Genomic DNA, 60,948 nt, shown 5'->3' with positions numbered 1-60,948 from the left:
GGATATTCAAGATCCAGACTATAGCAGCTTTAGATATTAATGACAGTAGGATACAGTGTTAAGCCTATAGTCCCAGCTACTGGGAAGACTTGAATCAGGAGGACCTGAACCAAGAAGTCTGAGGCCAGCTTATATAAGATAGGCCTTGTCTTCAAATGGCTTGTCTCATCCTAAGAAAACAGGGTCTAATGAAATTTTGCTATTTAACCAAAAAAGGCACAAGAATACCAGTAAATCTTACATTTTAATTGACTTTAATGATTATTGCTCATCTGCAAGGATTAATATTGCATTCATTAAAAATCATTCAATACAAAATGAATATTTTCCTCCCAAGTTGGTCTCCGCATGTTCCCTCTGATGCCAGACATTTTCCAGTGTCTTTTGTTACATGGCTTGACAGAGACGAGCCCTTACCTATTATTCCTATGGACACAGTAATAGACACAGGACCAGAGGGCAGATTAGAGGGCAGCAAGAACTGGGCCCCTTCCCTCCAGCAGAGCTCACCAGATGGATCTACTGTTGTTGGCCAAGGCAAGTCCCTACTGAATGTGGTGTTCTGACTGGCTGGTTAAGTGCTCTAGGAAAGGGGACTTCAAATGTTAGCATATATAGAGAAGAAAGCATGATCACATTGGCAAGGAGCAGGAAGGGACAGGGTAGGAAGAAATGGGAGAGGAAAGGAAAAGAAGTTTTGGCAAGATAATTGTTCCCTGCTAGGAAGGTGCAGGGTAAAAGCTTTCCTTTCTTGTATTTATTTTTGATACCTGTTTCTCTGATCAGTGGAAAGAGAGAAGTAAACATTTCTAGTACCTAGAATTAACGCATAACCCATCTTTGAAGGATCACAAGCTAGAACAAGTTGAGGACTTAAAATCCCAGATAATTATATACTTAAAGCTTGTGAGCATGAAGCTCATTCGACCATGCAGAGATGCTGGCAAGCGGGCTGAGTGGCCTGGGAGTAAATATCTCTGATCATTAGATGGGCCTCTTGGAATTATCTTGGAGCATGAATCAAGATGTACTTTCTCTACCAACTCTTCCTTAAGATCTCAGTTTATAATTTTTATTAATTTTTTTTTGTGGCAAGTGTCAATCAAAAGTGGCACCATGTCTATAAAACTAACACCTGACAAGGCCTACAGTTCTGGACATATTATATAGTTATAGTTGTTTCACGTTGGCCCAATTTATCATTCCTTCTTCCCATCTATACAGACTTCCCTTCAAATAGTTTAGGTTGCAGAAGCATAGCTGCCCGTAAGTTTGCTCTTAAAGGATAAACCCTAAAGACAGGGCTCAGTGTTTTATACTGAGTAATGGCTCAAGAAATTAGCCGTCAGCATAAGCTGCATGAGGCAGAGCTAAGAAGTTTTGCTTATGGCTCCAGTTCACTGATGCTATAAACTATGGGCTGGAAACACAGGGGCTCTTCAGAGTCAGGGACTAGTATTTGTCTAGCCTCAACTCTTCACACTTTGCTTTAAAGGTTCAAAAGAGATACTGGTAACCACCTGAGCTGTCCCTCAGTGTTAACACTAAAATTTTTTCTTAATTAAAATACAACAGAAATAAATGCTAAGGGACAAAATTCAACTTGGTAGAATGCAGTTTAGTTAAAAACTAGAACAATGAGAGACTGGTGGAAGGGCTGAACTACAAATCCAAGTGAACCTACTGAGTTTAACAACACATCTCTGCGCCAGACATGCCACCTTACACAGGAAACAGGGCTTAGAGTTTCTAGGGAAGTTGACATGCACCACCTACGTCTAACCTACCTGGCTGGGAAGTACCGACCTGGCTCTTCTGAAGAGGTCAAAGAGCACTAATTCCAGCAGTAGGAAACTAGCTCTTTTAAGGCAATTTAGACACTGCAGATTACCCCACATAGAAGATACCTCAGCATTTTTTGTTGTTGTTGTTAATAAGGTAATTAAATATAACCAAAGTCCCCAGAAATGGTTAAAGACTCAACTTTCTGGGCTGCAGAGTTAAACCCTTCTTTAGTGACTAGGGTGAGAAACCTTCAACCTCAGCTTCACGTAAAGAGCCATAGAGCAAGTTCCTTTGTGGTCTGCAAAACTCGAATGATGAGATGAGAAAACAAAAATGAAATTATAGAAAAAAAATCAAAAGGAAAGTAATAAGAAGAAAATAAAAGTTATCTTAAAAAATACTCTATTAGAGTTGGGTGGTTCATGAGGACTGGTCACTGTAATGTGTCCATTAGTATCTGAAAAGAGAGAGATGGACCAGTTAACATACCTTCTACATGAGAATAAAGGGATTAGTTACAGCATCTTCTCCAAGTTTCCTCTTAGTCCAGCCTGAGGGGATTCCTACATGGGTTCCTCCTAGGGTGAGGCTCCCCTTCTAAAACTTTAGAATACTCTTAGTTTTCTACATTTATTGGTAGCTACACAATTTCTCTACCTTGCTAATTTGGTTTCCTGCAGGGCTGAGGACTGAACCCAAGGAGTGCCTCATTATGCTAGGCAAGCATTCCAATACTGAACAACCTGGTCATTATTACCCTGCTAATTTGTAGTGGTGGTCTTATACCCTTTAATATCAGGCATGGCTTTACTGAAGAAAGCTGACTATGCTGGCTGATCTAATATTGGGGAAGATGAGCTTTTCATTGCTTTCTTCCAAGTTACCTGTAATAATTAGGTTTGAATGGCCCATTTTTGTTGAGTCCCAGATACTTTGCTTGGTCATCTGTCAGCTCTGTCAGGTGGGCATCAAATGATGGCAGGTGCAAGCTGGCAACATATTCATCTAGGAAAAGAAAAGTAGCAGGGGAGTAGGAGACTTGTCAGATATGCCCCCTAGGGCACAGCGTCCCTCTCCACTTCCATTTCTTAAAGCTATTTAGGAAGAGAACAGGAATGGAATAACCCTGAAAAATTCATTCCTTGAAATATTTGCTTAATTAAGACTTTCACAGGTGCATTTCTGGGAGATTACTTCTTTAGTATCTAAAAAGGGCAAGTAAAGGGACATCTAGCAAATCAGGTGTCTTATACTTCCCCATCTTTTTCTGCCAAATTTTGGCTTCGCCTAAGTGATTACCATTTCATATACTATACTCAGCTTTCTGTGGCATGAATCACAAAGATGATCTAGTAGACTCAAGAGAGCCTACTGTCACTGACATTTAGACTAGGATTCCTAAAGTCACAAATTTTAGGCTTACAGATTTCTAAGGCACATGTTTAGTATTGTTCCATTGATGAACTTCCCTAGCTTTTGTAAATATAATTTCTTAAAAAAAAATCTAGAGGCCAGAGACATGGTTTAGCAGTTAAGGCACTGGCTGTTCTTTCTAGACCCTGGTTTGTTTCCAAGCATCCATGTGGCAGCTCAAATCATTTATAACTCCAGTTCCAGGTGATCTGATAACCTTTTCTGGCTGTGGTTACATATACATGTAGGCAAAATACCCATATACATAATAAAATCAATCAATCAATCAAACAAACAAACAACAAAATAATCCAAAAGAAATTTGAGGTAAGTCATTTGATGAAAACAGAGTAAGAATTAAAAACTGTATTTTTTTTTTTAAATTTATGAATCTTTTCCTGCATGTTTGGACCACATGTGTGCCTGCTGAGCCCAGAAGAGGGCACTAGGTCCCTTGGAACTGGAGTTACAGACAACTGTATGCCACCATGTGGGTGCTGGGACCTGAACCTGGGTCCTCTGCAAAAGCAGCAAGTGCTCTTAACCCCTAGCATCTCACCAGCCTGCAAGTTGTTGTTTAGCTTAAAGCCAGGCATTTGGACTGGCTACAAGTATGGGCTGGGTACCGCTATGCAGAAAGGCAAACGATTAGAGATGGTTTTATACCACATGAGCAAAGTGTAAGTGGCCCTAGGGAGGTGCAGAAGATTGAGAAAGAGAATACAACTTGTTTTGTCTCTCTCACTTTGGTCTAGGCTGTACTTAGTTGCACTGGGAAGTCTGCTGAGCTACAGAGAGGAATCTGAGGAAAGAGCATCTTCTTTATTTGGCTCAGGTGCTTACTACAATTCTGTACTTTACAGCACTAGAAGAATGATCAGAACCCTGACTCCATATCTAATGCTTTCTAGGAAAGTCGTTTTACAAGACCATGACACCAGTCAGGGTCAATGCTGGCTTCAGCTTTTCACTCACCCATTTTCTTAGGAAGTAAGTACACATCCTGTTTGTAGCGTCCCTCAGGTGCATTATAGAGTTCTATCAGCGCCAAAGCCTAAGGTGTGAAAGAGGGCCAGAGAACAAAGCATTTCTTAGATAGGGACATTTAACAGTGCTTTAGGATAAGCATGACAATAATTGATCATCCTGAGCGCACCCAGGACTCTGACCTCAGATAAAGGCTAGCTGATATAAGAAGAAGTCATGCTTTTGTTTAGTTTCTAACAAAAGGACAGACTAAATAAAACTAAGCTGGAACACTGTAACTTCAGCTGAGCAATCCTTTCAGAGACACAATCACTAATGCCTCCTCACAGGAGAAAGTGTGAGCCTAAACAACTTAGGATATGGCAAAGGTTAAGATATCAGTAAGAATGCACAGTACACTCAGCTTCACACACCTCAGGCATCTTGCCACATACCTGTGTTGTAGCTGTGATAGAGAGAACAAAGGTAGGAACTGTGGAGCAGCTCAAATTGAGTAAACGACCCTGGTAAGGGAAGAGAGAAATGGGATGAGCTGCTGCCTTTCTTTCAGGTTCTTATGGTACCCAAGTCAAGCAGACACAGGAGAGGCTTTATACCTCTCTGTACTCCACTTGAAGAGAAAGAATTACAGTTTTAGATCAAGACTCCAGGCTTTACACACTGTACACATCTGTGTGAAGGCTGAATGAAGTCAGCCAAGGGCAGGAAACAGTGATGTACTTAGCAAAGAGGAGATTTTTCGGGAGTGCTTCTTTTTTAGGAGATAGACAATTGAGGAAACACACCTCTATTCAAAAACAGAATTCAGGGGAATACACGGCCTTGTATTCCCCACTTCCCTTCCTTACTCTGTGGATCTAGTACCCTGCCACAGTCTTCAGTGTGTGTTACCTCTGCAAGAAGGACGACCCGTTTGCCATCAGGCCAAATGACATGGTCCACCTGAGAACGTACTCGCTCCCACGTTAACTCTGGAGTGCGGAGGCTGGTCTGGAAGAAGAACAGACAGTTTGTGGTGGCTCTAGTGAAATGCAGAGAAAAGCGCAGCTCTATGGAGAGAAACCTCACCACATCGATTTCTGTGTTGGAGTGGCCCATATTGCATACGATGCAACTATTTTTCATTCGGTCCAAGTGTTCCCGTGTCACTACATTCTTATTTCCTAAAAGTAAAGAAGAGTGGCTGAAGAAAAAGAAGCTGGGTAAATAGTACCAGCTATTTCCAGCTAGAACCTGGGAGACGTTAAAAGAGCTTGTAGACATTGTGAGAAAGATGTGTACCACAAAAGCCTGAGCTCAATTATTTGGATTTAAGACCAAGTAATATGAAAAGTCACCAAGGGAAAAGCTTTCTTTTTGAAAATGTTAAAAGTTCCAAGAACTTATTCTAAGTCTGGGACTTCACACTGAGCACATACCTTCTGTGTCCTTTTGAGATTTAGCCTGAGAGTTAATTTTGCTCTCCAAGTAACAAAGCACTGATACTCACCTGTGCAAGTTATCACAACATCCACCTGCCGGATGACTTCATTTAGCTTCACCACCCTGAATCCATCCATGCTGGAAGGAAAGAAAGCTGCACTGTAAGATTGTGTGTGTGTGTGTGTGTGTGTGTGTGATTAAAACACTGGTAATACTTTCTGGTCAAAAAATCAGACAACAAAATCCCCTTCTGAAGTAAAAGCTAAGCTAATGCTATCTTCCAGAAATGGTAAGTGATAAGTTATACTAAACTATACACTGGTGTCTGCAGAGCCCCAAGATTCTACACAGAAAGAAAAAATGTCAAGAGGCTTAGAAAAACATGAAGGCCCTAGAATTAGTGAGAAGGGAACAAAGCCATATTACCCTTTTCCTAGGAGACTTCTACAAAAAACAAATGAGTGATTCAACCATCAACTCTCAGAAAAACAAAGCACCTAATCCAAATCTAATAGACTACTATTACTCTAGCCTTACCAGGCCTGCAGAGCACAGATGGGGTCAATTTCTGTGATGTAGACAATTGCTCCAAGGGCCTTGAGAGCAGCACAGCAGCCCTTTCCTACCTGCAGAACACAGGAAAGGCTAAGTTGCCAGGTCTTTAAGACATGGTCATTGGGGGCAGACAAGCTTTTGAGGAGGTAGGAATTAGCCTTCTTTAAATTACTCATCATTTAAGTGAACACTCCAACCTCAGCTGGAGTAGAGAGAAATCCAAACCAGGTTGTAAACCTTAATTAGAGATTATTTAGTAGACATGTTGTAACAAGAGTTGGGGAGAGGGAGGCTTTGGGTAACAGTTACCATTATGGAAACAAGATCAAACAAGATCAGCTCTGAGTTCTTACTCCATAAAAACCTTGTAAACTTGCTTGCAATGTGTCCAACCAATAGCCAGAAGCCCAAGAACTTCAGTGGATCATTGCTAAAGACAATACAATTTCCTAGAACTTATTCCCATTTAAAGACATTCAACTATAATGTCATGTCAGTTTCTCCATTCTAATGCAAGTCATAAAATGGGGATAAAATGCTACTTATTCACTTGAATTATATTTGATAAAAGGTAGGGAAGCAATAATGCCTACATTAATCAATAAGACAAACTGGTGAAATATGAAAATTCAATACATTCTATACTTTTAATTCATGAATATGAAAAGGACATTTGCCACCATTTTTAAGCACAGTATTGAAAAACATAATTTGATTAATTTATCAATGTTTCAAGACTATCTCCTTCACCCAATGTTTCTATTAAGCCCTTTAAATAAGAAAAACAGAGACATGGGGCCCAGCTATTTACCTCACCATAACCACACACCACCACTTGTTTCCCACCAAACATCACATCTGTAGTCCTCTTCAGGCTGTGGAGACAGACAAGGGCTCAACTCAAACATTATTAGAAAGTCAGTTTGTATCAAACTAAAGTGTAGGGCAATGCCCCAAATAAATTCAACTGGAAGCTGGCTGAGGTCAGTGTGAAACGGGCCCCTTTAGTAACATATAAAGGAGGGAGACCACAGAGGCAAGCTGTTGGTATCAGACTAATATGTAAAACAAATCCCACTGGTCCCGTCAAGTCTGAATATACACATTTCAACATACCCATCCAAAATGGACTCTCGGCAGCAGTACAAGTTATCAAACTTCTGTTTGGTAACAGAATCATTGACATTCATGGCTGGAACACAGAGCTTCCCAGCTTTGGAGAGCTGATACAGCCTAGAGGGAGAAGAAGCCACAAAAAACAAACACACACCAAGTTAGATGATAAAACAGTACACAGCAAATCTGCTTCAAGTTCCATGCTGCCTCCCTTGATGTTACTTATTGCCCAAGTCTTATTTATTTGGAAACATGATTATTTTCTTGTCATCTCTCCTCAACTCATTTTCTTCTATCTTTATCCGTTAATTTTGGAAGGAAAGTAAACACTTTTCAGTTGAAGTAATTTACTGCTCTTCCACAAAGGGAACATTATATCCTTAGGCCAGCATTTTTTAAACTTTAAACACTCATGTCTACTTCTAGTAAATAAAGGTTACAATGATTTTGATGTGGTTTACTGTGTCTGTGAGAGCAATCATGTGCAATGTGCCCCCAGTAGAGCAATACTTCTAGATACCGTTTAGTTATTTCCACTAAGCCAAGAGTATGTCTTCAGTTTTACTTTTTGTTGCATCACATGTAGTTTTGCAATAGGCTTTCCCCTCCATATTTAAAATGTAAGATTATAATACAGCATTGAGTACAATTTTTCCAAGACTCAATCCTACCTACACCCCTTCCCCCAAATAATTGATAATTAATTACTCAGTGGAGTAAATGGGAGATAAAAACATGAGAATTAGGATCTGGAAAAAATTCCTTCTAAGGTCACTTTGATTTTCAAAAGTAAAAACTCAGTTTTATCTAAGGAAGACACTCCCACTTAGGTTCTTTTAAGTCTGAAACACAGCCCTAAAGCCTAGGAGAGACCAGAAGAATTTGATGAGGCAAGAACACAAGGGGCAGCTACTCCAGAATCTGTTACCTGTGAACACCAGTCACGCTCTCTTCCACAATGCCTCGGATCTTCTTAAACACGTTTGGATACTTCTTATAAACCCAGTGGGTTAAGTCTCCCCCATCATCCAGGATCTACAGAACAGCCAGAAGACTTCTATGGGCATTCAGGCTGCTAGAGCTAGGGGGAACTTTGAGCCCACTTTCTACACTAATGAGAGAGCCCTATGCTTTGGAAGAGCACTTCTTAAAGCTCCACAGAGTAGGCTTAGACAGTGGAAATATAGTTAAATCTGTTGGTGTAAAGTGGTTAAAAGAATTACTAAATGTGTTCTAGGCTACAGTAGAAAGCTTTTTTTTTTTTTTTTTAAAGACTGGATCTTGCTATGTGGCACAGGATGGTCTAAAACGCCTGAGTAAATACTCCTCCTGCTTCAGCCTCTCAAATGCTGGGATTACAGGCATGCACAACCATGCCCAGCTACAGTAAACAAATTTTTCAAATCATGGACTCATTTTTAGCTTAACTGAAATACACAGCTCCTTTCAATGCAGAACTGGAGCAGGAAGGAAAGAAATAAGACCCCTACTGCAAAGAGGGACTGCATCACTTCCTTCTGTTTATTTTGCTGTGCTTTCAGCCATGTGTCCACCTAAGCTTACCCTTCCCCCACCTTTCCATTCATTACTCAGAGCCCTTTTCCCTTCCTTCCTTTCTCATTCTCTCTCTTTCTCATTCTCTCTCTCTTTCTTTCTTTCTTTCTTCCTTTCTTTCTTTTTAAAATTTTTTGGTGCTGGAGATTGAATCCAGGGCTTTGTGCGTCTCAGACCCATACCAAGAAGTTATTGTGTTATAAACACTTTAGCAATAGAGTCAATAAATAAGACCAAACATACAAAAACATATTTAGGGAGCCATGCTTTAAGGGAGAAAAGGAAATCAATCCAGTCAAAAGTGTAGAATGGACATGAATCATTACCATGTTAGCTTGCCACCCATCCATGTTGACACATCGGTCGATGCACCACCAGAAATCATCTTCTGACTCGCCCTTCCAAGCGAACACTGCAACTCCTATGGAGACAGAATAAATCAGCTAATTTTCAGCCAGGCGGTGGTGGTTCACACCTTTAGTCCCAGCACTTGGGAGGCAGAAGCAGGAGGATCTCTGTGAGTTCAAGGCCAGGCTGGTCTACAGAGGGAGTTCCAGGACAGGCTCCAAAGCTACAGAGAAACCTTGTCTTGAAAAACCAAGTAAATAAATAAATGAATGAATAAGTAAATCAATAAAATAAAAAATTCAGCTCATTTTTCTTTGAGGTATCTCTTACACCAGTACCATTTTCTAAGATCCATGTGATGAATGGAAGGCAAAAGAAACAAGTTCGAAGAGGGAAAACTTAGAGTAAAAAGTAAAAGCCAAATTAGTACTTTTAATTCAGAAATTACTTTAAAAATTAAGAGATTTTGGTTTTAAAAGTTCTTGAAGCCATAAAGGTCAATTTTATACTTTATACTGCATCTTAAGGAAATAAAATAAAGTATGTAAAACAAAGCTCCTTCTAGAGCACTGTACATCAGCAGACATCTCAAAATAATTTAAATGTCCAATTCTAGGAAAATGAGGAAGTAAAATCATGTGGCCATATGAATGAATGATGTGGTCAATGTTAGGTGATATGAAAAATCACTTCTGAAAATGCAATGTTTAGGTTATAAAAATGTGTACATACTAAGATTTGGTTCACCAATATAATGCATACAGAGCAGTTTGTCAAATCCTTGGTTACTTTGAATTTCCTAAATCATCTATAATAAACACTTATCAGAAAAGAATTAGACAAACTCCTATAGTGTGAGTTTCTGAAGATCCTAGGAAGGTTCTCAGACAAACTTCAGAGTGACATTCTTCTGAATACTTAACAACAAAAATTTATTTTATTTTTAATTGAACTTATCAGCATATATATTTTGGTGTACTGCTGAGTACCAATAAATAATTAACTATCAATACAAAAGACACTGTTTATAGTGTTCTCTCAAAACTGATAAGACTTTTGGGGAGAACAGCTGAGCTCAGTTAGAATTGGGCATGTCCTTGTTTTTTTTTTTTTTTTTTTAAATGTACCTTGATTTTATCATAAATTTCTTCCTGTCCTCCTCTCCCCTCTGGTGGTGTTGGGGATGGAATTCACTGTTGTACTGCATGCCGGGGGAAATAGTCCATCACTGAGCTTGTCTCCAACTCTGCTGTTTTAAGATTGCCCAAGCCTACAGTCCGCAGGTATACATGGCATATATTTTAATTACCTGAGGCAAAGCTGGTAACAAAGTAGGACTTACCAGCTTCAGCCAGCGCTGCAGCTACTTCATTCTGAGTTGAATAGATGTTGCAAGCAGACCAGCGGCACTGGGCCCCCAGGGCACAAAGTGTCTCAATCAGTACCTATATGGATGTACAGAAAGACAGGGTGAAGAAGGGTGGGGCTACCTAGGTGCAGGGGACGAACCTCAGCAAGAATACAGTATCTGTAACTTCACAGCAGTTGGCCCACACTGGAGAGTTACACAAAGGTATAATTCAGCTGTGTGGCATAAAGTTACCTAACTATATATGAAAGACATGTTCCTGAAAGTCTTGAAACATTTTTATAATAATCATTTTACATCCTCCTAAGGCAGGTGTGCTAAAAATGGGTTTAGTACATGAAAAAAAGTAAAACACACTACACCACTGTTTGAACAGGGAGATCCTATTCTATCTAATAGCATTTGGACTGGCTAGGTAGGCAGGAAAGGCATTTTTATTTTTAAAATAGAAAATGTTTTCTTCCCTTTTTTATCAGAAGTGCCTCTGTTTTTCTTCCAACAAACTCACCGCTGTCTGGGCCGTGATGTGGGTGCAGCCCACTATTTTAGCACCAGCCAAAGGCTTCTCACCCTGAGCGCGTTTCCTGAGTGAAATCAGAGCAGACATGTCTGTGGAAGAACAAAGGATCTGAGCCAGGTCCACACTACCAACAACATTCGGTCCTGCCCAGCCAGAGTCAGGGTTGGGTCTACTGAGACATGGTGAGATGTACATGCCAACTGTACTTTCCTGATGACTAGAGGATTCACCAACAGAGTAACTGAGAGTTATAATGTCTGCAATTGGCAGGTCTTGTTTCTGCTTTATATATACAAAGGTCTGAGCAGAGAATGAACTAAACTTTCAAAACTGACCAAATAGACAGCGAGTCTCCCCAGTAATAAAGAGGAAAGGGAAGCAGTTATGGACAGGCTTCTGTATGTTCTCATCAAACCAGGAGGAATGACTTTGACTTCAGCAGAAGACATTTGCAGCTCTTTTTATCTGCTGTCTTACCCTAGGCAGTCAAGCTTGCAGCATGGGATACATCTTCAACATAAAGAAACAGAAGAAAAGACCCTTGGAGTAGTGTAGTGAAATAGAGAAATCAAGATTCAGTTGGTTGTCAGTCCCCTTTATTTTGTTCTAGTAGGGGATGCCTAGGACTGAAGGAGACCCCAGGCTTAGCTTAGAACCCTGCCACATCAGCTACTTCTGGGAAATCTGGCTCTCTGGTATTGGCAGCTACAAAAATATCCCACACAACTAACCACTATGTTGTGATCCATCACTGCAGACCTGTGAATGGTGTCATGATGAGGAAAACAGAAACCACTCTGTAATTACCATATACTGGGAAAAGAAAAAGGGAAAATAAACACAAGCATCCTAAGGCTCAGTTTCCATATAGGGAGATGTGTTTATCCAAAGTATGAGGAACTGTCTTTCCCATGACTCTTAAATTGCCCAGGTCCTGATAAGTGGTGCAAAGGGTGCTTCTGGTCTCCGCTCTCTCCCTTCTTTACCTTGCTCTGCAATCTCAATCTCCCGGCGTCCAAACTCTGCCTGCTTGATGTTCTTCACACAGAAATTGCTGCTGCCCTTCGAGTTGGTTTGCTGCTTCTCTCGAGGGGAAACCTCATCATCAGAGCTATCTGTGTAGGATGCAGCTAGAGCCAGCAAAGAGAAAAACCTCATTGGTCCAAATTCCAGGGAGTGTAGTCCCCCAGGGACTCTCATTTAAGTGAAGAGAACAATTTTAATTGCAGGTCCCTTTTACGTCATCAGTTCTGCTCCTCCAGGCTCTAACAGCTGGTGTGAATGAAACTACATTTCTTAGTACTGCAGCTCTTACTGTGATAAAGAACTTCTAGAACCTAATCCTATATTGCCTGTGGTGATCCTACATAACAGTTACTTGTGTAACTAGATCCCCCCCAAAAATGGAGAATGCTATTTCCCTAGAGTACTGGTTCTCATACTTCTACTAGAATAACCTGTTTGTTGAAAGTACAGATTGTTAGTTCCCCTGGCCAATGCTTCCATTTGGTAGGTTTTACGAGGTACTTAAGAGACAGCATTTCCAACAAGTTTCTGAGAACAACTGATATAGACGAAAGCAATTCTTGAGGAATTTTATACCAGGCTGTGGTCAAGGAATCCAGAAAAAAGACAGAAAACAAGCAGATCTTTCTCACAGCTTTGAGAAAAAGTCTATCAAGATGAGATAAAAGCTTCACATAAAATCTAAGTCCATTCTTCAGACAGATATGTAATAGGATGTACAATCACTCATCACTTCTCCAGTCATGTCTTTCCTCTCTGAACTCAATATTTTCCTGGTCAACATTCTGGACACTGGACTAAGGCTCTCTTATTGACTTCCATAGATATGTCCTCCAAAGGGGCAGAAGTCCAGGCAACACAAACACTACTACAGGCCATTTTCTCTTTGAAGTTCTGGTAGAATTCTGCACCGAAACCTCCATTTTCTCCACTCTGACAATTCAGTTCTGTAACTAAGCTTTTAAAAATGTTCTAATGGGTTTCTATAAGATGGCCATCAAAGGTCAGGTGGTGGTGGTGCATGCCTTTAATCCCAGCACTCAGAGGCAGAGGCAGGCGGATCTCTGTGAGTCTAAGGTCAGCCTGGTCTACAAAGTGAGTTCCAACACAGGTTCCAAAGCTACACAGAGAAACCCTGTCTCAAAAACCAAAAGCAAAACCAGCAACCAAACCAAACCAAACCAAAAAAGGCCATTAAGACCTTTGAAAACACTTCTTCACTCTTTCCATCTCTTTTTTCCTTCCAGAACTCATCCTCCCCCCCCCACATAAAATTTCCTTGTGTTTAACTATGACTGCTCTGCTTATCACACTACTTTAATATGTCACTTCAAGATACCTTTTCATTTATGATAGTCATTACATTTGGGATTTTTTCTTTCATGTTTTAGTCCCCATAGAATCCATACAACCATTTCTGTTAGTTTACCCTGCATACCTACATTTGTTCTTGTTTGCCTGTTCTGTCTATATTGATTGGGTTACCAGTGGCACAGGAAAGAGATAAAATTTCTTTGATGATTGCTTTTTTACATTCCTTAAACCTCATACCCAGCCCTTAAAGATAATAATACAATGCAAACAATACTGGTAAGAGATAATAAAGAGCTTTTCATACACAACCTTTATTAACTTTAATAGCAATCTGGAGCTTGGGCACACCTCTTAATCTTTTAACTATTTCTTTTGCTGAATGATGGAGTGGCATTAGACGCTTCTGTTCCCTCCAGTACTCATTTTCTATGGTTCAAAGCTTTTGTGAATGTATCTGTGTGTAGAGAAGTCAACCTCAGTTATTTCACTGTGGGTGCCATTCACCTTTTTTCTTTTTTTGACATAGGGTCCCTCACTGGGAACAGGAGCTCACTGATTAGGTTAGGACAGGCAGCTGGTCAGCCAGTGAACTCTAGGAATCTGCTTGTCTTCCCAGTACTGGGATTACAAGAATGTATCACCACACCCAGCTTTTTAGGTGGGTGCTGAAGATTGAACTCAGGTCCTTGTGCTTGCACAGTAAGTCCTTTACCACTAAGCCATTTCCCCAGCCTCTCAACAGCCTTTCCACTTACTTTCTAATACCTTCTCTGTGGCTGAGACAGCCACAATTTAACCAGAACAAAGACTTTCTACAGATGGCTAATACAGGAAGGGAGGGATTAGCTGGAGCCACATTACAGTGCTTTATTTACGTCTTCCCATTCCAGAAGTTAACAGGGGAAGATATATTAACATAAAGGGTAATCTTATAAGTAAAAGGAAACAAAATACTAGTTTTATTATCATAATTCAAGCAGTCTCACTTGACAAAAAGAAAAACACAGGTGGAAGGGTATATTTTGTACAAAGAACTTATGTTTAAAAGTACATTTCTTTTTAAATGCCAGTTCTGAAAGCCAAAATACCACTGATTCTCCCATTTGCTAATGTGGACATAGGAACTTCCCAGTACTACCAACAGGGCAATGGTCACAGACCACACAGAAACTGCCTGGGGAGAAAAGTTTCAACAAAGGCATCCTTAGCTACAAGTCTTTTTATGATGGATTTTTCACATTCTAAACAAGGGAAGAACACTAGGTAGTGAACAGGAAGAGAGAGAGAGGCCATGAAGTTCACACCTACCTGAACTGTAGCTGTCTGTGGAGGACTGTGAGATGGAGCGAGATAAAGATCTCCGGCCAGTCTTAGTAGGGAATTTGGTGAACTCCTGCATGTCATCAGCAAACTGGATTTGCTAAAAAATGGAAAGGTAAAAAGCTGAAAACTTAGTACAAGAGAATTCTATGGGTTTTATTTGTCATGTACACACATGGAGTCAGAGGACAAACTGTGGGAGTCAGTTCTCCCCTTCTACCATGTGGGGCCTGGGGACAGAAATTCAGTTGTCAGGCTTGGTGGCAGGCATCTTTACCCTCTGAGCCATCTTGTTGGCCCAGGGCCACACACTAACTTCCCTATAAGTCAACATTACCATGTAGTTCCCACTATGCCAGTAATTCTCATTACAAGGGAGGTGGGAAAGAGGCTGCTTTCTGACTTCCTTTAAAACACCAGCTACCATCACTTTCCAATTATTTCAGTGAGACTTGGGTTGGAAAGGGAGGAGGGCAATTCTGAAAAGCCAATTTATTTTAGTAACTGTACAATTTTATCAAATTTCATCCATTTCGTTAAGTTCAGTGAGACTTGGGTTGGAAAGGGAGGAGGGCAATTCTGAAAAGCCAATTTATTTTAGTAACTGTACAATTTTATCAAATTTCATCCATTTCGTTAAGTCTTTTCCTTCCCTTTTATATAACCTTAACACACTATCCTCTTTACCCTTTCACCCAGTTCTACCAGAAAACAGATATACAATCTCCTATCTGTTTTGGTCTCTAAATATAATTTCTTGTAATATATTCTTCTTCTGAATTTGGCTTTGCTTTTGGATAGAATGCCTAGCAATGGCAAAACACATTACAGTGTTAATATTGCAGTCCAGCTATGTATCTGTATTCCATAAAAACCAAAAACCAATGTAGTCTTACCAGAGTTTTCTATACCCAGTAATTTAAAATATCATAGTGACCCGATGAAAGAGGAGTTTAAAAACAAACGCTAAATCCTCTATTAATTAAATTCTAACTAATCAGAATGAATTTAAAAGGAAGAAGAAAAATAACAGCAAGTTTTAAAGGTCTCTGTAAGTAGAATAAATCAGAACTAGATGATTTCAGGATTTTTTTTTTTTTTTTTTTTTTTTAAAGACAATGTCTTTTTAAAAGACCTAGGCTAGCTCAGAACTCACAATTCTCCTGCATCAGCCAATAGCCTGGGTAGGGGTATGTGTCACCATATCAACACTGCAGAACACACAGACCACTGGCTTTAATAAATTGAAAATAGTTTGCAATCAATATTATTTATAAATAATGGATGAAAACATGGAATTCTATGGTTTAAACCAGTTGTTCTCAACCTTTTTAATGTTTCAACCTGTTTCTGCCTCTGGAATGCTGGGATCAAAGGTGTGTGCCACCACTGCCTGGCAGGAAACATACACTATTATAGGTGAAAACCTTTCCTACACAATACAACATAAACTTCCTGATCATTACCACTTCTAAGCTAGAAAGAGTAAACTAGGAACTGGAGCAGTGACTTGGTAGTTCAAAGCACTGGCTCTTCTTCCAGAGGACCTGGTTAGATACCTAGAACCCACATGGCAGCTCACAAGTCTGCCACCTGGGTGATCCTACTCCCTTTTCTGGTCTCTGAAGGCATTGAATTCACCTTGTGCAGACAGGCAAAGCAAAACACTCATCTACACAATAAGTTTAAAAGAGGAAAATCTGTATTAGTTACAGCTGCACAATCTTCTTCTGACGCATCTACCCTTTGCTGGGGCAGCACCAGATTGCAGTAAAAGAACCAAGCTTTGGTCTGTGGTTTGGTTTGTGGCCTTGGTCAGGCACTCAGTATGAAAAAAATGAAAAACAGAACTGCTAGGACTCTGTAGTCACACACAAAGTCGCAAACAAAGGGACACTAGTTTGTGTTTTCACCTTTCTTTAGTTAGTGTGTGTGTGTGTGTGTGTGTGTGTGTGTGTGTGTGTGTGTGAGAGAGAGAGAGAGAGAGAGAGAGAGAGAGAGAGAGAGAGAGAGAGAGAGATAGATAGATCAACTTCCTAACTAGCTTGGTTCCCCCCAAGAATGAATGCAGAGAACAGAATCAAATAGCAGGCCAGAGACAGAAACCCGGGTATACTTGTTTAGAACCCATCTTGGTTCAACATCTAACTGGGGAAACTTTTTCTGTAGGCAACTCTGACATAAGGAAGAGAAAGAATCCACAACCTGTTTTATTAAGCCTAAAAACATACTGAAGATATAAAGAACAACACATCCAGAAGCAAGGCAGGACCTCATACATGCAGGAAGGCATTTAATAAACATCTGCAGAATGAGTGAATCTTTAAAACTTCTTTCTCGTATAATATCAACTCAATCTTCAAAGACAAGTGACAATCACAAATCAAGCTGAGCCAGAATGTGATTGGCAAGTATCTTCACGCAGCCCAAGACAGTTTTTACTTATGTGTTAAAACCTTAATTTTAAGTACCTTAAATATCAAATGCACAACTGCTTTTCAAAAAGAAAAACAAACACAAAATGAAACCCTCAACTCACTGAGATGGCCACAATCAGCATTTGCCTTTTAAATAGGATTTCTAATTACTTGTTCACATGACTTCTCCAGTCAGCAAGATGTAAGGTAAGTCAAGGAGAGTTGACCAAAGCAAAGAGTTTCGCCCTAATATGCAGTTACTTTGGCAGTGAAAAAGTGCAATGAAGAGCCCGTCAGCGGCTCTTAACAGCTTCCAGAGGCAGCACTTCCTCCACCAGTCTTCCTGTTGTTGGCATGGGCAGCCTTTTCGGAAGCGCTCCCTTCTCCAGACTGTCAGATTCCCTCTCCTATTCATCTTTTTTTCAAAAGGTTCTGGGCATGTTTCCAGCTACCACCTACGTGGTGGTGAGGTGGGGGAGGGAACATTCAGTAACACTTGCAGATTTTTAGATAATATAGAGAAGCAGTTATAGCAAGCTAGAAATATTTCTTCAGCAACCTAAGAACTGAATTAATAGACATAATCTCTCCTCATATTAATAAAGCTCATCAGCAGCCTAAAGCTTAGCAAGATCTTTCCCATCTAAAGCCATGGCATAGTGGACAGCTGTCATACAAGGTGCCTCAGCAGCATGCAGATGCATGTTAACCCTGTCCTCTCTGCTACCCTCAACTACAAGCTGCAGAGACTTGTCTCATAGCAGCTGCTACAGAATGCTGTGGCTCTTCCAGTTTTGTCCAGAGTCTACCTCTACAGCTAGCAGCTGTTTCCCCTTGGAGGAAAGAATCCTTGCATGCTGTTCACCTTTATGCTGTAAATAAGGACACTGCTACCAAAAGCAATTTCTGGATGTCATAGTTTCTATCAAAACCAGATCTAACAGCAGCTTTCTGTTTGGGCTAGACGTGGTGTATTTCAGTGGAAAAATATGGTAATTTGTATAAAAGAAAATACAGACAATTGTCAAAGTATGGTTTATATTACTTTTTATCATCATGATTTCACTGGTGTTTCTCCAAATCTAAAACTTTAAGGAATACTAATTCAAACATAAGGTAGCAAGTATAGGGAAGGGAAGGAAGAAAAATAGACAAAGTGCCCAAAGTACTATACAGTTCCACTCTTATACTAACAGCACATCTGAGAAAGGCTAGGTTACATTGACCCATTTTCCAAACAGCACATCCAAATACAGATGTCTACTTGCTGTGCCTTAAAAACACAATTAAATATCAGACCAGTATAGTGTGCTATTTTAAAACACTACTTATGATGGTTATCTGACTTCTGTCTAATACTGAGAAAGCTCTTAGGAAAAGCTTGAGCCAATAATTTGGGTACTTTACATATTCCACTTAGAGGTGGGTGTGGTGAGAGCTACAAGAATGATACAGAACTTACCTTACCAAGACAAAGGAACACAGGCAACCCCAAAAATTATAAACCTCAAGAGAAAAATAATTGTAACTGTCTAATTGATCTGAAATTTTTTACCATCAGAAACTGAGTTTACTTCTGAAAATGTATGACCTACACACTCATAAGCAAATAGCTCAGCTATCTTTCCTCCTTCCCATATACCTTATTCAAAGTTTCCTTCTTTCTGTTGAATTAAAAGAAATTAAAAGCTACCAGAACCATACTATGACCCTATGGTTAAGTGACAATGATCAAGACAATATACACAGTGCATTCTATTCTTTTAGTCAACATAGTCCCTTGTCATTAAGTACCTATGCCACTTTAGGAGAGATATATGTAAGAAATAAAGCTCTCTAAAATCTGTATATGGCTCTAACAAATGCTAACAGATGGCTTTGTAGTGAACTACTACTCCTCTACAAACACGCTGAATACCATATACACTGTAAAGACTGAAGTCTATTTATTGTATCCTTAAAATCCAATTAAATTTCAGGCCAGTTTGAGGTGCCTTTTTAAAGCAGTTTTTCAAACAGCTTAGTAGGTATGATGACTCTCTTCTATGCCTTAATGCGGGTCCTCCAAAATTTAGAGGTTAGGCCAGACATCTTATTAACCTTGTATTTCACATGCCTATCTAACAGCCTTTAATTTCCTTAGAAAGGTTTCCTCCTAGGGGTGAAGAATTAGACTCCAAGGTAAACAGCAAGTACTAGGAAAACAAATCATTAAGGTAGCATACCTGAGATGTCATGGAAGGACCAGTCTTCCTTAATATTGAGATTATTTGCGAGTTCAGTATCCTCTTCTGGTTTTCTGAGACATTTAAAAACATATGTTCTATCCCACTGCCTTTCTCTGGCATGTTGTGCACAGAATTTTGCTGTTTAGAAATTATGGGTAACATATTTCTTAGGTAACAGCACTGAACCAAAAAGACTATCAGAAACTAGAACCTTCCCGCAAGTCTTCCTGCTAATTCATTTTTTTTTACATGTCTACTCCCAGGTACTCCTTTCTCAGAGGAAGGATACAAGATCATGACAGTAAATACAGATGCAGCCCCTTTTCTTGACTCTTAGCAGAGATCTCTCTGATTTGCATTCTAGATGTATCTAAAGAAATAACAAGAAACACCAATTCTGTGAAACAAGAAATACCCCACCTACCTCAATAAGATAAAAGTAGTTTCCTAAAGAAGGGTCTTTTCTTTCTAATACCCTGACCTCAAACACATCCACCAGAGAATAAGGATCTAAAAGGACCATCTTTGGGCTACAGAGCCTAACTGGATACCTTCAGCCTCTTCTTCCATTTCTTGGTGCAGAGACCAGTTTCTGAGACTCAGTGGGTTTTTGGCTGCTCCCTGTCTTCCTTCTGTCTCAAGTTTCTTAAGTTCTCAGTCTCCCCAGATGAGGTCTGAGTTTTTAGGAGGGAGTGGGTGGGCAGGCTGACTAATCACAACACACATCTCCTTCCTCCATTTACCCTTCTGTGTCTCAATAGTCACCAATAACACACACTGCTAGAGTCCAATTACACACTCAGACAAAATATCTCTTTCATGGGACTCAATGTGATGCTGTTGGTTTGAGGAAGGAGGAGGTACTATCAGGTCCACAAGGCCAAGTCACTGAAACCATAAGAGGCAACACTTAAACAATTCCCAAAGCACAAGTGGTTTCATCGTTGGCCACTATCCCTTTTCTTCAAGAAACAACTTTTCATTGGCCTCTATCATTTCCCCTAAGAGCTGCAGTCAACCCAGGGACTGCCAACCTGAGGTAAAAATAGCAAGTTAATGGCTTTTTATTTTGTGGTTTTTGAAGGAGATGTTAAGTAGCATAGGGACAGGTTCCTAATCTAAAAAAGTCACAATTTACAACCTAAGGTAAAACACATTCAGACCAAGTTTCCATGTCTACTTAGCCTACTACTGTGTAATTGCCTTACCTTCATATCATGCTAGCCTACTCTCTGCTCATTGTCAACACCTGGCACTTTTATATTTTAGAAGAAAACTAGCACAGGTAACTGTAGAACCTTGGTTCGCTAGAACATACCTATTACTTAAGTAACATGTTAAAAAAAGCTGTTTACCTACCTCTCCCAGCACCACCGCTAACTTTTTTATTTCCCCAAATCTATTATCATTTCTAACACAGAAGAACACTATAATAAATGTTTAAATACTCTTGAACTAGAAAGGAATCTTTAATTTTTTCATGTGGCGCGTGCACACACACACACACACACACACACACACACACACACACACACACACTTTCACATACGAATGTAAAAACAGAAAAGGTTACAAACATGAAAATTCCAGTAAGTTCTTTGGAATTCATTCAAGAGTAAATAATAAATACACTCTCCTAACAAACCTGAATGCCATTATAAAACTTAACAATAAGCCAAGTGTAGTGGTGCACGTCCTTAATTCCAGAACTTGGGAGGATGAGGCAGATGGATCTCTTCTTTTCAGCCTGGCCTACATTGTGAATTTCAGAACAGCCAGAGCTACATAGTGAGACTTTGTCTCAAAAGAAAAAACAAACAAACAAAAAACCCCCTAAAGACTATTAGTAGTAATTCTACAAATTAAAAAGCCATTCTATTTATTACTACTATGCATGATGTGCATGTGAGGCAGGATACTCATATGACATAGAACACAGTAGATATTTATGGAGCTCATTTTTTTCTCCCTTTCACTTCTATGTAATTAGAGGTAGGTGAGCTTATAGGCCAAGTAGCTTGGCACATGCAGCAGTGAACAAATACTACTGGGAAGTAAGGACTGACACCTGTGGCTGTCCAATGACTTACACACCTGTGCCACAGTGCATACAAACACATAGGTAAAGAGATTTTCATGCAGCTCTTTTTGTCCTTACAGTACATTTCATGAAGGATGTACAGTTCAAGTACTATATACTGGGACCTGCACAACCAATCTGATACATTAGCTTGGATCTGCTGTTTTAGTTGGGTTCATTTCTGTCCTCATCTATTTAATCTTATTGGTGCATAAAACAGATACAACTCGACATACACAACTCTGTGTATTCAGAGTCTGACTTTCATCCACACTATTTTCAGTGGCTTTTGTATGTTTTCATCTTGGCTTTCTTCTAACAAATACATATTTACATTCTCAATTTCTTTCTCTTACTTTTTCAAAAGATAACAAGCTACAATATTCTGCACAGTCTGCTCCCTACCCTGGAAGTCATTTTATTTAGATTCATAGAGCGTGTAATAAAAATCAGGTCAGAGGAAACTTATGTCAGCATATACCCATGATCCCAGCTGAGGCAGGAGGACCACAAATTTCAGGCTACCCTGGAAAGGTCAAGCCAGATTACTATATTCACCTTTCCCCCCCCCCCCTATGTAGTTCTTCATTCTAATGACATCTGTAAATTAAACTGGCATATCCTACTGCAAGGTATGTGGAGAAGCTTTTATTTATTTATTTTTAAAGAAGAGGAAAACTTGTCAACTGCTTACAAACAGGCTTATCTGTATACTTCCACAAATGTCTATAGGAAGAAAATTTAACGTGAAGTACACAAATAGTGGATAGATCTAAAAGGATTGTCATTTAGCTCTCTTGTAACCTAACAAGAAGGTAAGTAATATCTAAAAACAAAATTTCCTTCCTTGGTCTGCAAGTACAGCTTATGTGAGGTTTAAAAACCAATTATATTTTAATTTCATGCATTTGTTCAGTGAGTAAATAAATCACACCATGAGTCAGCTCAGCATCTGGGAAGACTAGACTATGTCTAACTGGAGATGAAAGAAATAGAAAGTCTTTGCAAAGTAGAGTATGAGTGTCAGACTATAAGCAGCTACCACCATGTGGCAGTCAAGCTGATGACAACTAATGCTTTGAACACTGGGCTAACAAGACAGGACCCGTATCATTTTTCTCTTTTTAAGTTGCCATCCTACAGTTGTTTCCCATAAGCTCATAGGCTCAAGAGAAGGAAAAGCTATCTAAACAACAAAATGAATCAGACTTCTGGGATCTATGTTAAATAGTAACTATGTAGCAATAGCAATTATTTCTAAAGGAGTCAATGGGACCTTTCACAGTCCATTCTGTAATCCAGTTACATGTTTTCAAGTTGAAAGGATAAAGTGAAACCTCTACAAATCAGGTGATTTTAGTTTCCATCCTTCAAGTTTACATAAAAATTTTAGTATGAAACTCCTACCTATGTGTGTGGCTCCCAAGAATAGAGAAAGCTGAAAAGGACTGTCAATTGCAGCTTCTCTGGAGTTGTGGAAAACAAGAGTTACCTATCACTCCAGGATGAATAATGTGCAATTTGCCATCCAGTCTATCTTCAAAGTCAGCACATGCAAGTTTAGGTTTTTCTGAGCCCTTGCCTTCTGCAGTCATTTCCTAACCAGTGAAGTGCACAGGAACACAAAGATCAAGTTCTTGCTAATACCACACAGCAAAACAAAATCAAAATTAGATTTCATTTGAGAGCTAATTTTCTTCAATAAGTAACACCACTAGGAAATCAATAAATAATTTTCATTTAAAAAAAAAATCCTGATATACAAAGAACACTAGAACAGTTTTTTTTTTTTTTAAAACTAAAATGTTGATGAGAAAGGAAGTTTAAAATCTACATGTACTAGTATGTTAAACAACAAAATCCTGAATATTGGGTGGTGAGATGGTTCCATGAGTAATGGTGACTGCCACCAAGTCTGACAGAGCAGAGTTCAATCCCAGGACAAACATGGTGGATAGAACTGATTCTTCAAGTTGTCCTTTGACCTCTACATGCACATTTACTCACATACATACAAAAACAAAAAAATCCCAAACAAACCACAAGCTCAGTAGCCGATTCCTGCTTTTGGAACTGGGTAGGAAAAGCAGCTGCCTACTATTTTTTTTTTTTTTAACTTTTATTTTATGTGTATTGGTGTTCTGCCTGCATGTATATCTGTGTGAGGGTGTCAGATCTTGGAGTTACAGAGTTGTGAGCTGTCATGTGGCATGCTGAGAATTGAACCCTGGTCCTCTGGAAGAGCAGTGGGTGCTCTTAACCATTGAGCCATCTCTCCAGATCATAAGATTTTGTTTTTCCAGACAGGGTTTCTCTGTGTAGATTTGTAACCAGGCTGGCCTAGAACATACAGAGACCTGTCTGCCTCTGCCTCCTGGGTGCTGGAATTAAAGGCATGTGCCAACACCACCGAGCAGCCTCCTACTGTTTCAGGGGCTAGTCTACTCAAGACTGGTTGCAGGAAGGCTTGTGGAGAATAAATATCAGAACAAATGTAAGCTCCAGGGAAGGTAAACTGTTCTTCAGAAGCTACATTTTGCAATAAAGGACAGAAACAAAAAAATATATGATGTCTAAGTTGCTAATGCCCTGCTATTGAGATGCTAGTGTGCAGAACAGCAAGGTTTAAACTCTATGGAGGCAAAAAGCTCTGGTCGGATTCCCAATTCCTCTGACTCCTTGTTCCAGAGTGAAAGACAATGTATGAACAATCCAAAGCTGACCACTTACTAAGTTAATTTCCTATTTATATCACAGCCATCTGTCTTTGTACAGGGAGGATTTCTAATTGGCATGGTTAAAACTACTGATTTGTGAATGTATGGGAAGGAGGTTTACCTGAGAAACTCACTATTTTCAGGAGGAGGTCCATACTTTAAATAAGCACCAGATACGTATTTTAAATGTATTTTTTTAAAAAAAGAATTATCCAGTGGGTGATCATATCTTTAATGCTAGCACTTGGGAAGCAGAGGCAAGTGGATCTCTGTGAGTTCGAGGCCCCTATAATTGTTACACAGAAAATGCCTGTCTGAAAAACAAAAAACAAACAAACAACAACAAAAATATTCAGTGCTGGATAGTATTTTTCTTTTAAATATTAACATTTAGCACAGAGAACATGTCCTGAAATTGAAAAGGTTCTTTTTACATCGTAATCTATTGCCTGAAAAGTACCCTGTTCAAGCCACTTTCAATCTTAAAATGTTCCTGAAAGATCCAGCAACATTAAATTTTCACAATATGAAAAGTTACACTGATGGGCACGCACCTTTAATCCCAGCACCAAGGAAGCAGAGGCAGGCAGATCTGTGGAGTCCCAGGACAGCCTGAACTACACATTAAGTTCCAGTGGGAGCTATAATGTGAGACCCTGTCTCAAAAAAGTTATATTCCCTTTGGGTAAGGTTAAAAAAATAAAAAATGAATTCTTACTTCCTAATATCACACTTCCACAGAACCCCATCTAAAAAGTATTGTAAGCTCTAGGATAAGTTCTCAACCTTCCTAATGCTGTGACCCTTTAATAATGTAGTTCCTCATGTTGTGGTGACTCCAACCATAAAATTATTTTTGTTATTACTTCATAACTGTAATTTTGCTACCACTATGGGTTGTAATGTAAATATTTGTGTTTTCTGATGGTCCTATGTAACTCCTGTGAAAGTCATTCTACCTCCAAAGGGGTCTCAACCTAGTTCTAGGAGTATGTCCTCACACTGTCTCAACAGAACAGCTAAGCAGTGTGCTAGAAAATTTCACAAAATGAAACTGAGATGGTTATTTAAACTGGCATAGTAATCTCTTGACAATGTGTACAAATATCAAAGAATCACATTATACCTCTTAAATATATATACTTTTACCAATTATATCTTTTTTTAATTTTTATTTACTTATTTTATTGCGTATACAGTGTTCCATCTGCATATTTGCCTACACACCAGAAGAGGGCACTGGATCTCATGACAGATGGTTGTGAGCCACCATGTGGTTGCTGGGAATTGAACTCAGGACCTCTAGAAGAGCAGCTAGTGCTCTTAACCTCTGAGCCATCTCTCCAGCCCCCCAATTATATCTTTTAAAAGCTGAAAAAATTTGATGAAAAAAAATAAGACTGAGTGTTGGATTTAACTACATACCTTTACAGGCTGAATAGAACGGTAAAATAGATTTTTGAAGCCCCAGGAAGTAAGACTTAAAGATCCTTTGGTCATTAAAACAAGATTTATTTTTATGTGTATGAACAGATGTAGGCCTTGGATCCCTTGGAGCTGGCTGTTGAGAGCTGCCTGACTTAGGCACTGGGAATGGAATGCCTGTCCTCTGGAAGAACACAGAATAAATGCTTGTGATTGCTGAGCCATCACTCCAGCCAGTAAGGAAAGATAACTGATCTATGATTATATCCCTTCAGCTTTAATGCATCACTAAGCAAACCATGGACTATCCTTATGTTAACACCTGGCTTCCTGTTGTCCCACAGGAAAAGTTAGAACTGGTACCAACTAGAGCTTTCTGACTTCTCTGGGAAGAGACGAGACTCTATTAATGGGACCTGAGTCTATATACAAAATTAGCTTGGGGGCTGGGAGGTGTGTGTGTGTGACTGGAGAGATGGTTCAGCTGTTAGGAGCACTGGCTGCTCTTCCAGAGGTCATGAGTTAGATCCCCAGCAACCACATGATAGCTCGCAACCATCCGTAATAAGATCTGGTGCCCTCTTCTGGCCTGCAGGCACACATGCAGACAGAACACTATATATGTAATATATATATATTACATATACACACACTGTGATAATTAGCCCCCCCCCCTTATTCGGTAGTCTTTCAGTATGGGTATGGAAAGTTCTCAAGACAATAAAGGGAAAATAATCCTGTAAAAATCCTTCAAGAAAAGGACATCTTGGGCTGTGGTGACCCTAACATCAGCATTCAGAGAAGAAAAAGGCAGAAAAATCTCCAGCTTCAACTGGACTCCTTTTTCAGGGCCCCAAAGGAGTTCCACCCTTGCTCTTGCAGTACTTAGCCAGAGGCAGGCCTGGCCATTTTTTCAGGTCAAACACCAGAGCTGTAGTAACACTGGCATTAGCTAGTAACAAGGCTCATGACTTAATCAACTGTCTTCCTAAGCTCTGCCTTTTCTCCCTAATACATACTTCTGAACTTTCTTTCTTTAGTTATTTTTGTAACTCCTCAAAGATCAACTATACTCTTCTGTGCTTTTCTTCTTAAGTCAGAATTTCACCAAAATGTTTCTCAAAAACCTTTAAGATACTATTATTTTCAGTCTAGGAATTCATAATATAAACTAACAAGTTTAACTTCTCATATTCTGACTTGACCATCCAGAAACTAAAGGTAAGGATATGTACAAAATGTTGGAATTATCTAGTATTTCAAAAATAATTTAGACTGGAGAAATGGTACTGGCTTAGAGAAGCCTGGTGTTCCCTGTTTTTCTATAGTTACCCTCCAGCAATCTTTTGTAAATGGTCTTCCTGTTTGGATGAAGACTGTTTAGGAGATTAAAGTCCAAAGAACATAGCTCAGGGCTTCCTTTGACCCTAACACATCCTCAATTTTAGATCAGCAACCATTCCAGGTGCTTAGTCTGGGTCCATGGATAGGCTTCAGGTTGACAAAGTTCCTATACACAAACTGTTTCTACAGGACGTATCTGTAGCTGTGTCCAGCACAGGTCCTGTGACAGGAGTCACACTCAAAGTTGACTCGATAGGCTCCTTGATTTATGCTCTAGACTTAACTCTGAATGTGAGAAAAGCAGCTGTAGGTAATTTTTTATTTACTTGTTTGTTTTTGAGACATGGATTCTCTGTGTAGCCCTGGTTGTCCTGGAACTCTCAATAGACCAGGATGGCCTAGAACTCACAGAGATCCACCTGCCTCTGTCTCCTGAGTGCTAGGATTAAAGGCATGCACCACCACTGCCAGGCTGGAGAAGCTACTTTTAATACCAACTATACTTGTCAGTACAAACAATGCACCTGATAGATTCATTAGCGGTAAGGAGAACATGACCAACTATCTAAACAAGACAGAGACTGGGTTTTGCTTTGTTTTGTTTTATTTTTGAACAAGATTTAGTTCAAATTTAGTAAAAACTGGCAATATACTCTCATTCCAATCATGCCCAGAACTCTGCTAATCCCCTCTATGGGATCAGAAAGGAATGTGCATAATTATGAGTTCTATATTCCCCAAATAGAAAAAACAAGGGCTAAGATTAATTTCATCAATCAACCATTTCCAATTATAATCCGGCAGATGGGGGACTTCTCAACACAGGTGCTTTCTATCTACTCTTTATAACCTGCAAGCATCCTTTACCTCACACTAAGAACCAAGTCTTTGTCAACCTCAACTTACTCCCAACTGGCAAATAAGAACAGAAACCACCTCCAGAGTAATGTTTCTTCCTGGGAAATACTGGAGAAGGGGTATAGTGAGGTCAGCCCCTCTAGGATTTGTTTTTTCTTGGACTTAGCCTACAGTTTATTACAGTGAGAACATGATGTACCCAACCAACTTAGTATCTTTCTGTTACAACCCTGAAGCAAACAGATTCTACAGCAGCTACAAGGCTGTTACCAAGGCCACTGTATTGATCAGTGTAATTAAGATTCACAATTCATCAAGTCCAGCACAAGAAGCCAGCTGGGTCACTCTCTTCATAATAAGCCAACACTGGGAATCTTCCTGTCTTGCTTGCTAAGAAGTACTGATGCTGGCACTAAAAACTCAAGTACTGAATTAGAAGCTGGAACCACCTGTACACTGACAGGAAACTGAATCTGTTACCAGAGCAACTGCACATATCAGCCATCTCCACAAAGCACTTATTTCATCTTCTAAAACAGGGAATTGTGACAGTCTCCCTCTCTCCCAAATCTTGCCAAATTTGCACACTTTACAGAAATATCACAGAATTTAATGGCAATCAGAACCAGAGCTCATGATTAGGACAGCACAGGCTCCATACCCAGAAGACTGTAATTCTAAAGGTGTGTTTCAAAGACAATGTACATCAGGTTTTTGGGTGTCAAGTTCACCTTTGGTTCAGCCTGATAGACAGCCAGCACTGTAGAGTAAGAAAGTGGGGAAATTCATTCAGCATCTCCAGCAAGGCTATTAATACTTTTCGAGCCCTAACATACACTCTAAATCCAACTGTTCAACTCTTCATTATTCTTCAAACTTGCAACGCTCTAGGGCAAAGTCCCAGTTCCTTAAATCCAGGACACCAGTTCCAACTATGAACAGAGGGTCCTCAGTGCTAAAGACGTAAAATGCATCCCTCATTACATCCCAGGATATGTTTCCATGCTATTAAGCTGATGAGTGAGGAGGCCATGTACTGTGTATTCTTTTTCTCCTCTCACCTCCCATTTCTGGCATTAGAAAGAGCTCTCCTAAATGAGTGGAAAGTTTCATTAAGTTCCCCCCTGCTGTCCCTAGTTACTGCTTTATCCATTCATAAGGGAGGTATAAGTTAGTAAAACATAGGTCTGGCCAGAGGAAAGGGAAATCAAGTCAGTCACCACATGAGTCCAACTTACTTTCTCCTGGGGACAATCACTTCACAGTATTTGATTCAATAAACATTCAGACACTACACAAGACATTATGTGTAAAACATGGTCTCTGATCTCAAGAAACGCTATCTAAAGAAAACAAAGGGTAAGATTTAGATTGCATCAGCTCAGACTTTAAATAGTTTGAAAAGTTTCCTATGAAGCATAGTAGGGCTGAGCCTGTACACACCCAAAGGTGCTGAAATGTTGGTTCCTGTGTGTAAAGGGTTCTGAGTTATACTCTCAAGGCAACAGTGAGTACCCTGGGAAGGAGAGAGGATGGTAACACCACCACCTCACTTTATTTCAAACTACAAGAACAAGTACCATCTAGAAACCTAAAAAAAAAAAAAAAAAAGAGGAAGCAGATTCTAGATCTGTAAAGAAAGGAGGTAACTATTCATAGAAATCTGACTATTTAAAGCAGGGTTTTAAAGTCGGGATCTGTAAATGAGTTCCAGGCAGCACTAATAAAACATAGACACAAATGTGTTTCTGCGCTCCTCTGAACTTTCCTAAGGACAGAAATTATGGTTTCATGAAATTCTTCAAAGATTAAGACTCACAAGATTAAGAACAATTATGCACAGCCTCTAATGCAGCAACTACTAAAGGCATTTCCTCAGACACACCAAAGTGAGATCGGTTTCAATTCTCTGCCATCCACACACTCTGTATGTAGTTACCACTCTAGACTTAGAACCACAGATGAGGGTTTCCATTTTGAAAATACAAAATAAACTTCTTTTCTACATCTTCAACATTAAAAACTGAGTCCAAATGAGTTTTCCTTATGGTTTTCTAAGGAAGTAGATGAGGTATAGTTGTTGAAAGAAAGCAAGAGCATGAGAGAGCGAGGGACAGAGAGAGCATCAGAATTTCTGACATGTCACAGTCCAAAAGCTTGGCCTTGAGGTCAAGCCAGTTGTGGGAATAAAGATAAAGTAATTCCCATAATACCTATGGAAACTTGTGCCCTGAAGGTTTACTATAATGTAATTATAGTACTAGAAGTACTAGAAGAGTTAGAGCCAAATACTGAAAACAGAGCTTTATAAATCTTGTCACGGCCCAAAACATAGTATGAACAGCTTCATTCAGGTCAAAGTCAATGAAAGTTACTGAAATCTCCTCCAGTCCTTCAATTCCTTTACTCTGCCACTTCACATCTAGCCTAGCACACAAAGAACAGGGCACCATTGTGGATTAGCACAAGAGCATTCTCCTTGGCACGCTGAGACCCACTGGCTTGTTGGGATTTCACTGTAGCCTTCCAGGTACAGGGAAAGAGAGAAAAGCAAGTAATAGAGCATGCTTTACTAAGCCATAATCCTTCATGTTGTAAAGAATTAAGGTTTGAGGCAGGTCCAAGACAACAGCATTAAACAGCAAGTCATTCAACTAAATTATTTCATGATAACACAAGTGAATACTAGGTGTTCATTTTAAAAGAGGAAACTGGCTTGAGCTGGTAGAAGGGAGCACATTCAACCCAGAAAGCCCCCTCCCCCAAATTACATAGTCATGTTAACAGGTGTTTGAGACTTTCGCAGAAAGAAAGCAGAAGTGTACCCAAAGAGTTGTACAAACATGGTTTTGTGAAAGTTCTTTTCCTACCTCTACTCTGGAATTCCATAAATCACCTATTACTAGTAGTAATTTTGTGTCTGCTTTGGGTAGTGAATGATTAAGTCCCATTATATACCACTAGGTATATAACTTGCATGTATCCTGAGATTAAAGCACTGATCTTATATCTTTGGACAAACTGATCAGAAATAGTAACAAATCTGAGTCTCAACAGAAGTGTGGGTGTTCCACTTAGTTCTGTAGGTGCTGTGGAGCAAAGGGTACATATTTCTGTGGAAAAACTCAAAATCACAGTTTAAAAGTCTTTCTGTTTCATGTAATTCAAGGGTTCTACTTTGGAAAGATCCTCAAAATCATTACCAAAAAAAAAAAAAAAAAAAAAAAAAAAAAGAGCCCCTCTGGACCCCTTGCTACCCAATGCTTGTACTAAGTTTATACTTGATAATCACACATTGCACACATTCATAGCTACACAGATGGGTTTGACATGCCTGATGTAATCACTGCTTCAAACATCTTTTTTAAAAATAAGTTGACAAGAATATATAATGAATAATATATTGGATCTAGGTGACACCCTTCTGGTGGATCCAAAGAACATTTATTTTCTATTTGTTTTTGTTTTAAGAGACACGATTTCTCTTTGCAGTCCATGTTGGCCCTGAACTTATGGTCCTCTCATCTTAGCCTTTTGAGTGCTAGGATTATAAGTGTACACCAACCATATTTATAATTTTACCAGCCAAAGATGTAAGCAATGAACCTATTACAAGTTAAATGTCTAAAGGTCAGAACAAATTAGAGTGTATCTAAGGAAATCAAACCATGTAAGAGGAGGAACCATTGTCTCTGGAGAAACTGGGGGAAAGTCTTCTGGACTGGGGCTATAGCTCTATGGCATGGTACTTGTCTACCATATCTAAAGTTCTGGGTTCCATCCCTAGGAATTCAAAACAAAAAATCTTATTTTCCTGACTCCTAGTCAAAGGCTGCCACTAATAAAGCAGCTGCTTTAAAGAGACTTGACAACATGAAGATGAGACTTAATCCCAGCACTATGGAGGCAGTGGCAGGTGGAGCTCTGAGTTCAAGCAGCCTGTCTAGAGAGGATAGCCAGGAATACACAGGAAAACTCTTGTCTCAAAAAACAAAACAAAACTAAACTAAAATCCTTAAAGCTGAGAAATGGCAACCAATCAAATTTCTTCTTGACGACTTTGAGGAGCACTGGTAATAAAACCTACAGAACAGCATGAAGACTGTATCATAAGATAATTAAAGAGAAAAGGAGCATCCTGAACTTTTCCTCTTGCGTTTACTGGGCTCTGCTTGGTGTGATGAACTAACACTACATACATGCACAAAAGTAGTTTAATATGCCACTCAGCAGAATTCCTTCCTCCTCAGATTTCAGAAATTCAGAGAATGATAAATATTCTGATGGGTATTTAGAGAAACATATCTATCATAGGAGATTTCATCAATAAATTGGAGATTTAGGTTTATTCTATGAAAAAACAACAAACTGACACAAAGTCAATTTCTGAAGTTCTGAAAACAGCTACTGTCTCTGCAAAAATGTAGTAGATCTATTTGATTCGAATAACTGCCAGCACTTCTTATAACTCAAGGACTCCTATCTCACTTCAAGCTTTCCTTTCCATACTACCTAAAACCACTGAAAGTTGTGAATAAGTTTTACCATGTGAGTTATACATCAATCAATGTGGCCCCATGAAAACTTGCCTTTATAATTCTGGGTCAGAAAAACATGTTTTCTATTATTTCTCATGTCTACGGAGGGACATGTTCTTAGGGATGTTAGGATGTTTATATGGAGTTGCTTGTGATAATATCACTAATTATCTTAGCCTTCAAGGATAACAATTTCCCTCATTATTTCTGAAGTTTTATCTTCCCTATTGTATAGTATTTATGACCCCCTACAAGCTACCTCAAATGCTCACTGAAAATAGGGAAAAGACCCAGCAAGATGCTCAGCAGGTAAAGACATTTTGCTGTCAAACCTCACAACTTGAGTTTGATCCCTTACATGTAGTAAAAAATTTTTAAAGAGGAAATAAAATATACTTTAAAAATTTACTGTTGGCCAGGGATTGGTGGCACATGCCTTTAATCTCCAGCACTTGGGAGGCAGAAGCAGGAGGATCTCTGTGAGTTCCAGGCCAGCCTGGTCTACAGAGTGAGTTCCAGGATAGGTTCTAACTCAATACAGAGAAACCCTGTCTCAAAAAAAACAAACCAAACAAAAAACCCCAAAACAAAACAAAAAAATTACTATTGTTATCTAACTTCGAATATCTCTAGCTTCACCTATTCCAAATAGGCACTTATTAGGCAAATGTTGAAACTAAGGCACACAAATTATTCACTTAAGGGAATACCAATTAATAGCAGCTTCTTGAACAGTAACTGTTTCAAGTCTTAAATCAAACCGACAAGCCCTGTAATATCCACAGTGCCGGGTAGACACTTCAGGGTACAAAACTGGTTATCATTATAGTTGAATACTAAGATACATATGCTTCTACAAGGGCTGTACCTCAAACAAAGCACACAATAAATAAAAGCTGGCAAGATAAGTACACTAGGACCTGATCTTATTGAGAAGCACTGAAGTCTTTGGCCCTAGAAATGCTCTCAATTCCATGGGGCCTCAAGAATGGGAGTGAACTAAGAGTTACTTGGTTGAGTCAAGCTGAAATCCTCATGGGTGAAGGACTACACCATTTCAAAGATGCCTTTTTCTCACACTATTCAGTATCATGCCAAGCTCTTTTCCACCCTAACCTTTCCCATAGTTTGTCACATTATCACCACATGGAAGAGGTACAGAAGTGACCTAAGTCATAAGTCCAACTGAAGGGGGAATAAAAAAAAAAACAAAACCAGATTACCTAGAATTTACTATATGACCTTGACTAGTCCTAAACTGGTCCATTAATTAAATACCTGTTATTATTATTAAGAAAAGGGCAATTAGTCATCATAATGCATTTTAATACAAGTACAATGTAAATGCCACACACTAAAGTTCAAAGAACAAGATTAATAACATGGAGACACACATACTAGCAAATAGAAACTTTCAACAGGGTCTTCCCACACTCTTGGCAGACTTGCTTGTTTTAGCTAATGTGGGTCTCTAAAGTCATTAGCACTTGGCTTCGCAATAATACTCATTTGTGTTGTTCCTTTCAGGAAGGAAAGGGAATATTTACTGCTTGTTGGCATTAGGCATTTCAGTTGCTGGTTAGCCAGATTGGCAATTAACAATTGAGTACTATATGCAAGGTACAGAGTTAGGTTCCACGGACATAATGGTAAACAAGAGTCCTTGCCTCTAGTAGTTTACAATGTATAAAGTATACAGTTTACAATGTATACAGATTTTAGCTTATCAGTATTGCCTTGCAAGAATATAGTTACACTGAAATAATGGAAAGGAACAATAAAAATACTCTTAAGTACCTAGACTAAAGGAGGTAGGTTTATGGTAAGAGATAAGAGTCAGAGGGATTAGGCTATCAGGGTTTCCCCATTCTTTCCCTTAACTCATCTGAGGTTCTATGCTTAAGCATTTTGCTTGTAAGAACTCTAACTGTGTGTCCAAATAGTGCAGATTGCAAAAGATCACTTCTTCAACAAGATAGTCTGAGGAATGAGAGCACTAAAAATGAGGTCAACTGGATCCCTTTAAGATCAAGGAACCTTCCATAACCTTTTAAAGGCACTACTGGTAGCAATCTTAATTTTGTGAGAAAACAGAGATAAAGCACACAGGGGTGACTTCTCTTTCTAGACCTGTCTATTAATTAGTTTCCTGGAGCGGGGTAGGAAGCCCTCTCAGGCACTTAGAACATCTTAACTAGTTCAGGTGTGGGAACCTCGGGGGTTAACTACCCCTAAAAACCTTGCTGTACTGAATTTATAAGAACCCTAAATCCCAGCAAATACTGTAGGCACAGTTAGCTTTGAAATGATTTTATACAAGAGGGAAATACTTGTCCTGATTTTCATCGGCTTCAGAAGGAATGTTTAACAGAAAACACTGGGGATCTCATTCCCACCACCAACCAAGAGCGCTAGTTAGACTCAGTCCTCTTTAGATCACCTTTTCCAAGAGCAGTATAAGGATGTCCTTTGGGCTCCAACCCACAGCACAATAGGCTGAACTTGTTCTGCTTCAGTAAGTGCAGTAAAGAATGAGCAATCATTTCTTACCACCCACCTCTCCAACCCACCCAAGCTTCTTTCTGAAGGGATGGCTAAATGATCTATTCACATGACTGGGATCAACCTGCATCCATGACATCGTCTACTGTTACCAACCCCTCAATTTCCCTTTCTTGCACACTTCCAAGCAACTGGAAGACCGGAAGACAAAAATCATTTTATAGCCTTCAGCTGCATTAAAAAAAAAAAAAAAAAAAAAAAAGCCAGTTCATACAGTCTTTCCTCTTGCCTCTAAGCTATCACGCAGTTGTTGGTTAAACGGCCAACGCTCCCCAAGAGATGCCTTGAAAAAGCACTGCCCGATTCCCCACTTACTTAAGGGGAAATTTCCTGCACAGCCTCATCCCCTGGAGAGGTCACAGGGGTCGGCTGAGTCTTACCCCCCCCCCTCCCGCCTCAATCTCTTTCTCAAGGCCCTCCATCCAGGAAAAAGTCAGCAGCAAATGAAAGGCCTGGCCCTGTCGGGCTTCAGAAAGATCCAGGAGGACTCCGGCCGAGGGACAAAGAAAAGCGAGGTCAGAGCGGCCTCTTCGGCCTCAGATAGGCCCACAGCCGCTCACCGGCCACCCTCTACATCGTGACAGTGGTCCCCGAGCACCCCAACCCGTAGCCCGAAGTCCCGAACTACCCGGGCCCGGGGCTTGCTCGCGCCCCTTCCACGAGGGCCCCCGCCGCCACCCAGAGCCCCGCACCTTCTTGGGAGCCTTGGTGACTGTGGCCATGAAGGAGTACTTCTCAGCGTCCTCGATCTCCTTGGCCTGTTTCAGCTCCTCCCCGACACCGGGCAGCGGCATCGCGTCAGGCATCGACATCCCCCGGCCGGCCCGGCCCGCGGCTAACCCGCCGCCCCCGCCTCTTCCCCTCACGGGCGCCCGCCCGTCCGCGCGGCGCCCTCGGCCACGCGCTCGCCCGCCTTCCCGCCAGGCCCCGCGCCGAGCTGCTTGTGCTTCCGAAGGCCTGTGACCCGCGTGCCTCGTCGGCTCCGCCGCACAAGACTGCCGGACAGCGACGGCGGCCACAGAAGAACCAGGAGCAGCAGCGCGCAGCTCCGACCTGCCCGCGCAGCAACCTCCGCCGCACGCAAGCACGCACGCAAAGTAAGGGTAGAGGGCGGAGACGCCACGTCAAGTACTGGCAGGCCCAAGGAGGGTGGGGAAAGAGGCCGAGAGAATTGGAGCGGTCTGGTGACGTCACCAAGCTGGGCCGGGCCGCGAGAACTGTCCTGCCTCCTTTCTTGCTCCTGGATGGTGAGCTTTCCAGAGTGAGTTGTACCGTGTACGCCGCCAGGTGGCGCCATCAGCCCTATTGAGCCATGTGTGGTTCCTATGAAGATGCCGCAGGACTGAGCGGCCTTGGACTACTGAATGAATTCCCCAGGAGACCTTGGGGTAGGGAGGTGGCCCTGGACGAGGTTGGGGTGGGGGATGGAGAGGAGGGTGTATAAAGAGCGATGCTTGGGAGCATAGGCCAGAGTCCCGCAGGACACATCTAATGACCTTTCCTGGGACAGTCTTCTCACTCAGCCCACACCATGTCTGGATCCTTTGGACCAGAAGCCCAAAGTGTTTGCTTTTTGACTTCATAGGGGGGCAGAACAAGCTGAGAGCAGTCTGATTTCTACACAACCCTTTATGACCTCCATCAGTATCTCCTCCTGGGCCTTGTCTGTTTACAAGACCTTAAGGCTGCAGTGCTGATGTGAACAGGCCATTAAGATAGCGTTGATGGATCAGAGGGCAGAGAACTAAAGAAAGACAGAGAAAAGGCTCCGGCCAAATTGACCCTCCTGCTGCATGCTCTCTCCCTGCTAGCTCTACTCGCAGTGAGCATGCAGGGCAGGGCGTTCGTGTTGCTCTCACAGTTTGTAGATTCCACTGTGTACAGTCCCAGTGTAAGGCCCTGGATGGCAGAGGTGCCTGTGGCACATTTATGTTTTCCAAGAAATTGTACATTTGGAGAGGGAAAGCTTGTTTGTAAGCTGGTGTCAGCTGAGGTAGTTTGTCCTTTGAACGTCATTCAAATGACATTGGCTCCAATTCCTATGTCCTGTGGAAAGTACAATATTGTCCCCAGGATTTCTGTGAATTACTGGGGGGCTTAGGTTTTGATGGTCACCTCTGGCTCTAGTTTGCTGCCTAAATCTGAGATTTTATTCACTATTCCAGTCTTATGACTGCTTCTTTAGCTCTTGGTGTCACATCAGCCTGTTCTCTTTCCAACACCCACCCCTAAACCACAAAAATGAGGCTATAATATGTAGCAGAACTTTTTGTGAAGGTTTGTGGGTCACGGGGGAGAAGTTACATCACATAGCAAACAGTCTTCAATCACATTTCTGAAATGTTCCGAAAAGTTATTCCAGCCATCTCATCACCTTGGGATTTCTCAATGGCCACAATATCCCTCAAAACTCTCTAGTACACTGCTCATCCAGCTGCCTCCTGCCACCCCCTTTCCATCCCCGTCCTTCACTCTTCTCTCTTCCATGGGCTCTGAGAAGCCAGATTCTTCTCTGCTGTGCTCAGAGTAAGTCTTTCCAGGGACCTTTGCCCTAAATTCCTCTCCATGTCTACTGTTTTATATCCAGCACCTCACCGGGTTGTGGTTTGTTTGTTTGTGATAGAGGTTCACTATGTACCCCAGGCTGGCCTTGAACTTTTATCCTGTGCTATTAAGCCTGGCTTTGCCAGGTGTATAAGAATCAACTCTATCAAGTTGTGGTCTTAAAAGACATCATCCCTCCCCACCCGCATATTGGTTTATGTTCAAGGATGGGGAGGGTGTAAAATGGTTACTTCTGGAGCCACTGAATTTATTCCCATGAGAAGCCTGTGTCCTACTCATACTCACAGCCATGTGGATGTTTGAAGAGGGCCACTGAAGTGCCTGAAAGGACTTCTATGTCTTAAAATGTTAGGATTCTCTCATCTCTTCTGAGTGTTCAGACTTGTCTAAGGCCATTGGGCAGAGACATGAAATCAGAACACTAGGCACAACTACACAGGGTCAGGTCAGCCTCTTTCTCCTTATAGCTTGGGGCCTGGAAACCACATCTGGTCCACTCAGGAGTGCTCATCTTTATGTTTGTCTAAACTGTTGCCAGAGCCCTTGAAGTCAGTAGAGTCTTTAAAATCACCTATGAACTCTAAATCCTTTGAATAGAAAATATGTATGTATATCTGTATTTTGGATTTGACTTTTTTTTTTTTTTACTTTTATTGTCTGTGCATTTTAGCCTCCAGGTTGTAAGCTTACTAGAGATTGAAGAGTACCTCTCTTATATTCCTCCAGGGGACAGGATTGTTCTAGTTTCAGGTTTACAAAGCCAGTGTTGGTGCTAGAAGTCAGGACCAGATTTAGAGGAAAGTAGAACCTTATTGAGTAGGCCAAGATGGAGACCAGAAAGTGATCCCTTTACCTAAGTGCCTGAGTGGAAGAGAGGCTGATGATTTGGCCTTAGGGGGCATGAGCAAGGATGCTTAGCCTAAAGGTGTGAAGAGCACCCCTGTGATGTTGGAGAGGTCAAGAACTCTGTGGTCTGTTCCAGCCCAAGGTCTGGGGATTCCTGAAAACCATCCATGTAGAAGGCAGTGGCAGCTGCCATATGCCAAGGGGTTGTTTGGAGATCAAAGTGATTACCCAGCCAGGGAGTGTGACAACAACATCCGTGAGAACTATTGTATGCTGCCTACCTCATGCCCAACCCCAAAACAGCCTCACACGGTTCAGCTGAAGAGACTGCTACTTCTGGATGCCAGGAAATAGCTTGTTTTTGCTCTCTTACCTGACACTACTTTCATCAGCAAGCAAGTTAACACCTCAGAACATCACAAGGCACATAGACTAGAGAACTATCCCTCGGCCAGTGCTGGTGAAGAGAAGGGACCTAAGGGTAACGGTACTTATTGTATGTGGTGGTAGAAAGTTTTCAAAAGGTCTGGAGATCAGAGGGTACCCTGCTCTAGAAAGGCTGGAGGACAAAGGTGAATCAGAAGACCATCTTACTAAAAGTGTAATAGCATTGCAGTTTCTCACACAGGCTTGTTATGATTGATATACTTAGTCTACCCCCAAATTCATGTTATTCTTTCATTCATAAAACAGAGTCATACAGTGCATAATAGTTCAATCAATGCCTGACACTATACAACAGTGGTTCCACAGGATTATTATGGAGTCACATGTAGCACTCACCCATCATAGTCCAAGTAGTCAGGAGGCTGAAGCAGGAGGATCGCCAAGAGTTCAAGACCAGTCTGTGCTACAGAGTGAGTTTGAAGCTAGCCTGAGATATGTAGTGATACCCCATTTCAACAACAACAACAACAGCAATAACAACAACAAAACACTCCTGGTTAGATTTTTGTCAACTTAAAACAAGCTGGAGTTATCTGGGAGAGGAACCTCAATTGGCATGTCTGTGGGGACATTTTCTTGATTAGTGGTTGAGGTGGGACAGTCTTGCCCAATAGAGGCAGTCACACAACTGAGCAGGAGGTCTTGGGTGGTATAAGAATGCTAGCTGAGCAAGTAATGGGGAGCAAGCCAGTAAGCAACATTAGTCCATAGTGCCTGCTTCAGTTCCTGCCTCTAGGTTCCTGTCTTGAGTTGTTTTATAATAGGCTGTGATCAGGACATGTAAATTGAAAACCTTCCCTTCCTTGGCTTTCTTTTTCATCATGTTCTTTATTACAGCAATAGAAAACAAACCAAGACAAAAACCAAAACAAATGAAGATTACAATGGAATTGAAACATTCCTGTAATCTTGTGGCAAAGCAGACATTACAGTATTTTTAGCACTACCTATTTCTCAAATGTTCATGCTGATACTGTTGTTCTTTTGCTTCAGCTAATGCCTAAGAAACACAAACACCCCAAGTGGAGTTTATTGAGAGAAGGGAGAGAAAGAGGGGGTAGCTGGTGGCCAACCGAAAGCAGGAGAGAGAGAGAGAGAAACTGGAGAGAGCAGCACCCTTGGCACGCTTGCTTTAAAAGGGGGGCTTGTGCATGTGTAACTGAGTCCTCTGGCAGCCAGGTAAAGCTTGAGCCTCCAGGTAAGGCTGACATAGGGATGACATGGCCATGAGCGTCCCGCCCATTGTTGGGGGCGGGGGTCAGCTGGCTGCTAGTTCCTAACAGATGCTGATATAAACATACCTGTTAGATATGTGTAAGTTTTAAAGTACTTAACCATTGTACTACAGCTACCTGGTATATTCAGCACAGTAACATGCTGTACAACCAGATGCAACGGGTATACTATATAATTTATATATTGGGCTTTATGACTACAGTTCATGAACATATCTGCATGGTGTTCAAATAGTCTTGAAAGGAGAGAAAGGCAGAGAGAGAGAGAGAGAGAGAGAGAGAGAGAGAGAGAGAATAGAGGGAGAGAGAGAGAGAGGATGCAATTCTCAGAATATAACACATAACACTAGGGTTAAGTTCCATGACCGTACTGAATGCTGAACATGTATGAGAAACAGTGCTAGATGTCTTGAAAGACTAATAAGATGCGGCCATGGCCTTTAGCTGGTCGCAGGTACTGTGGGGCTCAGGTGATGAACAAAAGGGGCTTCATAGGTGGAGATGCTACATGTACGGCCTTGACAGTAAACAGTTGGATAAGGTTGAGAACAGAATCCAGGCATGCCATGGGAACTGTCACTATATTGGTGTGTTCAGGGCATCAGGTACAGTAGCACAGAGCAAAGGCTGAAGCTGGAGACATCTGATAGGGCCTTGTGCACCATGGGTGAGTAGTGGTGGATAATTACCAGTTTGGAGAACAAGGGAAGAAAAACACTCCTTCATGGAGAGGCTGATGAGGTACAGAATTGTCGTGAAACACATTGAGTTTAATGTGTTTGTGGAGAGCATTGCCCCTGAGTCTTAGGGGAGCCTCGTTTTTGCCCCTGTACTCCCAGATAGCCTGGCACCCTACCCAAGAAAGTCTATAATTCTGTAGGCCTTTTGCCTCTTGTCAGCCAGGCCTCACTCTAAGTGCCCCATAATGTGGGTGATACTAGAAACCGGAAGAAAGCTGTGTTGTTGCATAGCTCTTAGAGGCACCATTGAAATGGTTATTGATGTGAAGGGTCCCCTTGGAGCAGGACCCCAGGTTACCATGGGCAGTACTGTTAGTATTCAGGCATCTGTACGGGCCTGTCCTTGGGGTTCTGACAGGATAAGCCCTCAGCTGCAGCCACTAAGAGCACCACCTGTGCACATTTACTATGTTCCTTTTAAAAGGGTGCTGCCCACCTCCCATTCCTCTCTCTTTCTCTTTTTCTCTGCCTGTCTCTGTTGTCCACTCACCCCCTTTGTGCTGCTCCTATCCCAAAAGGCCGTTTTCCCTTCTCTCCTCCCGCTTTTACCATTCACTTTCTCCTAAAAAGAAACCCCTCCACCCAATCTCTGCCCTATGGCATCTTCCTCTCACACACTGCTTTTTAAAATTACAAAAGGACCATATAAGAATCCTGCTTCCTGCTTCTCATTGTGCTCTCAGAGGCCCCCTCAGACTCTGCTTCTTCCAATTCAGCAACTCTAGCAGGAATTCTTCCCCCTTCACAGCTCCCTCTCTGCTTACCATGATAATCACATTTGCCATCTGCTTAGGAAATTGTTATTTCTAGTGATTATTTGAACATTATAGGGAAAATCCACAAAGAGAAAAATCTTTCATCCATCTTTCTCAGTTGTTTCTTATTAATTTGCAAATGCCCATTTGTACATATCTGTGATTGGTAGGCACCTGCCATTGTTCAAATCACAGTATTCAAAAAGTATATTACTGGGAACTTGAGAATTTCTGATGTCTGTCTGTCTATCATTCTCTCTCTCTCTCTCTCTCTCTCTCTCTCTCTCTCTGTGTGTGTGTGTGTGTGTGTGTGTGTGTGTGTGTGCCAGGATTCTGGGTGGATGGAGAGGACTCAGATTTTGAGTGTGCTCCCAACTTGGCCACAATGATCTTAGATCTTTCTGGATCTATTTCTCATGCAAAACAAGAAATAGCTCTCCATCTAGGGCTTGTGATGACTTAATCCAATCAGATACAAATACAAGGGAGCTTGGAGCAAAGTTGCAAAAAGTAATTCACACAAACATAAGTTACTAAGATGTAAGTTTCAGCAAAAAAAGCTGGAGGTTTTAAAGGAGCTGCTGACAGAATTCTAAGTTCTCTCTCTCTCTCTCTCTCTCTCTCTCTCTCTCTCTCTCTCTCTCTCTCTGTGTGTGTGTGTGTGTGTGTTTAAGAGTTTATCATAATAGCAGAAATTGTGAAACTGGCCTTGGACTTCAGCCCCTGCCTGGTAAGTCATTTTAATAACTCTTGGCTTATGACAGGAGATGTGCTAGGGATCCCATAGAAAACAGACAAGCCGCAGTCATGTCCTCATGGGGCTTAGAGTTAAGATCAGAACTTTGCCAGAAAATATGGGTCCCCCAAAATATTTTCAGAGAGGTCAGATTCTCCTGTCTTTCTGTGTGCCCCATGCTGAGAAATATTTCTAAGGAGGCTGGGTCAATTTCAAAGGTTGGAAGGGAACAGCACCCTAACTCAAGATTTCAAAGATTCTTGCCCATCCTTGAAGCTGATACGAGTTTTTAAAAGAAGCTTCTGGAGGTTTTTATCCAGGACATACCCTCTCCTAGGATGATGGTGGGTTGGCTAGCAGGAAGTGCCAGTTTGTCAGGATAGGGACTGTCTGTCTGTACTTCCTCCACCCTCTGCCTGCCACCTGTTCCTAAGACTGAAAGGTGTCTTGGAGTCAACATAGAGAATGGCTGGCTAGACTAGTTAGGTACTCTGGTAGGAATGCTCCGGAACATATGAGGAGGGCTAACAGAAAGCTTTGCTTGCTTGCTTGCTTGCTTGGGAAAGCTTAGAGGCTGGATAGAATTGGGTAGCCAGAAGCTGCAATTTCCCACAGCTCAAGCAGATAGGGTCTCTGGTTTGTTGGGACCAGAGGAGACAGTGTGGTGCAAAGGCTGCTGCTAGGTGGGAGTCAGCCTTCCTACCCTCTCTGTTGTGCAGGGCGGGCCCCATTGCATCACCCTTGGAGTCTCTGTTCCTGGCTTTGCAGCCAGCTGGGCCCCTAGAGGAGGGACTCTCCCTGTTTTTCAACAAACCATTAACTATTTCGCCCTCCTAACTCTCATTATGTCAGTCTGGATTTCCAAGATTAGCCTTCATACCTCTCTGTCCTACAGGTGATAATCGTCTCCATGCTCCATAAAGACCACAAGCTTTGTCTATGCTGCTTTTGAACAATTTCAGGCTCCATCATACCAATGCAACTCTGGCCTCTTCCCTAGGAGAAGGGTTAACCTCCCTCATCCCCACCCTCATAATTTGTCCCATTCTGCAGTGGTGAGAGCAGAGCTCCCAGACTTCCAGCATGAGCTCATGCCACTTCCACACTCCAGAGTCCCGACAAAGGGTCAACAACATTTTGGGCTAAGAACAAGTATGCAACTCAAGCCAGAGACCAGGAGCTTGGACAATGGCCTTTGCCCAAAATCCCTCCAACCATATTTGATAGATATGTTCAGGCCTTTGATTTATTTAGTTGGGTCATAGGGAAGGAACAGAAGTAAGGTCCCTAAAAGGCCTAAGTGTCATCTTGAAGAAGAGTCCTGAGGACACAGTGTTTCCTTGTTCCTGTAGGGTCTAGACAAGGAGGGACTAAGGTTCTGGGGGCTGTTCTAAGCACTGAAGCCCAGGTCACATTCATGTTCAGAGCTCTTATCTCCAAGTCCCAGCATTCCCTTCATTACCCCACCCATTACAGGGCCTGAAATAACCAGGAACTGCATCCAAACCTAAGCCCAGGTCCCAATTTTAGTTCCATAAACATTTGGCTGATTATAACTCCCAGAATCTTGAGCTCAGTCCTGTGGGGGGATGCACAGACAAATGAAGCACACCGCCCCTGCTTTCAGGGAGCTTGCAAAATGTACCCAGATGACTGCTTCCTGGTATTAGATGTCCACTGAAGAGGAAAGAAAGATGGTGTTCCATGAGACATAGAGGCAGCCTTGTGAAAAGGAGTAATTTTGTTGAATCTTAAAGAATGAATAGGACTTGAAAAGGCAGCGAGGCATACCCATGTTGGATGGAAGGAATAGCAAGGGTAGTGCTAAATTTATGATTTGTCTAGGAACAATCTGGTTTGAGAGAAACACATGAGAGACTATGAGCTGCTTATACCTTCTGTGGATGTGTGCCTGTCTAGATTTTATGTAGACTGTGTACTGCAAAGTGGCAAAGATCTTCTGATTTACAGAACTTTGCAGATCAGAAGATGGAGGGTCAGGGGTGGGGGTGAAGCAACTTTCTCTGAGCTATAAGGCATGCTTGAGAGGGAGCTAGGGCCGGATGAAGATTATCTTGGCATTTCTGCCTTGGCTCAGCTCAAGTTCTGTAGTCTAGGGGCTTAGGCCACAGGGCTGACTGAGTCAACAGACCTTGCCACTCATTAGGGTCCAAGAAGACATCAGAGGTGAACGACCAATGATCATAAATAGATACCGAATCAGAATGTTTGTCATGGCATGGCATGTAGCAAGGAATGAATAGCTTCATGACAGTTGGTGGGAAAGAATTGATCATATTTTTTATTTTCTTGAAATTTATTTAAATCTGGTTCTAAACCAGATTTGCATTTACTTAGAGTCTAATAGAATTATTAAAGGATCTTCCCCATGAGTCATTTGATTTTTCTAAAAGTAAACTAAAGCAAAATCCCTAAGCAGGCAAATTAAAGTAGAACTGGAAAGCTGGTCCTGATTTGGAGGAGCTTGGTCAGTTCATGGCTGCTTAGTGGCTACCCGTGGGATGCTGGCCTTTCCTTTCTGTGGGCACTGCTTCACCAGGTAGGCTTCTGAGCTGCCCACTACCACGCATGCTCTTTCCCAGTGGCTAGCCAGTTCCTCATAGCTATCTACATACCAGGTTTTGCCAGCTTCAGGGAAGAGAAGGGGACCCATCTGAATCTCAGTGTCTGCTATCTTCAGTCACTCATGATCTCTGACCCTCTCCCCAGGTGCTAGGAGCCACTGCCTTAGGTAAGTCAACTTTCCAACTAAAAAGCCACCTCTCAACCTCTTTAACCTACCAGACTTGACATCCTGGCCTCTCTTGGGAGGATGTGGGGGAAATATTTCACATTCCTTTCTGAAGAGTCCACAGCCAAGAAAATTAGATATGGTTGATTTCTCAATCAAGTTTTTCTACCGCAATAAATATGTAACTAACCATTCTGTTATACTTCAAAAGCAAAATTCAAGTGACTAAAAATTTGTGACAGGTGACACTGTAGCCAGATAGAAGGGTAATTAATGACATGTGTGATAATTTTACTACCTGAAAAAAATGTAACTTTTAAAACAATATTACAGTGTAGCCTACTTTTTGAGTAAACATAAAATTACATGCTTATATAAAGGAAAAGCAAGAGATAAAATGTAAAAATAAAAATGTCTTCTCTGATGAGATTACAGGTTACACATTTTTCTCATTTTTGCTTTTTTCCATATTCTAGAAATTTCTGCAATGAGTGTGCACTTGGTAAGTAAAAAGCTTCACTTATTTATTTCTCATTCTATTGAATAGACTGTAGTACTCTACAATGAGACAAATGAACAACTTACTTTCTGTCCAGGGCTTCCTTGTAGAGGTTTCTCCTTTTTCTGCTTTCCTCTGTCTCAGCTTGGAACAACTTTACCCTGAAGGGACCAAACACAGGCCATGCTGTTCCATGCTACTCAATTTGTATGTTTGTTTGTTTGTTTTGTGGTGGTGGTAGTAGCGGTTTTTTGTTTTTGTTTGGTTTTGTGAGGTTGGCTTTGAGATTAGGCCTCTTTAGATAGTGTAGGCTTGCCTTAAACTCATGACAATCCCACTTCAGCCTTTCAGGTATTGGGATTACTAGCATATGCCACATGCCGGGCTGCATTTTGTGTTTTTCTGGAGAAGAAGGAAAACAGGTAGGTCTGGAACTTCCTGGAACTCTTCACAGTTTTGAACTACTTGGTAGTCTTGGCTGTCTTGGTTTGTAGATTTTGGCATAAGTGTGGCAGCAAAACAGAAGAAAGACAGATTGATTATGAAGCTGTAGGAAGATGTAAACACATGTTGCATCAACCACTGAAGCGTGTTGTCTGGGAAGACTAGTTTTTACAGTCAGCAAAAGCCAGAGGACAAAAGTCTGTTTCCATTGAGAATATATGACTTTATCTTGTGTTTTAGATTCAGAAGCAAATCATAAAGCAATGTGCAGTTCACAAACCAGCAAATGCCACCAACCTAGAATCCAGGAAACATAGTATCTGAGATATTTGCAGAATCCTTGTCATCAATCATATTTTTTATGTGTTGGCAAAACAAGTTGGAAAGTAAACATCAGAAAAGTAGTGCCATTTAAAATAGCAAATAATGCAATATTTCCATATAGAGTTCCTAAAACAAGTCCAGGAACTACATGCTGGAAACTATAAAACACTGATAGAAAAAAAAAATCATGTAAGATCCAAATATCATGCTGGAGATTTGAAGACTCAATAGATTTGTCTCCAAATTGCTAACTAAATTTAACTTTGTTGTATTAGTCGCTGTTTATTATTGTGAGGATAAACCACAAGGAAGGCAACTCTTAGAAAAGAAAGCAGTTAACTGGGGGCTAGCTTACAATTCAGAGGTTTAGTCCATTATCATCATGGCAGGGAGCATGGCCCCACACATGGTACTGGAGCAAACAGCTGACTGAGCTACATCCTAATCTGCAAGACTCAGGAGGAGTGAGAACTTGGCCTGGCATGGGTTTTAGAAACCTGAAAGCCCATCCCCAGTGATACATTTCCTCCAACAAGGCCATACCTCCTAATCCTTCTCAAATAGTGCCACTCTCTGATGACTAAACATTCAACTATATGAGCTGATGAGAGCCATTCTTATTCAAACCACTACAGTGGTTTCAATCTACAACCTTTAAAAGACCTACTCAAATATATATGCAGATACATATAAGATTGAGAATAGATGTTTTCTATCTGTTTGAGTGTCACCGCCACACCCAAATCTACCAACCAGGCCAAAGATATGAGCATTGCTTTGGCAGAGGATGAGTTTGGTTCCCAGCACCCACATGGCAGCTAACAACAACCTGTAAATCCAATTCTAGGGATTCTCTGGCCCTCACAGGCTCTTGCTAACATGTGATGCACATAAATGCACACAGGCACCATACATACAAACAGATACATCTTTTAAAAAAGAGAATTCTCAAAATTAGACAGTAGGAAAGTAAATAATCCCATCAAAACTGACTCAGAAATAAGCAGACAGTTTACTAAGGAGGATATGAAAAACATGTTCAACATCATTAGTCATTAGGAAAATACAAACTAACCTCGATGAGATAACAACACAAATATTAGAATGACTAAAATAAAATGACAAATGATGACAAACATGTACTCATATACTAAAACTCTCATACACTGCTTGTGGGAGTGTAAACATGGTTCAGCTACTGGAAACATTGGATAACTTTTTATTAAATAAAATATACAATATAACATAGGAACTATCCCAGATAAAAATTTATATTCATACAAAAACCTGTACAAGAACATAACAGATCTATTCATAATTGCCCAAACTAATGCAATCCAAATGTTCTTCAGAACTTAAGTGGATAAACAAATTGACTCATCCATGCATTAAAGAGGAATAAACGGTTGACACATAAAATAACTTTGATATATCCCAAAGGCATTAAGCTGAGCACAAGAAGCCAGTCTTAAAAGTTACATAATGTCTGATTCCAGTGATAGGACATTCTCCAGTGACAGAGACCATATCAGTGTCTGTCAAGTGTTAGAGATAAGGAGAAATGTAATTACAAAGGGAAGGCACCAAGAAATCCCAGGAGTGATGACAATGTTCTATATAGTGATTGTGATGATGGTTACACAAATCTCAGTCTTATTCACATGCATATCAATCCAACTTAATGCTAAATTTAAAAACAGATTAATTTTCGGAGCCACTTTTGGGTCACAGAAAAATGGAACAGGAACAGGCAAGATGGCTCAGTGGGTAAGAGCACTTGCTGCCAAGCCTGACAACCTGAGTTCAATCCTCCAAACCCACACAGTGGAAGGAGAAACAAACCCCCACATTAGTGGTCTGGGGTGCTGCAGACAACAGCTGGAGAAGACAAGGAGACAAGGAGATTTCTTATGAAGCTGCCACCCTCCGGTACATCTGTTCCATTTGTTTTGGATATAAAATGTCCCCCACAAGTTTATGTGTTAGGACTTAGCACTAGCTGGTTAACCCACTTTGGAAGGTTCTGGAAATGTTAGAAAGTACGTCCTAACTAGAATTAATATGTCACTGGGGGTCGGGGGTCCTTAGGTATACTGTTGCCCCTTTCTCTGCTTCCTCCTTAAGATAAGGCGGTACTGTCACATGCTCCTCTGAAACCATGGGTTAAAATAAGTCTTTCTTCTTGTAGGGCATCTCTGTTCTTTCAAATATTTCTGTCACACGAATGAGAAGAGCAACTAGTACAGTGAACTCACATCAGGGTATTATTTTAGATCTACAGCTTAAATTAGGACTCACTTTTGGTGCTTTATATGGGTTTTCAAAAATGCTTGGTGACATGTATATGCCATTGTAGTATCATACAGAACACATTCCTTGCCCCAAAAAAGTTTTGTATTTTGCCCAAATGTCACTTCTGTCAAGCCCTTTATTTCATATAGGCTTTGTAGTTTTCCTCATTTAGATCTTACACACATTTTATTAGCTTTGTACCAAAGTATTTCATTCTGAAAGAAGCAAGAGAAAATGGAATTGTTCTGTTTCACATTCACTTTTCATTGCCTGTGTATAGGAAAGCCACTGACTTTTACATAGCCTTGTATCCTGCAACTTTACTATAACCATTTACTACTTCCAAGGTTTTGTCTCTGTTTTTGATCCTTTCATAGTTTTATACACAATTGTGCCATCTGTGAAAAAAGATGGTTTCCCTTTCTCCTTCCTCAGCTTGTTCCTCATCTTAGTGGAACCTTCTAAATCCTTACTTTAATGAGTTTAACTGTAGGGTTTTTGTAAGCGTTCAATCTCTATCAAGCTGAGAAAGTTCACCTTTATTGCTAGTTTATGATTAGATGCTACCAAGTGTAAATAAGTGTTAAATTTTGTCTTCAAATATTGATAGAATTTTTTATAACTAAGCCTACTTATGTAATTGGTCACATCAATTGCTTTTTGAATCAGTATGTTAACTCAGTATGCTGAACCAATTTTGTGTACTTCTGTGTCTCGCTTCACTGTTCTCTTAATGCACTGCAGGATTCAGCTTATCTATATTTTGTTGAAGATTTTTCTATCTGTGTTCAGAAGATGTGTTGGCTTGTAGCTTTCTTGTCTTCTAATATCTTTGTCTGGCTTGGGCATTAGAGTAAGCTGGTCTTACAGGGTGAGGTAAGAACATGCTCTTCACTTTTGTCTTCTAATAGGGATTGCAGAGATTTGATGAATTTTATTTTTTTGAATGTTTGTAGTATTCACAATCTGGGTCTGAGGCTTTTTGTTTTGCAATTGATTTAATTTTTCATAGATTTATTCAGGTTTTCTTTTTCTTCCTATATGAGTTATAGAAGACTGTGTTTTTCCAGTAATTGGTCTGTTACATCTAGATTACCAAATCTGTGAGCTTAGCCAGGCATGGTGGAACACACCTTTGATTCCAGCACACAAACCAAAAATCAAAACAAGTAATTTGTGGGTATAGAGTTGTTCATACATCCTTTTATAATCATTGTACTATTCTATGGGACATACAATCGTGTCACCTCTTTTGTTTCTTCTATTAATTATTTGTACCTTCTCTGTTTTCCCTCCCTTTTCCATTCCCCTCCCTCTTTCCTATCTTTCTCTCCCCCCAACCCCCACCCTCCGCTGTTAACCAGACAGTGAGTGTGTGAGCTTTGTGGTCTTTTCAGACAACCAGCTCTTCATTTCATTGATTTCTCTATTTTTTGTTTTCAATTTCATTGACTTAGTCTTTCATTTTTACTGTCTCTTCATCTGCTTACTCTATGTTTAATTTGCTATTTTGTAGTTTCCCAGGGTGAAAACTTATTATCTCAGTCAAGTTAGGATAAAAAAATACCATCAATTGAGTGACTTAAATAATGTACATTGACTTTCCACAGTTTCGGAGACTGGGAAGTCAAGGTCAGGATGTTAGCATTGCTGGGCTCTCCTGAGGTTCCTCTTCCTGGCTGTCACTTGCTTTCCTTTTGCAATAGTCTCACATGGTGAGAAAGCTCTGGTACCTCTTCTTATAAGGATGCCAATCACTGTGGATGTTTTACCCTCATGACCTCATTTGAACTCTGTGTAGCCTCAGATGACCTTGAATTTCTGATCCTCCTGCCTCTACCTCCTAAACGATGGAATTATAGGTATATACTATTTTACCTGGTTGATGTGGTGCCAATAATTGAACCCAAGGGCTCAGTCATGCTCAGTAGGCACACTGTCAACTGAACTATATCCCTAGATCTTGTCCCCCCAAATTTCCTTCCTTTTTCTTGTATCAACTATATTTCTTAAAAATACTTTCTACCTTTCCCTTAAAAATGTATTTTTAGTAGTTGCCCTAGAGTTTGCGATAAACATTTACAACTAATCTAAACCCATATTTATATAATATTATATCTCTTTAATTTTATTTTTCTTAATAACAAATTACCTTAATCTCTCCCTATCTTTTGATTCATAAGTTTATACTTGCAAACATACATAATATATTGTTGCTATTATTTTGAACAAACTGTTACCTATAAATTAACTAACATTTAAAAAAGTGAAGTTTTAGTTACCTTCACCTTAGTCACTTCAGTTACACACTTTAATCATACACACAGAGCTCCTTCTCCAACAGGCTTCCTTTTCTCAGGTAGGTTTGTCTGTGATCTCTGCTCCTTTTCTTGTCTCTGAAGATCTTTTTAACATTTTAACAGGCAGTCAACAAATTTCCTCAGGTTTTGTTCATCTGAGAAATCTTTATTTCTTCTTCACCTCATTTTAAAAACTGGAATCTTAAATGTTGTCCAGGCTGGTCTTACACTCCTGGGCTCAAGTTATCATTTCCCTGCCTTAGCCTTCTGTATCTGGGTCTCCAGGAATATGCCACTGTCCCCACTTTCTTCATGTTTGAAGGCTGCTTTCTCAGAATTCTAGACTGTTCCCACTCCCTGTCAACATAGTAAGCATTTCATTCCACTCTCTTCTCATTTGCATGGCTTCAGAGAAAGTCAATGTAATATTTCCCCTCTTTGCTCCTGAATAGATAAGGCTCTTTATCCTCTGCCTTGCAAGTTTTTGTTTGTTTGTTTGTTTTTTGTTTCATTTTCTTTTTCTTCTTTTTTTTAATTTTCTGAAGCTTAAACATACTAGGTGTAGTTTTTGTTACTGTTGGAGTTTATTTGTTACCATTCATTCCCCTTTCTATCTCAGATGGGATGAACTGGTGAAAAGAAATCTAGGAAAGAGACCATTCATGTGTGCAGAGCATATAGGGACCAAATATTCAGTGGCAATCTGGTCTCTGAGCTATGATTATACAGTGCTTCTTAGACTCTGCCCATATATTTCCTTCTCCATGGTAGTAGACACTGATAAAACTTCTTTAGGTGAGACTCTGGAAAAATAGTTCCCATGAGGAGCAGATATAAGGAATAAGGTGATATTTCCAAATGTTTGCAGGATATCTCTTCTTGTTTATGCCACCATTACGTCAGATTCAACCTATTTGGAATCCTTTAACCTACTAGTTACCTAGCAACTACTAACCTATTAGTTGCTTTTGCATTACTGTGACAGAAACATTTTAAGTTAGGATTTGTTTTAGCTTATGGTTTTAGAGGGTTTCAGACTGTTGCTCTGTAGACCAGGCTGTCCTCAAACTCACAGATATCCACCATCCTCTGCCTCCTGAGTACTGGGATTAAAGGTGTGCACCATGACCTCCCAGTACTTCCTTAATCCCAGCACTTCCTGTGTTCTTCAGTTTTAGTGTACATCTATCTTTTTGTTTGATACCTATGTTCAAAACCTTGAGTATTCTTTGACCACTATTTCTATTTAAAATTTTATCGTTTGCCATGACGTGTCTATTATGCATCCATAACTTAGTTGCATATCGATTTTCCCTTCTCTGTCCCTCTTTCCCCTTCCATAGTTCTCCATTACTTGTCAGTATCCTGAAAATGCTTCCTAACATCTCCTTAAAAGTCAGCTTTGGAGTCAGAATAACCTGATATTAAATCCCGGCTCTGCCATTGTAACCATCTGACCCTGAGTATAATACATTTATCTTTCAATAGCAGGCATCATCTGCCAAATGGAGACAGTAACACTCAGTTCAGGAGATAGCTGTGAGAACTGAAGGACACCTGGGCCAGCACTGTGTCGTAAGCACACTATTACTTTTATTAAGCAAGACAATCTATGCCAAGACCTTGATAGTCTGCTTGTGCAAAGAAAGTACTTAACTTTTGATGGCTGCTTTATACAATTATTCTTTACCTTGATCCCATTTAATTCTACTGACCATTTTGAGCATGTCTGTCACTTGTTCTGAATCGTTCTTCAGTCCCTCTTACCTGTTGAAGTAAGCTCAAAGTCCTTTCCTAGGCATCCCAAGCTGTACCTTTCCTCTTGAATCTCACTACTCACTGTAGCCTTACATAGCCTTGCTGTTGTTTTACTCCTCTTTAGTTTTTTTCAGTCTCTTCCCTTGAACTGGCCTCTCCTTGGAATGCTCTTCCTCCTTCCATGTTGCTCAGTAAATATTTGCTAAGTTACTAGATTGTGTTCTTTGGAAAGGCTTTCAGAGAAGCCAGTTGCATCCAACCATATGCTCCTCCTGTGATGGAGACACACAGGGAAAGTTATGTTTATTTCTGGCCAGACTCTCTGTAGGGAAGGCATGTATACAAAAGGAGAAGTTTTAGAGAAGCCTTTCCTATTCTGCCACCTCCTCCTGAATACCAAGGCCGTGTCATGTTGATGCCAAGAGGTGATGCTGCTAGACTGTGCTGTGTCAAGTACCTCTGAGTCCACGGTACACTGATGGTCAGAGTGCGTTTAAGATCCTCTGACTGAAGTAAAGGACAGCTGCAGCATCAGCAAACATTGGACAGGAACTCAGAATCAAATCAACTTCTAAATGTTTCTGTAGTACAAAAGAGAAGTCTATGACTAACATGAGCCTGTACACTAGGAGAAGGGATGAAAGGGTTGCAACAGGATGAAGCTATGGCCAATGGTGCCTGGGGGTTATCTCCATTTGTCAGTTGCTTAGAGAATGTATGGTATGAGAAAGTAAGCATCTGAGAGGGGCTAGGGAAAAGCAAAGCAGTGGAATTCTCTGTTTACCCGATACCCAGGCCTAATAAAGTCCTCTAAAAGGCAGCTTTCCCAAAGACATGGAGGACTTTCTTCTTGTGGACTTTTTCCTGGGAAAATATGAACATGTGACTAGGAACAATTCTACCCTAGTCTATCTTGGTGAACCAAGAACTTTCTGAGTTATTTAAAGAAGCATGGGTGATGGATTATTTACAGGAGTGTGAGTAACCGCAAAACAGCCACATTACCAAAGATTCTCACCCTAGTATGGATGATTCTTTCACTGTGGATGTTTAGATGGGCTTCTCTCCTTCCATGAATGTTTTTATTCTCTGTGTACCCTCCAAAACTTTGTAAAGATGGGCAGAAATACAGCAAGGAGGGGCAGTACAGGAGGTAATGGCTAGGTCAGGTGAGGGGTTTATGACCCTCAGTCCCTTCTTCTAGGAGGGACTGTCTCTTGAAATCAGCTATTTGGATTAAGATTGTAGTTGCTATTATGTTCAGAGAGTAGTGTTCTACCACTATTACTGAATGTGGTGGATTCAGGTAAAGACTTTTCTCTAAGCACTCTCATCCAGTGAACTACATCCGGTTCAGAACAAGCTCTCTTGTTGAAAATGCTCAGACATGTTTACAACAGTAGGAATGAATGATAAGGGTAGGAGATAACAGACAGGCTTACACAGCCTTGTAATTAATTTATCAGCATTTTAGCCTATCTTAATTTACGATCTAAGTTGTTAAAAGGCTTTAATCTAGTTTAATTCCCACAACTTGTTCTCTAGTTTTTCAGAAAAAGAGACTTGTTAAGTCTGGAGTGTGCTCTGAAATCAGATGGATTGGGCTTTGAAATCTTCTCAACCACATGCTAGCTCTGTGACCTAGGCACTCGCAAACACTCTGAAGTTCAGTTTCCTTGTTTTGATAAGCGGGGTGACAGTACTGATGTTAGGGTTAGTTGTAAATATTTAATGTAAAATGTGTGTGGCATGCCTGACAGAGTTGGCAGTCAGCATGAATGACTATTGCCACCATGATTTTTGAAGGTCACCACACTCCATTCTCTGTCCAAATCATCTTCTTCAAGCCCATTTAACTATAAATGTAACAGTGCTTCAGCCTCTACTCACTACCTCATAATAACCATGTTATTATGAATAATAACAGTACCTGTGAATAATAGTGCAGAGCTTGAATATAGCCTCATCCCATGTCCTGGGGTGGGACTGTCTAATTGCTATCACCCTCCTGTGTATTTTTGACTTGTAGTGCAAGAAACTGATGCTCAAAAAAGAGAAGGAACTTTCACAAAGTAAGGGCAGAACTGAAATTACAACTGAGGTCACTGATTTCTAATACACTTGCTCCTTTTATTTACCTTTTCTTTCCCCCACAGAGAAGAGAACTCTCTCTTTTCTGAACACAATGACAGACACACTAGTTGTTTCCTAAGATGTTTAGACCTTTTCATTTAGTCTGCCACTGTAAATGTACTTCATTTATTTATTCATTTGTTCGCTTGCTCAGCAAATGTTTACTGGGTGTGCATTAGGTGCTGGGGATCTTAAAATAGTTAATACAGCCTATGGTCTTCAAAGAACTCATTCTCTTATAGAAAAGATAGACACATATATAGGGAAGTGGAGGAAGTGGGAGCTAGGGGGCCCAGAATTCAAAATAGTGGGGTTGATGGGAGGTTTGGCAGTATCAGGTAAAGCTTTCCAAGGAGGTAGTTTGAACTGATTCATTATGTTGCTTTTTATATTAATCATCTAGAAATGTGCTTTAAATTCAAGCAACTTTTCTGTTTTAGATTCTAGTCAAAGCCCTAGGCCTAAATTGAGACATAGTCTCTTGCAGTCTGAGCCCTCAAGGATTTACAGTCCAGCCAGAAAGAAGGACGCTAATTAGTCAAATGCCATTTAAATTGTATGGGGATTATGCTGGAAGAATGTGAGAGCTTCTTTGGTGGTAAGGGTGGTTGGGTGGTTGGAAAACCATTGAGGAAGTGGTTAATTCTATAGGGGCAAAAGTTTTGGAAGTCCAGTTTACTTTAAATATGCGTTTGTCTATTCATTCCTGTCTTGCTGAACTTTTTTTTTTCCTCTTAAATACCTCTGAGGATGTCCCACAGACCATGCCAAATAAAAATAGCACATCTAAAGCTACATTGTATTTTACAACATTTTCCAGGGAAAGAAGCTATAATTGAAATCATAATATATCAAGATAGGATGATGTCTCCATAATTAACAACATCTTGGTAAGACTAAGGAGATGAACATATTACTAATCACATTCAAACTGTATATTACTTGACCACAATTACCCTCTGTGAAGTGGACAATAACTCAGCTTCAAGTCTAGCTCTCCAATTACATGACTCTCTTCTAGAAATCATTTCTCAGACTTTGCACCCCTCAGGTAACAGCAGTAGGTAACAGCAGGTTTAGTGAGAGGTCAGAAACTCAGAATATAGCAAGTATTCTACTAACTACATACTAACTGAACATTGTACATCTGTATTTTTATCATCGTTTTGCACTGCACTAGGGTGAGGGTTAAGTGAGGACCACAGTTGCACTGATGATTGCCCCTGGACATGACATTTGGCTTCCTCACCAGCTGAGCAGGGCAATGAAGCTCAAAGGGTAACAAAGCTATTGTTCTATGGGACACGTGTTGACAAGAGACTGCAATGAAATCCTCTCCTCCCCCTCCTGTGGTAGGAAGGACCAATCATTGCCTCTATCCATCTCAGATCTTAGGTAGACTCATCTGGGTATAGCAATCCAATGAACACAAGACAGATGAAGAAAAGATCCAAAGAGATGTAAAGAAACTACAGGACTGAATGACCTGGTCTAGAGGCACTGAATTCTAAGGTGGTGTCTAAGAAAACTGTGGTGGGAAGGTATAAAGCTAATGAAAGTAAAAGTTACTTTACTGAATTTGTTTATTAGGTTGTTGCTTTCTTTTTTAATTTTTTGGCTTGTTTTATTTTGTTTTGTTTTGCTGCATCATCCCCAGTCTGGTAACAAACTGTTTGTTTGTTTGGTCTGGGAACAGTGATGACACCTTCCCGAAAGGAATCTTTATAGCCTGCTACAAGTGTGAAAAGGAGGGTTGGTTAGCACTTTCTGCAATGACAGTTTATCCAATGGCGTCAGCCTGAAGTGGGGTGCACTGCTCTTAACTCCTTCACCACATTTGCTCACCTTTGACATTCACTGAACTGAGCCACTTCTGGCTTATGACACTGGTCCACTTGATGAGGTGACAACTTGCGATTTTCCTCCTTTCTTGGCTTTACTTTTATTTTCCTTCATTCTTGTTATCTTGGGATTGTACTCACTCAATAAATCATTAGCATCTAAGCTTTGTTTCCTGGAAAGTCTGATCCAAGATCGTAAATAAAGAGCAATCATAAAACCACATAGAAAGACCAACAACTTTATAAAACACTGAAAGAGGTGAGCAGTTTATGAAAAAAAAAACTGTGAATATAAATGGCTCTTAAAACTGGGAAAAAGATGTTCAATGACACTCATAATAAGAACTGAAGAGTAAGAGTAAAATTAGAGTAGTATGTACTTTTGGAGCACTTTTATAACATGCTGTGTCAACAGACACTCTTGTTGCTGGTGGAGATATGCACTGACATAGCGTCCATGGAAAGTGATTTAACAGTATGTTCATAACATGAACAGTCTTTAGCCTAGCAATTTGATGTTTATTGCTTATAAAAAGAATGAAAGTAGTCTATCATACATCAATTAGAGACCGAGGCTCAGTAAATGATGGCACAAGCATAAACAGACTATTATGTAGCCATTAAAAAAGTAATTTAAAAGTACTGACATATAAAAATCTAAAATTTATAGTAAGTAAAAATGTCTCTAGAAATATATGTAGGAAACTAGTAACAGTAGCTGCCTCTGGGCTGAGCAGACTTATTCTGCCTTGACTGTACATTTTCAGTTGTGTACTATGAAGCTGGATCACCTGTTTTTAAACTTCACTGAGGAATCATTACATACAGTTAAATCACAGCCATTTAAAGTGCACAGTGTAACAACTTTTAAAATTGTGTGTTCCTACAAAACTACCACCACCGCTGCCATCAAAGCATAATATGTATGTGATCCTTGGAAACTTCCTTGAGCCTTTATCCCAGTGAGTCTCAGCCCCCAGAAACCATTTTCATTTTACAATGAGTACTCTTTTATATCTTGCTTCTATATTTAGCGTGTGTGATGTTAAGATTTTATATATTAATCTCTGTTCTGTTCTTTGAATGTACCATGTTTTATTTACCCAGCCAACTGTTGAGGAATATTTTGGTTGTTTACAGATATGGACTATGTAAATAAAGCTGTTAGGACCATTTGTATACAAGTCTGAGTGGAAATACATTTAAAAAATTTTGGGGGGGGCTTAAATATTTAGGAGTGCAATTGCTATATTCTATGGTAAGTGTATGCTAATTTTGAAAAAAAAAATGTCAGTTTTCCAGAATGTTCATACCATTTTCCACCCGTAATATGAGAATTCCAACTGTTACACATCCTCATCAATTCTTGGATGTGATGGTTTTTAAAATGTTATGAGTATGCGGTAATGTATTAACTACTTTGAAAGACACATTTAAAAGTAAAAAGAGATAAATAAATGATCACTATAATCTCTCCCTTCAAGTTTGGAAATAATATTGTGAAAAGGTTGGGTATTGCAATTTGAATAGGGAACTGTGTTACTTTCTATTACTGAAACAAAATACCTGAGGTAATCAAATAAAAATGAAAAGGTTTACTTTGATTATCTGTTTTAGGAGTTCCAAAACATGGTTGGTTGTTTTGGGCCCTGTTTCAAAGCAGATCCTTATGGTCGGAGGATGTGGTCCAAGCTTCTCACCTCAGAGTGGGAGGAAAAATAACAAAGAAAGGAAGGGGTCAGTATTCTACAATCCTATTCAAGGGCATCTCCTCCCCCCCCCCATGACCTTAAAACTCCCACTAAGTCCTACATCTTAAAAATTTTCACTACCTTCTAGTAGCACCACAGAGTCCCAAACCTTTACTACATGGGTCTTTGGGAAGCATTCTAGATCCAAAGTGTAGTAGGAAGTCTTTTAAATTCCTGTTGCTATGAATCAAATTACAACAGATTTAGCAGCTTGAAATGCTATCTATTTATTATCTTACCTTATCTGTTGGTAAATCCAAGTACAGCTTTTTGCTGAGCACTTTGTTCTGTTTAGGGTTCTGCAAGGTGACAAGGTTTTGCTGGATTCTTCTTTTTTTAAAATCTTTTTGAGTCAGGATTTCATGTAACCCAGATTGGCCTTGAACTTTCAATGTAGCAGATTTGAATTAAAGAAGTATTGTGTGTGTGTGTGTGTGTGTGTGTGTGTGTGTGTGTGTGTTCATGTGAATGCAGGTGCCTGCGGAAGCCAGAAGAGGGCCTCAAATCCCCTAGAGGTCGAGTTATAGGTGGCTGTGAACTACCAACATGAATGGATGTTGGAAACCAGACTTGGGTCCTTTGGAAGAACAGGAAGTGCTCTTAGCTGTTGAGCCATCTCTTCAGCCACATGGCTGGAACTTTTGATCCTTCTGTTTCTACCTCCTGAGTTCTGGGAATGCAGACTTGTGCCACATGTCCCAAGTTGATGTGTCGCTGGTGACTGAGCCCAGAGCTCTTGGAATAGGCAAGTACTTTACCAACTGATTTACATTCCCAGCCCTACGCTACAGTCTTTATGACGCTCAGCATCTACTTCTTGTTCACATGGCTCTTCACACAATTTGGTTCTTGTGGTTTTAAGACTGAGGCCTTGCTTTCTCACAGCTGTCATCTAGGGCCCGTTGTTAATTTCTAAAGGTCACCTGCTTTCCCTGGATTGTGTCTCTTTCACAACTTACTTTCTCAAGGCCAGCAAGAAAATTTCCTTCATGCTTGCTTTGGCAGCACATATACTAAAATTGGAATGATGCAGAGAAGGTTAGCATGCCCCTGTGCAAGGATGACTCTCAAATTAGTGAAGTATTCTGTATTTAAAAAGAGAAAGAAAGGGTCCTTCTCTAGTTATTCAAGACAAAGTGTTACAGCAGGTGACATAATATCTCACTACATAACATGGAAAGTTAATCACATGCCTACCATTGCTATTTTCTGTTGTTAGACAAAAGCCATCAATTCTGCGTGTACTCAATGGAACAAAAAGATGGTATACCCAGGGTCATCCTTGAGTGTATCTGACAGATGAAGTCAACTATGTCAAACTTGCACAGTCAGGATTACCCGTGAGCCTATACTAATAGTTAAGGTTCCTGGGACTTGTTCTCATACTTTGGTTTTTCTTTTCTTGGCAGAGTCTTACCATGTTTCCCTGTCTTATTTAGGGTTACTGTTGTGGTGATGAAACACCATGACCAAAAGTAACTTGGGGAGAAAGGGTTTATTTTGCTTACACTTCCAGATAACAGTCTATCACTGAGGGAAGTCAGGGCAGAAAACTGGAGACAGGAGCTGTACAAAGGCTATGGGGGATGCTGCTTACTGGTTTGTTCCTCATGGTTTGTTCAGCTTTCTTTCTTATAGAGTCCAGGACCACCAGCCCAGGAATTGCACCACCCAAAGTGTACTGGGCCTTCCCTCATCAATCACTAGTTAAGAAGATGTGCTATAGGCTAGCCTACAGCCCAATCTCATGGAGGCATTTTCTCATTTGGGATTCCCTTCTCTCAGATGACTCTACCCTGTGTCAAATTGACATAAAATTAGCCAGCACACTTCATGACTGGTCTTGAACTTATGGCACTTCTTGCCTTCTGATCACAAGGCTGAAAGGTATGCATCACCACATTTGGTCAGAACTTCTGACTCAGTAATTCTGAGGTGGGTCTCAGGAATGTTCATCAGCGAATATTTTCTATTTCAGATGCATCTGAGGAAAAAGTCATCCCTTAGAATTGTTAAAAGGCAAGGTTAGCAAATCGAAATAAAGCCATTGGTAATATAAAAGTGGTTTGAACAGTTCTACCATTTACAAGATATAAAACATTGACAAGACACTTAACCTCCCTGATTCCCAAAGTATGCAGTGGAGTATGGCATCCACTACCTGGGTTCATTACTCCATATAAATGACATTTTGGGCAAGAAATATGCCTGCAATTCAAATATCTGTCAAATCCCATCTAACAATCTAGAGTCTAGACTCTAGACACTCAGAAAGAATTCTATAACATCAAATTATAAACACAAAGACTAGGCAGATAAAATAGTCAAGACTGGCCCAGAGGAGGTGAATATAAGGGGCAATTAAAGACTGGATCAGCATGCCACTTATATTACATGGGTCCCAGACCCCAGCTCTCACAGGTTGCATCCCCACCTGTCCCCTGTGGGCGTGGTCAGTGCAACAGGTGTGGGCAGGGTGGATATCTCAGCACACTAAGAAATAAACTTCCCTGAGAGAACACAATAAACCTAAAGACTGAGTTAGAAAATAAATATAGTTACCCATTGCCTACAAGAAAAATAATTAAAACACAACTTTTCTAACAGTAGAGATTAGTTTGAAAAGAGTATT

The 60,948-nt window shown here is 40.5% G+C and overlaps 1 protein-coding gene and 1 non-coding gene across 3 annotated transcripts; one reads left to right on the top strand and one right to left on the bottom strand.

The window, feature by feature from the left end:
- Positions 1 to 237: 237 nt before the first annotated feature.
- On the bottom strand, positions 238 to 35,988 carry Ahcyl1 (adenosylhomocysteinase like 1). 2 transcript variants are annotated; one of them, XM_051177755.1, is made up of 17 exons: positions 35,591 to 35,987; positions 14,718 to 14,829; positions 12,056 to 12,199; positions 11,058 to 11,158; positions 10,523 to 10,625; positions 9,159 to 9,253; positions 8,207 to 8,313; positions 7,279 to 7,395; positions 6,974 to 7,037; positions 6,145 to 6,233; positions 5,675 to 5,745; positions 5,254 to 5,348; positions 5,077 to 5,175; positions 4,620 to 4,688; positions 4,174 to 4,252; positions 2,670 to 2,790; positions 238 to 2,242 (listed from the first exon to the last, which is right to left on the bottom strand). In XM_051177755.1, exons 1-17 carry the CDS (start codon positions 35,708 to 35,710, stop codon positions 2,236 to 2,238), a joined length of 1,593 nt encoding a protein of 530 aa, XP_051033712.1. In that variant the 5' UTR covers positions 35,711 to 35,987; the 3' UTR covers positions 238 to 2,235. The 2 variants fall into 2 exon arrangements, with proteins under 2 accessions (XP_051033712.1, XP_051033713.1); XM_051177756.1 differs by lacking the exon at positions 238 to 2,242 and having other exon boundaries at positions 2,666 to 2,790; positions 35,591 to 35,988.
- A 23,321-nt stretch (positions 35,989 to 59,309) lies between these two features.
- LOC127216904 (U6 spliceosomal RNA) lies at positions 59,310 to 59,411 on the top strand. The gene has a single exon (XR_007834052.1). It is a non-coding gene; the product is annotated as a U6 spliceosomal RNA (small nuclear RNA).
- The last annotated feature ends 1,537 nt before the right edge of the window (positions 59,412 to 60,948 follow it).

This window comes from Phodopus roborovskii, unplaced genomic scaffold (genome assembly GCF_943737965.1).
Source record: "Phodopus roborovskii unplaced genomic scaffold, PHOROB, whole genome shotgun sequence".
Lineage (NCBI taxonomy): Eukaryota > Metazoa > Chordata > Mammalia > Rodentia > Cricetidae > Phodopus > Phodopus roborovskii.
The sequence above is the reverse complement of the archived record's forward strand: the minus strand, read 5'-3'. Positions and strand labels throughout refer to the sequence as shown.

Excerpts from the sequence above, each read along its gene's own strand:
- Ahcyl1 (XM_051177755.1), bottom strand. The coding sequence starts at position 35,710 with ATGTCGATGCCTGACGCGATGCCGCTGCCCGGTGTCGGGGAGGAGCTG. Across the intron at positions 12,200-14,717 it reads CACAGACAGCTACAGTTCAG|CTGCATCCTACACAGATAGC; the intron begins GTAGGTGTGAAC and ends TGCTGGCTCTAG. Across the intron at positions 6,234-6,973 it reads TGGTGTGTGGTTATGGTGAG|GTAGGAAAGGGCTGCTGTGC; the intron begins GTAAATAGCTGG and ends TGTGTTCTGCAG.